Below are 71,871 nucleotides of genomic sequence, written 5' to 3'. Positions count from 1 at the left end.
TTCAAATCCGTCTTTTCCTGTTCAGTTGAAGTTTTTTTTTTACCTTCAACTGTTTCCTGTAATTGCTACTTTTCTTTATTCTCGGCGCTCGTACTTGTTACAGCGTTGACACTTTTAGCCATCTGCTGATCCCCACGAATTTGGCAAATTCCCCATGGTGATGGGAATTTAATAACCTGATGTAGAGTTGATGGGACAGCGTCCATATCGTGTATCCATGGTCTCCCCATGATCATATTGTAGGCCATTTCCATATCAACTACCTGAAATTTAGTTTCCTTCACAACACCCATAGCAAAAGTTGTTAGAAATACCTCACCTTTTGTTACTACACTTGAATTGTCAAAGCCTGACAAGGTGTGCGCCTTGGGTATCATTTTGTCTTCAGTTTGCATTTCTCATAGTACCCTTAATAATATAATGTTTACAGAACTCCCTGGATCAATCAAAACTCGTTTTACATTAGTATCATGTACAAGTAAAGATATTACCAGTGCGTCATTATGTGGAGTTGTTACTCCTTCGGTATCTGCGTCATCAAATGAAATACTTTCATTTTCAAGGACCTGCCGCACCCGTTTCCCGTGTGTAATTGTTACCTTAGAAACCTTGTTGGAGGCTATATAGGTTACGCCGTGAATGTCCTCTCCCCCGCTTATGACATTCATTGTCCTTTTGGGTGAAGGAGGTTGTGGTGGCTCTTGTCTGTTTTTTCATATAAGCTTGTTTTCCTTTCTCACTAAATAACTCAGTGAGGTACCCTTGCTTTAATAAATGATCCACTTCACTCTGCAGGAATCTGCATTCTGAAGTTTTGTGCCCGTGATCGTTGTGAAATTCGCACCAATGATCCGGATTGCGTCTACTTGGATTTGACCGCATCTCTTTTGGCCACCGTACCTTATCTCCCATGCTTCTTAAAACAGCTACGAGCTCGGGGGTAGAGACATTAAAATTATATCCACCGAATCGTGCCTTTAAACTCCTGTCATCATCTCGTGATTCTTGTCTGTTCCGATCATTCCTGAACTTTGAAGAAGAGCCAGAATCCCGATTCCTTGATTTTTGATCATATTGATGGCTATCTTGTTTCGACCGTGGGTCCTTTCCTGCGGGTCCCATATATGGATCGTACCTGTTTTTACCTGATCTTTTTTCAGTTTCTGACTTTCGGGTACCGCCCCTTTCTTCATGATGGAGCTTAGGTACGGTATCTTCTTCGATTCGCAGCTTCGTGCTATACCTGTTGTAAACATCATTCCATGTGGTTGCAGGAAATTCTCTAAGACTTTCTTTGAGTCGTCTCGTGGCTTCAGAACTTTTGTCATTTAAATTACTTGCAAAAGCTATAGCAGCCCAATTGTCAGGCACACGAGGTAGAGTCATTCTTTCACGCTGGAATCTATCAACGAAGTTTCTAAGCAACTCTGAATCCCCTTGTTTGATTTTGAAAATATCTTCCATCCTTTTCTCAACCTTTTGTGCTCCCGAATGTGCTTTAATAAAAGAATCTGCAAGCTCAGCAAAAGAATTAATAGAATTTTCAGATAAAAGAGAATACCAGGTTAATGCACCCTTGGTGAGTGTTTCTCCAAATTTCTTGACCAATACTGATTCAATTTCTTGTTTGGTCAAGTCGTTGCCTTTTACGCCGGTTGTAAATGCAGTTACGTGGTCACGTGGGTCTGTAGTACCATCATATTTCGGGATGTCAGGCATTTTGAACTTTTTCGGAATTGGAAGGGGAGCAGCACTAGGCTTCCATGGTTGTTGTGAGTATTTGTCCATGTCTACTCCTTTTATTACAGGTGGAACTCCAGGGATTTGTTCAATACGCTCATTTTGTTCCTTAAGCTGTTTCTGCAAGGTTAGTACTAAATTTTGCAAATACGAATTATTTAAATTACCTGGTCCCCCTTCTTGTGGTTCACTGGGGGTTGCTCCGTTTCCAGAATTATCAAGACCAGAACGGGGGTTCTCCAATGTATTATTATTAGGAGTTGGTGTAGGTGGCGCAGCAGGCAATCGACTAACAAGTGCCTGAAGAGCTTTGCCGACCTGTGCATCAATTAGCTTTTGCAAAGCTTCAGTTGTAACTCCTTCAAAATGTTCAGATTGCTCTTGTTGATCAGCACGTGATTCAGTAACAGGAGTGCCTTCACAAGATTGACGTGGTGAATTTGGAGGAGAGGGAACATTATCTTGATTTTGATGTATTTGATTCTCATGGTTTCCCAATGTGTTGTTACTATTGTTGTCGGCGTTGTTGTTTGACATGGTGACGCCAATAGATAAGATGTAGCTTAAAAGGAAAGATTATCAGATTCCCGGTAACGGAACCAATTTGTTTAACCAAAAATCTGAGTCTTTGGTCAAAGCTAAAAAGAAATTCGGGTTACTGATAATCAGGAGACAAAAATAAAATACTTTTGAGAACGATGGTAAAGAAGCAAATAGATGTATATTTCAATAAATTCTCAATAGTATTCCGTGTCCTTACAAATGATGATACTTCTTCCTTTTATAGATAATTCTAGGTAAAGGAATGAAGCCTCAGCTTTAATAATATAATCATGAGTAATAAATGATATTAAATAAGCCGTTATACAATCATTCCTATTAAATACCGATTTCATAACGTATCAAGTATTTAATAATGAATTTGGACTCCTTTCTGTCACCAGATCTTTGCTTTCAATGCCTTCTATCCGTTGGCTGTAGATAATTTAAATTGGTACGAGACTCGTATCTATACGTCGTCTCGTGCCTATTTAAATTCTTCTTCCCGTGGCTGTTTCCATCCGTGCCTCTTAGTCAATTGCTGCGCTTTGACCATTTAACTAATCCACGTGTCATGCCACATCATCTTTTAATATAAACTCAGTTTTTTCCCAATACAGATAGTCCCCCCACTTTCCAGTATTCAAATCTAGACACCACGTTTTGATAATCATATGTGTATTCAGCTTGAGGCATTCTAATTTTAATAAATAGAAATAGGACCTTAGTCGGAGGGATTTCTGAGTTTTTACTTTTCCAGATTCTAGGCATCTGATCTCTTATTACTATCTTTTTATAGTACTATATCATACAGACTATCAATTATCTTTTCAATATATATATATATATATATAAATTCATTTGGTACTTGCTCAATTTTACGGCTTCGTGAGAATTACTGGTTGAATTCTCAAATTCTTTATATTCCAAAAACTTGGAAAGCAGCATCATCGGAATACACGAGAGTGAATCATACGGAAAAGAAGATATCTTGAAAGGGCTTGCATGCGCAGCCGACATCGCAACGGTTCGTCGGCGCCGTTATCTTCCATAACCATACAACAATCACTCTGTTAAGCCTTCTCCGTTTGTTAACCAACGATCAATTGCCTTGCACATATTTTTTTTCCATTCATATCAGTTATTCTATTGCATTTGACGTTTGGACAAAACTGTTTCAAAATTTAAGAAAATATGCTTCTTTCCATTTATACAAAGTTTGAATCATTTTTAGAGTGTTAACGATTATTGATTTCCTTCTTGGTATTTTTCTATGCTTTTAAGGATTATTTTTCAAAAATATACTGGTTTTCATTTCCGAGTGTTTTTTTTCTTCTTTTAAAAATGATCTCAAAAAGATATAAAAGGGATTTTTGGCTTTTAAGGGTAATTTGAAGAAGATATTGGTTTTCATTTCTGGGTTTGTTTCTCCCCCTATTTTCTTGGTTCCGTGGGTGTTTTCATGTTTTGCAGGTATCACTTTTGGGAGGTGCACGTGCACAAGCAATAGAGTAGCAGCTATACGCCAGGTTCCGCAGCATTGAGAGTATACCAAGTCGAGAGTTTCAGGTTCTATTCGCGGGAATTGGTACCTCCCGCCTCCTGTTTCTCTGTCTCCTATGTTAATTACTTTGTTGCCCTAGTATTTCGTACTAGTCTAGTTAGTCTAGTGGGCTTATAGTTACTATTTGCTCCCTTTTTTGTTCTGTGTAGTATTTTTTTTCTCCTTTTCATTTTTAAACCTTCGTAGGTATAGAGACTGTGGTTTGTAATGACAGAGTAGGGTTATGTCATCGGGAAGGTCGAGTGGTGGGGAGGGGGGTAGGGCAAGGGTCAGGGGGTGGGACAAGGCCCAAAAGAGGTAAAGGGAACAAGATAGCATGTAGGTTGAAAATTGGATCGTGGAATATAGGGACGTTGACGGGTAAGTCTATAGAGCTGGCGAAGATTCTCCAGAAGAGGAGGGTCAATATAGCATGTGTGCAGGAGACTAGGTGGGTAGGATCCAAGGTGAGGAATGTAGACGGGTATAAATTGTGTTCTCCGGAGTCGTGAAGGGCAAGAATGGAGTGGGCATTTTGGTGGATAGGGAGCTTAAGGAGTCGGTGGTAGAGGTTAGACGGGTGAATGACAGATTGATGGTGATTAAGGTATTAGTTGGAGGGAGCACTCTGAATGCCATTAGCGCTTACGCGCCGCAAACGGGCTTGGACGAGGAGGTTAAAAGACGCTTCTGGGAGGTGCTGGATGAGGTTGTGTGGGGTATTCTGCCTACAGAGAAGCTATTCATAGAATGGGATTTCAATGGTCATATTGGGTCGTCTACTGGTGGCAATGGTGAGGTGCACGGTGGCTTCGGCTTTGGTGATAGGAACGGAGGTGTTACCTCACTATTGGATTTTGCTAGAGCTTTTGAGTTGGTGATCGTGAACTCTGTGTTTCCGAAGAGGGAGGAACATTTGGTTACTTTCCAGAGTATGGTAGCTAAGACTCAGATTAACTATCTTCTTCTCAGGAGGTGTGATAGGGGGTTGTGCGAGAATTGCAAGGTGATCCCGAGTGAGAACCTCGCAACTCAACATAGGCTCCTAGTGATAGATGTCAGTATCTTGATGAAGAGGAAAAAGAGATTTGTACGGGGTCAGTCGAGGATCAGGTGGGGAGCTTTGTCGAAGGATAATGTGTAGGAGTTGGAGGGGCGGCTGACGAATATGGGTGCCTGGAAGAATGGTGGGGACTCTAACGCTATGTGGACGGCGACAACGGACTGTATAAGGGAGGCAGTAAGAGAGATGTTGGGAGTTTCGAAAGGTTACCCTGGCGGGCACTGAGGTGACTGGTAGTGGAATGAAGTGGTCCAAGGTAAAGTGGAAGCCAAGAAAGTGGCTTACATTAAGTTAGTAGAGAGCACCGACGAGGATCAGAAGAGAGCGAATAGAGAAAGATATAAAGAGGCTAGGAAGGAGGCGAAATTAACGGTCACAGAGGCTAAGACTGTTGTTTTTGGTCGGCTTTATGAGGAACTTGGGGGCAAAGGTGGGGACAAGAAGTTATTTCGGTTGGCCAAAGCGAGAGGGAAGAAGGCTCGTGACCTGGATCAAGTGATGTGCATTAAAGACGAAGACGGTCGAGTATTGATGGAAGAGGCCCAAATTAGGCAAAGATGGCAGTCGTACTTTCATAAACTTCTGAATAAAGAGCGGGATGGAAACATTGTATTAGTACAATTGGGGCACTCCGAGAGTCACCAAGACTGTAGGTATTGTAGGCGCTTAAAGTTGAGAGGTCATGGGTGCGATAGGTAAGATGAGTCGGGGCAAAGCAACCGGACCAGATGAGATTCCAGTAGAGTTTTAGAGATATGCAGGTAGAGCAGGTTTGTAGTGGCTGACTGGGTTGTTTAATATTATCTTCAGGACAAAGAGGATGCGTGATGAGTGGCGGTGGAGTACAATGATTCCAGTGTACAAGAACAAAGGGGATATCCAAAATTGTAACAACTATAAGGGTATTAAGTTACTAAGTCATACAATGAAAGTTTGGAAGAGGGTGGTGGAAGGGAGGATAAGGAGGGGGTGTCTATATCGGAAAACCAGTTTGGGTTCATGCCGGGTCGTTCTACTACGGAAGCTATCCACCTTATTAGGAGGTTGGTGGAACTATATAGGGATAGGAAGAGGGATTTACATATGATGTTTATTGACCTAGAGAAGGCATATGACAAGGTCCCTAGGGACGTCCTTTGGAGGTGTCTGGAGGTGAAAAGTGTGTCAGTGGCTTACATTAGGGCGATAAAGGATATGTATGATGGAGCTATGACTTGGGATAGGACCGTGGGAGGTGACTCAGAGCCTTTCCGGTGGTTATGGGGTTACACCAAGGATCTGCGCTCAGCCCATTCTTATTTTCTCTGGCGATGGACGCACTGATACACCATATTCAAGGAGAGGTGACATGGTGTATGTTGTTTGCTGATAATATAGTTCTGATTGATGAGATGCGAGACGACGTTAATGGGAGACTGGAGGTATGGAGGTAGGCCCTGGAGTCTAAAGGTTTCCGTCATGACCCGGATTTCCCACCCTCGGGAGTCGTGATGGTACCTACTAATGTGAGCTAGGCAAGCCAATTATTGAACCATCTACCTTTTTACCAAATCTTATTCTCTTTAACAATTACGAAGAAATAACATTTAAACAACGGAATATAACATAAGCGGAAGAAAACAATAAGCCATCTGAACATGAATATCTATTACAACTGTTTGAGTCTCGACTACCCAGAACTGGCGTCACAGTTTCACAGACGGTCTAAAAATACTACATATAAAGGTCTGAAAGAATTAAATACAACACTCTCTCTGGAAATACATATAAGAAATAGGAAGGTAGATAGAAGGAGACGCCAAGGCCTGCGGATGCCTGCAGGACTACCTCGGGTTGCTTGATGAGCAAGAATCAGCAATCCCACTGCGGTCTGAAGTCTACAACAATGGGGTCTGCACAAAAGAGTGCAGAGTGTAGTATCAGCACAACCGACCCCATATGCTGGTAAGTGCCTAGCCTAACCTCGGTGAAGTAGTGACGAGGCTAGGACCAGACTACCGAATAAACTTGTGCAATTTAACTATATACAGGGGAAAAGAAGTACAAAAAGAAACAGTCATATACAGTCAAGTATGGGAGGGGAAAACATGTTGCGGGGAAACATTAAGTAGTAACAGAAGAGCAACAAATAAATATGAGGATTACCACAGTTCAATTGAAAATAGAAAAGGGGAAATCATGTTGCGGGGTACAACAAGTATCAACAGGAAACCAGCAATTTAGTGTAGGGAAACCATAACGCAAACTATCAATAAAAATTAGGAAATCAAAGACAAGTGTACGGCATCACCCTTCGTGCTTTTACTCTCTCTCACCAAAACAATACATGGCATCACCCTTCGTGCTTTAACATTCTCTCACCAAAACAATGCACGGCATCACCCTTCGTGCTTTACGCTCTTCCTCACCCAAACAACTATCACAAGGCAAATAGGGTAATGGAATCTATAACCTCGAAATAAAATCAAGTAACAATAGAAAATCAGTAAATAAATGTAAAGGATAACATAACTCAATTATCCGCAAGAATTAAGGAAAATCAAGGACAAGTGCACGGCATCACCCTTCGTGCTTTTACTCTCGTCCTCACCATAAGAATCAATACAATAGGAACTGAATGGTACATCGTGCGGCACGATATCACCCTTCGTGATTTACACTCTTTCCTCACCATGAAATCAATATGATAGGCACGGAATGGTACATCGTGCGACACGACATCACCCTTCGTGCTTTACACTCTTTCCTCACAAAAAAAACAATGCACGGCATCACCCTTCGTGCTTTAACTCTCTTTCTCACCCAAACAACAATCACAAACAATAGGGCAAGAAAATAAAGGAAATTGCAATAAGAATCTCGGTAAGGGAGCAACAAGTCAACAATTAAATCCCGGCAAGGGAACAACATCAATATCATCAACATCCCTGCAAGGGATATAACAATTAAATCAACAATAGCCCGGCAAGGGTGATAACATAATGATTTCTTCTCTTTCTCATTTTTTTTTACTTCACGATTCACTTCACAACTCGAGTCAATGCTCTAGAGGTTCAATTATCACTTATATCGTCACAACTCATTTCACAACTCGAGCCAATGCTCTAAAAGTTCAATTGTCACTTATACTTTCACAATTCGTTATACAACTTGATCCAACGCTCCTCAATGTTCATAGGTCACAATTCTTTCCACAAACTTTATACAACAAATCGAAACCATCACCAAGGCATGAAAGATACAACGAAGTCATGATGATCACAATTTAAAGACTCACGGGCATGCTAGACACCAACGTATAGATACTCGTCACTATGCCTATACGTCGTACTCAACAATTACCACATAGCAAATAGGACTCAACTCCTAATCCCTCAAGCTAAGGTTAGAACAAACACTTACCTCGAACTTCCACGGCCAACTCAAGCCTCAAACACCGCCTTTCCTTTTGAATTCGGCTCCAAATCAATTGTATCTATACATAATTGACTTCATAACATCAATAAACGCTAAACAATCTAATTTCAATGCTTAATTATAACTTTCTAATCATTCTTTCCAAAAAGTCAAAAATTGACCCCCGGTCCGCTTGGTCAAAACACGAGGTTCGGACCAAAACCCGATCACTCATTCATCCACGAGCCCGAATATGTAATTTGTTTTCAAATTCGACCCCAAAACGAGGTCTAAATCACAAATAATCAAAAAGCCCTAACTCTACCCAAATCCCTAATTTTCTACCCTTAATTGCATGATTTAAGCCTAGAAATCTAATGGGTGTTAATGGAAATTGAAGAAAATGAGTCTAAGATTACATACCTATGAATTGGTGGTGGAATCGCCTTTCAAAAATAAAGGAAATTGCAATAAGAATACCGGCAAGGGAGCAACAAGTCAACAATTAAATCCCGGCAAGGGAACAACATCAATAACATCAACATCCTGGCAAGGGAGATAACAATTCCATTAATAATAGCCCGGCAAGGGTGACAACATAATGATCTCTTCTCTTTCTCATTTTTTTTTACTTCACGATTCACTTCACAACTCGAGCCAATGCTCTAGAGGTTCAATTATCAGTTATACCTTCACAACTCATTTCGCAACTCGAGCCAATGCTCTAAAAGTTCAATTGTCACTTATACTTTCACAATTTGTTATACAACTTGAGCCAACGCTCCTCAATGTTCATAGGTCACTATTCTTTCCACAAACTTTATACAACAAATAGAAACCATCACCAAGGCATGAAAGATACAACGAAGTTATGATAATCAGAATATAAAGACTCACGGGCATGCTAGACACCAACATATAGATACTCGTCACCATGCCTATACGTCGTACTCACCAATTACCACATAGCAAATAGGACTCAAATCCTAATCCTTCAAGTTAAGGTTAGACCAAACACTTACTTCGAACTTCCACGACCAACTCAAGCCTCAAACAGCGCCTTTCCTTTCGAATTCGGCTCCAAATCTATTGTATCTATACATAATCGACTTCATAACATCAATAAACGCTAAACATCCAATTCCAATGCTTAATTATAGCTTTCTAATCATTCTTCCCAAAAAATTAAAAATTGACCCCGGGTCCGCTTGGTCAAAACACGAAGTTCGGACCAAAACCCGATCACCAATTCACCCAGGAGCCCGAATATGTAATTTATTTTCAAATCCGACCCCAAAACGAGGTCTAAATCACAAATAATCAAAAAGCCCTAACTCTACCCAAATTCCTAATTTTCTACCCTTAATTACATGATTTAAGCCTAGAAATTTAATGAGTGTTAATGAAAATTGAAGAAAATGAGTCTAAGATTACATACCTATGAATTGATAGTGGAATTCCCTTTCAAAAATCGCCCAATTTGGAGTTAAGATGAAGAAGTTATGAGTTTTGGTGTAAATCCCGTAATGGCTACTGTTCTGGTCTTTTAAAATAACTGGGCGAAATTACTCATTGCGTTCGCGATGGGTTAGGCCTGATAAGCCTTCGCATTCGTGGAAGACGACTCGCGTTTGCGGAGAAGAAACTCCTTGAGCCTCGCGTTCGCGTCCAATGGGTCGCATTCGCGTAGGTAAAATGCCCTTCCCCCTGCCCAGGCTCACTAGCCATCGCGTTCGCGTGAGTTGTGTCGCGTTTGCGAAGGGTATCCCTCCTTAGCCTAGCGTTCGTGACTCCAGCTTCACGTTCGTGAAGAAGAAGTTTGGCTCCTAGGAAATTTGCCTTACGCGTTCGCGAGTGGACCCACGTGAACGCGAAGAACAAAATCCCTGGGCACTGAACAGCAAAAACCTGCAACTTTTCATAAGTCCAAAACTTTCCGAAACACACCCGAGCCCTCGGGGCTCCTAACCAAACATACGTACTAACTCAACAACATCATACGAACTTATCCGTTCGATCAAATCGCCAAAATAACCTTAATAATAATTAATTAAACCTCAAAACCAAAGAACTTCCTCAAACTTCTTAAACATAATTTTTTTTGCAATTTAGGTCCGAATCACGTCAAATGACATCCGTTTTTTACCAAATTCCATAGAATCATCTTAATTCATATATAAGACCTGTACCAGGCGACGGAACCAAAATACGGGCTCAATACCATTATGTTCTAATCAAATTTCATTTCAAATTACTTTAAACAATTTCAGAAAATAATTTTCTTTAAAAATTTATTTCTTGGGCTTGGGACCTCGGAATTCGATTCCGGGCATATGCCCAAGTCCCATATTTTCCTACAGACCCTCCAGGACAGTCAAATCATGGGTCCGAGTCCGTTTACCCAAAATATTGATCGAAGTCAAATTAACTCATTTTACAGTCAAAATTTATCATTTTTCACAGATTTTCACATATAAGCTTTCAGGTTATGCGCCCGGGCTTTGCACGCAAATTGAGGTGATGCTACATGAGGTTTTTAAGGCCTCGGAAACACAAATTTTAATTTAAAAGCAAGTGATGACCCATCACACTTTCAAGTTGAGTAGGACTAAGACAGAATATGTGGAATGTAAGTTCAACGACGTGACGGGAGAAGCAGATGTGGAAGTCAGGTTTGACTCATAGGTCATCCTCAAGAGAGAAAGTTTTAAGTACTTAGGGTCATTTATCCAGGGAGATGGGGAGATCGACAGGGATGTTACGTACCGTATTGAGGTGGGGTCGATGAAATGGAGGTTAGCGTCTGGAGTCCTGTGTGACAAGAATGTGCCACCGAAACTCAAAGGTAAGTTCTATAGAGCGGTAGTTAGATCGGCCATGTTATATGGAGCTGAGTGTTGGCCAGTCAAGAATTCACATATCCAGAAGATGAAAGTAGCAAAAATGAGGATGTTGAGATGGATGTGTGGGCACACTAGGCTGGACAAGATTAGGAATGAAGATATTTGGGAGAGGGTGGGTGTGGCTCCTGTGGACGACAAGATGCGGTAAGCGCGGCTTAGATGGTTCGGACACGTGCGGAGCAGAAGCCTAGATGCACCAGTTTGGAAGTGTGAGCGGTTGACTTTGGTAGGTACGAGAAGAGGCAGAGGGTGGCCTAAGAAGTATTTGGGGCGAGGTGATCAGGCATGACATGGCGCGGCTTCAGATTTTCGATGACATGACTCTTGATAGGAACATGTGGAGGTCGAGCATTTGGGTGGTAGTTTAGGAGGTAGTCGAGAGTTCTTCCCTCATTGTAACGGGTAGTCTGATAGAGTTTTGTTTAGGTTTGTTAGCGGTTTATGTTGTGCTCACATTGTTATTTTGCATAGTTTTGTGTGATTATCCTTTCACTTATTCGTTGTAGTTATTTTCTTTCTGGCATCTTTTGTTGTTACATGCCTTTTCTTTTATTTTTTTCCCGATATTATTGTCTCTCCTGTTGAGCCGAGAGTCTCCCGGAAACAGCCTTTCTACCCTTTTCGGGGTAGGGGTAAGGTCTGCGTACACTCTACTCTCCCTAGACCCCATTAGTGGAATTTTACCGGGTATGTTGTTGTTGTAGGACCTTAGTCGGAGACATTTTTTAAATAGATAGTCTTAACTTTTATGATATCAAACTTATTTTTATCAATTGAATGCGCTAAGATGAAACTATTATCAAGTTATTTTACGAGTGATATCAATGTTTTAGAAGTAAAAAAAATATCATTACGGACTATATTTAAAATAGTCATTTCAAATTGTTTGAGATTGAGGTGTGAATATTAAATTTGCTTCTAAGTTTATCGTGTGAAATTCATATAATTTTTCTGTTGTTAACTTGATAATGATTAACAATTATGTACTTTGAAGTATTCTACTCCTTTAACAAAAGTTTTGTTAGCTGTTTTCTTAACCATTTAATCCATATTTAAATAATCAAAATTGACAGAGACAGAACATACAAATAGCATATTCATTATTCCTTGCGAATACAGAAGGTAAATTTCTTATGAAAAATGTTAAAAGACATTGAGAGATTAGAGAATGGAAATGAATAAAGGGGATAGTGATTATTGAACGTAAAGACTTACCTACTTCCGATATCTAACACAATCCAATAAATGCATAACATGCGCATATGAACTTCTATTATTTAGTCACATTTAATTTTCTCGAACGTATCAATAAGCTAGAACCAAAAAGTTTCCACGATATACCCGAACAATCATTTATAGAATTTAATATTAATATTTATTATTTTTGAAATTATATGTTGGTATGATTTTGGTGTAAAAACCGCACACCTAGTATAAGAGCCCGTTTGGCCAAGCTGTCAAAATCTACTTATTTTGAAGAAAAAAAAATTGCTTGGACAATTCATTTTAGAAGTACTTTTTGCAATATTTGATAAATAAATTGTGTTTGGCCAATCTTTCTGATATTCGTCTTAAAGTATGTGTATATACATATTGCCTCGCATTTTACTCATGTTTCGTAGATTTAGGATGTGTAATGTAATAATTGGTGCTTTGTGGTATTTTTACGTGTAGGAATCATTCGGAGGCAATATGGGACGAAGCTGCACGAACTGAAGCAAAAAGGAAACGAATGAAGAATTGCCATAGTGTAGCGCCAAAGGCTTGCGTGGGGCACTACATGAGGCGCAATATCCAGAAGCACAAAATTCCCAGCGCCAGGGCCAGCGCCCCATGCTACCCTGGGCTCTGGGTGACGAAAAAGTGTCCTACATCGACTGGGACAAGGTTATTTCAACCTAAGACACCCCAACTTGTTTAAAAGCAAGTCTAGACCTATTTTGGAGGGTAGACGCCACTTTGAGAGGAAAATACACACACGAAACACTTGGGAGCAAGAATTCTCAGCTTTTCTTCATCTTTCTTAGTATTTTAACCTATTCAGCACTTGTAAAATTATTTTTATTTTATCATGAGTGGCTAAAATCCATAAGTTTTGGGGTTGTGATTTAGCCATGAATATTGTTGTTTGAAGTTGACTTAACCTTGATTATAATTTGCTAATATATGATTGTTTCTTCAATTCTGTGATTAATTGCTTAATTGTCTGGCCAACAGTTGGATTCTATTTACTATCTATACGATGCTTGGGAAATCTATGTCTAGATTAGAGAATAATTAAAGAGGGCATGATCTTAACTATGAGTAGGGGCATATTTGTGGTTAGAATAGGAATATACCTAGTCACCATGCTCAATTGAATATTTTAATTTTAATGCATTCTTAATAGATTGATTCCATAGGAATATAGGCGTTAATCTATTTTAAATAGGCGAGTAGTAATTTAGGAAATACTACGATAGCAATTATTCGATTAATTAGAAACCATGACCGAATTGTATGAAAGGGAGAGTTAATTAGAACGCAATAGGATTGGTGAATCGATCACAACCCCGGAATATCCATCTCTACTGAATACACAACAACTATTCTTTGCTTGATTAATTAGTTATTTGTTACAATTATTGCTTAAGATAATCACACTTTTGAACTCTGGTTGACTCAATTGGATAATAATCTTGGTGAAACTAGTGGGTAGTTAACACAACTCTTTGTGGGTTCGACACTTGACTTATCATTTTATTACTTGTACGATCACGTATACTTACGTGTACGTTTGTGAGCAATAAGTTTTTGGCATCATTGCCGGGAACTTGAATATTGACTACTTTACTAGCTTTTACTTTAGTTATTTATTTCGTCAAGTCTAAAGTTTCTTATTGGTTGCTCTACTGTCAGGAACTTTGATTGAATGCGAATGGTCAGAAGCCAGGATAGACTTCAAGGCTTTGACCCCGAACCTGAGAGAACATTTCATATGAGGTTGAGAGAAGCAAGGGACACAGATAATCTTCAGGCACTTGTTCAATTACCTGTGAACATGGTAGAGGAGCAACATATAGCTGTTCAGGAGGTGGCGATGCTTATCATTGCCAATGTCACCTCCAACATTGTGAAGCCTAGAATCACTAGGCGTTTTGAGTTAAAATAGAGCATGATCCATTTACTACATGTAAATGGGCAGTTTATAGGTCTTCCATACGAGGATCCACAACAATATATTTTGAACTTCTTGGAGATTAGTGATACTTATATCACTAACGGAGTCACTATAGACTATGCGAGGCTCACAATGTTCCCATTCTCTCTGTTGGTGAAGCAAAGCGGTGGTTGAAGGCGGAACCATCTAATTCTATCAAATCATAGAATGATCTGGCAAGAAAATTTTTGGCACGGTTCTTCCCTTCAGGCAAAACTGCAATGATTAGAAGTGAGATAGTAGCTTTCAAACAGAAATCAGGGGAGTCTTCATATAAAGATTGGGAGAAGTTCAAGGGGTTGCTCAGAGATTGTCCTCATCACAACCAGACGAATAAAGTGTTAGCTCATACCTTTATAGAAGGGCTACATCTAGAGACAAAGATTGTAGTGCACGCTGCAGCGGGAGGTCAAGTGCTAGAGAAAATCTTCGATGATATTTATGCATTATTGAACAAATTATCCAAAAGCAATCCTTATTGTCAAGGAGATGTGGAGACATACAGTTCAAAAATCTGCATGGTCCTCGAGCTAGACGTTGTTTCTGCATTATCACCGCAAGTTACCACATTGGCCAACCAAGTCAATAAGATGACCTTGGTTATTAACAAGCAACAAGCTCAGCCAGTGTAACAGGTTCAGATATTTTATGAAGTATGTAGAGAGGGTCACATGAGCGACTTATGCCCAACTAATCCAGAGTCTCTATGTTTTGTGGGTAATGCAAATAGGGGCCAGACAAATCAGTATGGGAATACTTACAATCCTAACTGGAGGAACCACCCAAACTTATCTTTGGGTGGAAACCAAGGTGCGTAGAATCAGTACGAATGAAGATGAAGATGTGTTAGTTCAAGTGAATGAAGATGTGTTAGTTCAAGTGAATTCGTTCATATTCCGTGTTGATTTCATTATCTTGGACTCTGAGCCTGATTAAAAAGTCCCATTTATTTTGGGGCATCCATTCTTAGCCACGGGCCGAGCTATTATTGATGTGTGTGAAGGCAAGATGACAATGAGAGTGGGTGATAGAGTGGAGGTATTCAATGTTTATAAAGCACTCAATTTACCAGCCCTCTATGAAGAATTATCCATGATTTCTGTAGTGGAAAGTGATGTGACTTCTTTGGTGCCTCATATGAGTCCCATTGACCCCCCCCCCCCCCTTAAACGAGTTTTGATGGGGGGTGAAGAAGAAAGTGAAGATGAGATGATGGAAGAAATTGAGCAAGTTCTTAACATGTCTTGCAAGTATGTCCATGGTCTTGGGAGATTTGAGAAGTTGGATAGGCCTATTACTCTAACCCCTCCTAATCATCTGTTGAAGAAGCTCTAAAGCTAGAGCTCAAGCCTCTTCCAATGCACCTGCACTTGGGGAATTCTGAAACTTTGCCGGTGATTATTTCATCCAGCTTGACCAATGTGCAAGAAGAAAAGCTGCTAAGTGAGCATAAACGAGCTATTGGGTGGACAGTTGCTGATATCAACAGAATCAATCCATCATTTTGTATGCATAAAATTTTTTTGGAAGATGGACACCACCCCATTGTTGAGCAACAAAGGAGGTTAAATCCTATTATGAAGGAGGTCATGAAGAAGGAAGTAATAAAGTGGCTTTATGCAGGTATTATTTTTTATATTTCTAGTAGCAATTGGGTAAAACCAGTACAATGTGTGTCCCTGGGGATGACTGTGGTGGAAAATGAAAAAGAAAATGAGCTAATTTCTACTCGCACTGTGACACGGTGTAGAGTTTACATTGAATATAGAAGGCTCAACAAAGCAACTCGCAATGACTACTTCACACTTCCATTCATTGACTAAATGTTGGACAAGTTGGCTGAGCATGAGTGTTATTGCTTCCTCAATGGTTATTTAGGGTACAACTAGATTTTCGTATGCTCAGAGGATTAGGAGAAAATGACTTTCACGTACCCTTATGGTACTTTTGATTTCAAGCGAATGTCATTTGGTCTTTGTAATGCACCGGCCAGTTTTTACAGATGCATGATGGCCACTTTTACTGATATGATGAAAAAATTTGTAGAAGTTTTCATGGATGATTTTTCAGTCTTTGGGTCTTCTTATGATGATTGATTGAAGAATTTGGGCAATATATTGGCACATTGTGAAGAAACAAATTTGGTGATAAATTGGGAAAAGTGTCATTTTATGGTACAAGAGGACATCGTGTTTGGTCATAGAGTATCGAAGAGTGGCATTGAAGTTTATAAGGTGAAGGTGGATGCGGTTGCAAATTTACCCCCACCTATCCCTGTGAAGGGTGTCCGGAGTTTCTTGGGACACGCAAGTATCTATAGACGTTTTATTAAAGATTTTTCTAAAATTGCTACTCTATTTTGCAGGTTGCTCGAAAAAGATGTGACTTGCAAATTTGATGAAGCCTGCCTGAAAGCATTCGAGGAGCTCAAATTGAAGTTGGTGGCTACCCCTATTATTGTGGCACCAGATTGGTCCTTACCATTCGATGCAAATGACCATGCTATTGGGCCAGTGCTAGATTAGAGAAGGACAAGATATTTTATTCCATATACTATAGAGTAAGACTCTTGATGATGCGCAATTGAACTACACCACCATTGAAAAGGAGTTATTGGCAGTTGTGTGGGACTTTGAGAAATTTTGGGCTTACTTTGTGGGAACAAAAGTTATAGTCCACATCGATCATACAACAATCATGTATCTATTTACAAAAAAAGAATCCAAGGCTAAATTGATGCACTGGGTTTTGTTGTTGCAGGAATTTGATGTAGAAATACGAGATCGAAAAGGTACAGAAAACCAAGTGATTGACCAACTATCTAGGCTTGAAAATCATGTGCGTGTGGAGAAATATGGACAAATTAAGGAGACATTTCCTGATGAGCAACTTTTTGCCATCACCCATGACCCTGCCCCATAGTATGCTGACTATGTGAATTATATTATGAGTGGGATACTTCCTCCTGAAATTCAATCGGGGACATGGAAGAGGTTTCTACATGATGTGAAATTCTACTACTGGGATGATCCATTCTTGTATAGACAGTGTGCTAATCAGTTGGTGAGGAGATGCATTCCTGAAAAGGAGGTGGAATTATTGTTGTATGACTATCATGCCTCACCTTATGGGGGACATCATGGAGGCGATATGATAGCTGCAAAGGTGTTGCAGTCATGGTTCTATTGGCCAACATTGTTCAAAGATGCCTATGCATTTGTTAAGAAGTGTGACAAATGTCAAAGAATAGGAACAATCACGAGGAGGCATGAGATGCCTATAAATAATATCCTAGAGGTAGAGATTTCTGATGTGTGGAGAATAGATTTCATGGGACCATTCCTATTGTCTAGAAGAAACAAATATATATTGCTAGCGATTGACTAAGTGTCAAAATGGGTGGAGGCATTCGCATTGCTAGCCAATGATGCCAAGGTGGTAGCCCTTTTTGTGAAGAAAAACATATTCTCGAGGTTTGGGGCTCCACGTGCCTTGATTAGTGATGAAGGAACCCATTTCTACAATCGGTTGTTGAATAACCTTCTAGCCAAATATGGGGTCCTGTGACGACCCGGGCGGTCGTCTTAAGAATTAATGTCCCGATCCCCTATTAGCTGCTCTCCCCAAGTTTATTTCTGCTAATGTGATTTGCCGGGATGTTCGGTTTTGAGTTTCGGGGAGTTTTGGCACACTTAGTCCCTAAATGAGAGCTTAAGTGTTGGAAAGTTGACCGTAGTCAAAACAGTGTAAAGACGTCCTCGGAATGGAAATCCGATGGTTCTGTTAGCTCCGTTGGGTGATTTTGGGGTTATGAGCGTGTTCGGATTGTGTTTTGGAGGTCCGTAGCTAATTTAGGCTTGAAATGCCGAAAGTTGAATTTTGGAAGTTTCCGGTTCGATAGTGAGAATTTGATCCGAGGGTTGGAATAGAATTTCGAGAGTTGCAGTAGTTCTGTTATGTCATTTAGGATGTGTGTGCAAAATTTCAGGTTATTCATACAAGGTTTGGTATACTTTTTAATCAAAAGTATGTTTTTAGAGTTTTTAAGCTTCCGATGAAAAATAGGTGTTTTCATGTTGTTTTGAGCATTCCGAAGGTTGGAATAAGTTTGAATTATGTTTTAGGATTGGTTGGCATGTTTGGTTGAGGTCCCGGGGGCCTCGGGTGTGTTTCGGATGCTTAACGAGTAATTTTTTGAAATTAGGAAATTGCAGAAAATGTTACAGCAGTCAGTTCTAGTTTCCTTCATCGCGTTCGCGAGTGGGTTCTCGCGTTCGCGAATAGGAGCTGGGACTGGGGGAAAAGTTTGGCCTTCGCATTCGCGAGAAGTCCTCCACGTTCGCGAAGAGTCTGGATGGTTGTGTTATGCGTTCGCGATTGGGCTTCGCGTTCGCGGAAGAGGAATTGGCCCAATGGAGTTTTGTGCATCGCGTTCGCGTGGTGCCCGTTGCATTCATGAAGCTTTGTCTGTGCAAGGCATCACATTCGCGGAGTGAGGGATGCGTTCGCGAAGAAATAAAAATGGTCAAAATTATTTTGTGCTTCGCGAACGCGAGGCTTTGACCGCGTTCGCGAAGAAGGAATTTTCTGGGCAGATATAAGATTTCAAAATTGAGGGTTTTACCCATTTTTATCAAAACTTAAGCTTCGGAGCTCGGATTTGAGCGAGATTTTGAGGGATTTTCAGAGATATCGATTGGGTAACGATTCTTAACTCATTTTTGCTTGTAACCCATTAATCTAAACATGAATTCATCCTTTAATTTCGGAATTTGTATGAAAATTGGGGAAAAGTTCTTAGGCCAAGAAATTGAGTTTTGATTGTGGATTTGACATTGGATTTGGATAATTTTGGTATGGATAGACTCGTAAGAGTGTGAAGATTCTGAAACTATAAATTTTACCTGATTCCGAGACTCGGGCTAGAGGGGCATTTTGGTCATTTTACATAATTTCGTTTATTAGCTTAGAATTTAATTGTAGAATCAGTTACTTGAAGTGTTATTTACATTATTCAATTGAATTGAATAGATTTGGGCCTAAGTTTGGCTGGTTAATCATTTTTAACGGGTTTTAAAAGGTGCCTTACCCCTTTCTTTTGAGATAATTAGAATCCTTACCCATAATTTTTAGGTTAAGCAGACCATAAAATAGAGTTAACTTTAAGCACTACTTAGCTAAAATTGGTGTCCTAATTCACCTTTAAAATAATTAGGTGGCGACTCTCTTAAATTAATTAAACCTTAGATTTACCAATATGTTATACTCTAATTTGACCCGTGTTAAAATGGGGTATAACAGCATGGCGACTCTGCTGGGGATAATAGGTTCTAAACCAATACAAACTTAGGTTAATAATAAAAGTTATTTGTGTGTTTTTAATTTTTATGATGCTTATTTGAATTGCCTTTATGTTATAAACTTTATTTTATGAATTGTTTATCTGTTCTTATTGCTTTACATAAATTGTTATTCCGTTTCACTTCCTCCACTCTTGAAAAATTCACACAAAGTACACACCTAGCGGTTACGTGGTTTGCGGCCGTGCACTTTTCAAAAAAATACCTTTTAGGGGAAAGTTCTTGGGTAAGTCGATCAGCGGAGCAGTCGACAGCCACGGGCTTTCCACTCTCAAGTTGTCCACTTGGCAGAAGACCAGTATAGAAAAACCCACTCTTTGTCGACCTAGGATAGAGCTAAACCAAAACCCTTTTAAGAGCATGCATCATTTTAACGTTAGGTGATTTAATACCCGAGGTGTGTTAAATCCATTAGTTAACCTTACCTAAATGTCCAAGTGGGTTTTCAACCCCAAATGACACCTTATCACGTATATGTACATTATTTGAAGGGTGAACATTGCAATTATGTGGACCATTTGCTCTAAATTAATCAAATCCTAATTAAAGGAGCATGGCTAACTTTTTTATATGTATGACAACTTTCAAATTACACAATTAACAAGAAGTTTAGATATGACAAAATATCTTTTTATTATACATTCTTTTGATGAAAATATACTTTCTTTTGACCAAAAAGAGAGGTTTAAGTGACAAAATATATTTTTATTATACATTCTTTTGATGAAAATATACTTTCTTTTGACTAAAAAGAGAGGTTTAAGTGATTTATGTACCATATTTTCTTTTTTAAAAAATAGAATTATTTAATTAATTTACCGTAATGGAATGACACATAATGACATATTTATCTTCCAAATAACACGTTAGGCCTACTTCTGGCACAAAGAGGCCCCCACGTACTAGGAAGCGATATTATTTGCTCTTTGAAATGTGTCACATGCTTTGCTTGCTTACTTGCTTACTTGCTATGTTACTTACTCGACTTTATTATTTTTACTAACATTATCTATTATTTTTCAGAAAAAGGAAGTATTAACTATCCAACTTGCTTATATCTTTATTTAAATATATACTTTTATTTGTTCATATATTTTTCTTTTGCTTATTTTTATATCATTTTCCTGAATTAATAATAATAATCACCAATTATTCCGCGCGTAGCGCTCTTTAACGAATCTAGAGTACTGTTTAGGTATTACTTAGGTCCAAATTTCTCTTAGGTCCACTTCAAGTTTTAGAGTCTAATTGATATATCTTTTTAGTCTTTGGGCATAATCTTCTATTATTTATAAGGTAGGACGCTTTGCCCGCAAACTCTTCAATAAGCTCGATTTATCATGAAATTCCTCAATATTCGTGCTTTAAACTAGCCTTAAGAAGTTTCTTTACACAACAATGAGCATCTTACTCTCTATAGCAAGATAGCATTCCCATATTAAAAACTGGCGTAATCTTTTATAGTATGAAAATATCTTGCCTATCTAATTTCTCTAGTTGATTTTATTCGCGTTCTTTTCTCAAAAATATAGTTACATAATTTTTTTAAATATTGCCACTCGTGCCTTACATAATTTTCAATTCTTCAATTTTTTCAATTCTGGCGTAATCTTGTACCTCTAATATTCGTCTCATAGCTTCATATCTCTTAGAATTTCAACCTTCATTCCAACTCTCATTTACAAGTTGGTAGATGTCCAAAATTGTACAATCTACCGAGCAATAGAAGGCCACTAATTGGTCAATTTCCTCGTTAAATTATTCTAAATTTTTCACCTATTCAATTCAAGTGTCTGTATCATCTTATTTCGGGTTGTCGAGATTAATCTTCACGCACCCGTTAATTCTACGTCTTGCCATGTGAGTCGAGGTACTATCCCATAAGTCTCAAAACGGTTGATGTAGTATTTCGGGCCTCGACAACTTTATGGCCAACGCTAAAATAATAATAGAGTCATTTCATGTCCAATTGACTTCTTATATCCTAATTAAGTATCTTGATTCTGAGCCTGCCGATATTCAAACAGCCAAATATTATTTTCAACGTTAAAATTATTCGTCTCTGGCCTCTTTGAAACACGGTCTATATAAGACTCGGTCTCATTACAACAAAATTTTCATTTCCCTTCATGAAAGAAACTGGGGTAGAATTTGCAACACAAGTTCATCAGTCCTAAAGAAATTGGGTGTTCTCGGACATGACATCATGTTTGGAGTAATCATCAGAAACTTCTTAAGACCGGGGCAATATTGTAAAATATGCCAGAGTCATACAAGGACAAGGTGTCACTACCCGGATTTTCCATCCTCGGGAGTCGTGATGACGCCTACTAATGGGAGCTAGGCAAGCCAAACCTTAACTACTTGCTACACTTTCATTTTTGCTTCTTTTTAACCAACACAAGTCGATAATATGATAAAAACAGAATTTTAAATAAATAAGCGGAAGTCAACAATTATATATCTTAAGGCTACGTGTATTACAACTTTTAAAACCTCAAATACCCCAAAACCTGGTGTCACAGTGTCACAGACTGTCTAAGAGTTACTACATACAAGGTCTGAAGAAATACAATACACGGTTTCTGAACAAAGGAAATGAAACAGGAAATAGAGATAGAGGGAGACGCCAGGGCCTGCGATGCCTGCAGGTCTACCTTGGGTCTCCGAGTGGACTGAAGGAAGACCTCTAACTACTGTCCAAAACTGCTCCTGGATCTGCACACAGTACAAAGTGTAGCATCAGCACAACCGATCACATGTGCTTGTAAGTGTCTAGCCTAACCTCGGCGAAGTAGTGACGAGGCTAGGACCAGACTACCAAATAAACCTGTGCAGTTCATATATATATATATATATATATATATATATATATATATATATATATATATATATATATATATATATATACATCGGAAAAAAAAATACAGAAATAACCAGTTAATGGGAGAGGGGAAAATATGTTGTGGGGAGATAATAGTTCCGAATAGAAAGACATCAAGTAAGGAAAGAAACAACATAACTAGAATATCAACAAGGAAGCAGAAATCAACAATTGCACGGCATCACCCTTCGTGCTTTTACTCTCAGCCTCACCAAAGCAGTTATGTAATAAAAATGTGCACGGCATCACCCTTCGTGCTTTTACTCTCGTCCTCACCAAAACAATCATATAATCAAAATGTGCACGGCATCACCCTTCGTGCTTTTACTCTCTTTCCTCACCATATAATCAATAGAATCGGCACGGAATGGTACGTTGTGCGACACGACATCACCCTTTGTGCCTTACACTCTTTTCTCACAATAACAAACAATGCACGACATCACCCTTCGTGCTTTAACACTCTTCCTCACCCAAACAACAATTACAAATAAAGGGGCAAGAGAATAAACAAAATAATAATAGAAATCCCGGGAAGGGAACACAATTAAATAATTAAATACCGGCAAGGGAACAACATCAATAATCTCAACATCCCGGCAAGGGAGATAATGAATAAATCAACAATAGCCTGGCAAGGGCGACAAGATAATGATCTCTTCTCTTTCTCACTTTTACTTCACAATTCACTTCACGACTCGAGCCAATGCTCTAGAGGTTCAATTGGCACTTATACTTTTACAATTCGTATACAACTTGAGCCAATGCTCCTCAATATTCATAGGTCACAATTCCTTCCACAAACTTTACACAACAAGTAGAAACCATTACCAAGGCATGATAGATACAACGAAGTCATGATAATCACAATATAAGACTCACGTATAGATACTCGTCACCATGCCTATACGTCGTAACCAACAATTACCACATAGCAAATAGGACTCGACTCTTAATCCCTCAAGCTAAGGTTAGACCAAACACTTATCTCGATGCCACGAACACAATTCACGATTCAATTATAGCTTTTTCCCTTGATTCCACCACCAATTCGCTCGTATCTAGTCACAAGTAACTTAATTACATCAATAAACGCTAAATGAACCAATTTGAATGCATGAAAATGAGCTTTCTAAAGTTTTACCCAAAAAGTCAAAATTGCCCCCGAGCCCACATGGTCAAAATCCGAGATCTGAACCAAAATCCGATTACTCATTCCCTCACGAACTCAAACATATAATTTATTTTGAATCGGACCTCAAATCGAGGTCCAAATCCCCAATTTTTGAAAAACCTAGGTTCTACCCAAAACACTCAATTTCACCCATGAAAATCATTGATTTGAAGTTGAAATCATGTTAAAAGATGTTAATGATTGAAGAAAACTAGTTAAAAATGATTTACAATTGATTTGGAGAAGAAAGCTTGTTTAAAAATTGCCTCTTATGTTTTTGGGGTTTTGAAAAATGAATAATGACTGAAAATCCCATCTATTTATACCCTTCTCAGACCCCCTGTGCGGACCGCACAAAACGGACTGCTGTCGCACAGGCCTTCTTGAGGGTACTGTGGTCCAGTGCCCTGTGCAGACCGCACAAAACGGACTGCGGCTGCAAAGCCCTCCACCGTGCACCGCACAAGGCCGACCGCGGACCGCACTGGCCCTTTCTGCGGTCGCACACGTTTTCGTGCAGACCGCACTGGCGGGTTCAGAGAGCTGCAAATTCTCTGAACCTGCAACAACTGTATTTTTAGGCCTAAGGCATCTCGGAACCTACCCGAAAACTCACCCGAGCCCTCGGAACTCCAAACCAAGTGTGCATACTAACCCAAAAACATCATATGGACCTACTTGTGCGATCACATCATCAAAATAACATGTAAAATCATGAATTAAACCTCAAAACTCAATATTTTCCTCAAGAACTCTCAAAGTTCATAACTCTTCAACCGGAAGTCCAACTGACGTCAAATAAACTCCGTTTTTTCTCCAAATTTCACAGTTATCTTTCAAATACTATAACAAGTTGGTACCGGGCTCCGGAACCAAAATACGGGCCCGATAACAATGGTTTCAACATTAATTCTTTTCTTTATTCCTTAGATAATTCAGTAAAACAATTTTTTTCAAAAATTAATTTCTAAGGCTTGGGACCTCGGAATTCATTTCTGAGCATACGCCCAAGTCCCATATTTTCCTACGGACCTTACGGAACCGTCAAATCACAGGTCCAGGTCCGTTTATCCAAAACGTTGACCGAAGTCAAATTTATTCATTTTACAGTCAAAACTTATCATTTTTCACAGATTTTCACATTTAAGCTTTCCGGCTACGCGCCCGGACTGCGCACGCAAATTGAGGTGGTGCTAAGGGAGGTTTTTAAGGCCTCGAAACGTAAAATTTCATTGCAACACAAGTGATGACCTTTTGGGTCATCACACAAGGATCTATTTTAAGGATAAGCTTTGATGTCTCAACGTAAGTCAACCTTTCACGAACTACACATTCTACTCAAATTCATTTTACTTCCATTCCTTCACGTCTCAAGCGTTAGAGCCCTCTAGATAGCTAGTCATTCTCGTCCATCCATTTTGCAACTTAAGCCACCGTTTCTAGTTTAGGGCATCTACTTAACCATATTATGAATTAATCTATCTAGTTATATACTTTATTATTTTGTGCATTTATTTCATTGTGATGAATACACTATCGCTTTGCTTTTGTATAAAGTTTTATTTTTGCCTTTAAAGGTTGCCTAGCATTGAATACTATTTTGGCTATGAATCTGCATAAAGGACGAAGCTATAATGGCAGAAAGATTTGAAGCATTCAGTACCGGTATGAGATTGTTGCAAGCAGAAGGTGAAGATACCAAGGTAAATGTGGTACGAAGAAACTTGTTGGTTAATCTTGGAAGAACTTTCAAACTTATTCCAAATGCAACCTCTACTTCTAGCTCAAACCGAAATATTTGCTTAACCATATCCCCTTGCCAAGCTCCTACTTATGCAATCTCTACACAAATTCCATCAACTTGCAACCCCAATCAAGTCATGATAATGCCTCCCATAACCACAACTCCATTTGAAGAAAGTAAGCAAAACCAACTAGCAGTATGCCCTCATAAGAGACGTGGAAAAGAAATCCAGCAAATTTGCCGTAAAGATTTGGATAAAGAACTCTGTGATTTAAAGAAAGCCATTGGAAAAGAATTGCAATCAAGAAATTACCAAAGTCTACAATATGAAGACTTATGGCTGCAACCAGATGTAGAACTCCCACCAGGGTACCAGATACCAAAGTTTAATACTTTCAATGGGAAGGGAAATCTCATTGCTCATTTGAAAGACTATTGTAGCAGGTTAATTGGCACTAGACACAACGAGTCCATTCGGATGAAATTATTTATTCAAAGCTTATCAGGACCTGCACTTGTTTGGTACACAAAACAAGATTTTAGCAAATGGCACATGTGGGATGATATGACTCACGATTTTGTAAAGCAATATGAGTTCAACCTTGGAGCTGATCCAGACATGCATAGCCTGTACAAAATAGTTAAAATGCCACATGAATCTTTTTAGGATTATGCAATCCGGTGGAGAGTTGAAGCTTCGAAGGTGCACCCTCCGCTATCCGAGAAAGAGTTGATCTCAATATTCATTGACATTCAAAATGGCATATATTATGAAAAGCTGGCTACTGCGAACGTGCGTAATTTTTTAGACTTGATTAGAGTCGGGGACTTCCTAGAAAGCGGCATCAAAGAAGGAAAGGTTAACATGCAGATTATCAATCATGCTTTACAACTAGAGATGCCAGAAAATTGGAAAGGTAAAGAGAAGAAAAATGCCTCAGTTGCCATGACTATGCATCAACCGCAATGCCATCATGATCACCAGCTCTTGCAAAATCATGCCATCTCTAATGCCCGCAACATGCATCTCCAGCCTCCTCGCCAACAAAGCATTCACCATCAACATCATCAAGCACAAGTCGTTTCTCACCAATTCAAGAAAAGGAAGCCTCGCGACTTCACACCTCTGAGTGAACCAATCTCTAGCATATTCGCTCGATTGAATGCCTCAGGAATTATGCAACCAAGAAAAGGAAGGATTTTTGACCCTTCACATCCATTGTTCGACCCGTCAAAGTATTGTCCTTATCATTCAAACGTTCAAGGTCATAATACAGAAGAATGCCTAGCATTAAAACATAAGATTCAGAATTTAATTGATGCTAACAAACTGCGAGTGCACCTACCAGTTGGAACAAATATCTCAAATGCAATTAGCAGCAGCATAAGCAATACACCGAGCGTGGTTGGGCATCCGAAGAAGAAACGTCGTTTAGACTAGTTCACATTGCAGGTATTATCATTTTTCAACTATCATCATATGAGTAGCTTTTCTTGTAATCATGCCTTGCTTTTGTAAATGAACTACATTCCGACCTGATTTCCATTTAAGAGGGGATACGTAGGTAGCCCTATGTGTTCGGTCTCATCATAATAAAAATTCTATTTACCCCAAAAGCCAAAACAGGTGCAGATTTTGCATAAGGATCCTCATTATTCGACAAAGCAGAAAATGAAATATCGAGCTACATATTTGTTACAAGCACAACAACAAATTCCAGAATGTCATGGCAACAAGTTGCAGATTCAAAGCCAAACTTTGACGTTCAATGCAAGGCAACCGCTTTATTTTATACTAATGAATTTTCTTTGGGTAATGCAGGGGCATATTTTAGCTATTCCTGAACATTACATGATATCGCAAAGCTCATCAACAAGTTAGAAGCCGCAAGATTCATGCAAAGTAAAGGATGAAGCCAAGCCAGTGCAAAATAAACGTGGCAACTTATAATTTTTCTTTGAGTACATGAATTTATTACGAAGATCCAACAACTATTAGCATTGCACTAGAAATATTCATTACTAAAAAAGAATTGCACCAAGCTCTCTATTACGAAATCATTTCACCAAGCTCTCTGCATTGCACCATCAATATGTGTTATTTCGAAGGAATTATTCCAAGCTCTCCGCACCGCATTATACAAATAATAATCAAGCACCGCACTAATGTTTGAAATTACAAATCAAGTGCCATGCATCTAGGTTCGTCCACCTAATAATAGGACAAAAAGGTCGTCCGCCTGATTAATAGGACATGAGGTAGTCCGACTGATTAATAGGACTTAAGGTCGACCACCTGATTAATAGGACATGAGGACGTCCGCCTGATTAATAGGACATGAGGTAGTTTGCCTGATGAATAGGACATGAGGTTGTCCGCCTTATGAATAGGACATGAGGTTGTCCGCCTGATAAATAGGACATGAGGTTGTCCGCCTGATAAATAAGACACAGGGTAGTCCGCCTGATGAATAGGACATGGGTAGTCCGCCTGATTAATAGGACACGAGGTAGTCTACATGATTAATAGGACACGAGGTTGTCCACCTGATAATAGGACATAAGGTAGTCCGCCTGATAATAGGACATGAGGTAGTCCACCTGATTAATAGGACATTAAGTTGTTCGCTTGATTAATTGGACATAAGGTTGTCCACCTGATAATAGGATATTAAGGTTGTCCACCTGAACAACATGACACTTTAGCATATATTCACATGCTTTTCATTAATTTATTTCGACCTAGATGGTCATGTTTTTAATGTCATTACTGAAATGCCTCATTATCATAAATCATTGCAAAGCACAATATAAATCACATGTTATTGTTGAAAATCATCATTGGCATAAAGCTACATTTTTATCAAATCATTTTAGCCGACTATGCCGCATTGTATAAATAAATGCCCAAAATGTATCATTTTCATAAGATTACTTTACAGCACATTGCATTTCAATATCTACTCTACTGACGAATTTGCCTTGCAGAAAATATAATGCAACATGGCGATCAAGCTGAGTTATCGCAACTTATATTTTTAAACTCATAGTTTTCTTTGAGTGCAGGAATTTACTAATAATAAACTTCAGCATAAAAATTCCCAAATTATTGGCACCGCTCCTTGAATATTTTCTTCTGTAAAGGCACTGCATCAAGCTTTCCGCACCATGGATATTCTCTACTACAAAGTCATCTCACCAGAATTTTTGCATCGCACCATGAATTACCACTACAAAATGAGCATCATATCAAGCTTTTCGCACTGCATCAATCTTTGTAATTGTAAATCAAACACCACATTTTGGGTTCATCCGCCCTCAAATAGGATATATCGGTTCTATCCACCCTCAAATAGGATATATCGGGTCTATCCGCCCTCAAATAGGATATATCGAGTCTATCCGCCCTATAATAGGATATATCGAGTGCATCCATCCTCAAATAGGATATTTTGGGTTAACCACCCTCAAATGGACGTTTAGGCTCGTCCGCCTTTAGTAGGACATTAGGCTCGTCCGCCTTTAATAAGACATTTAGGCACATTTGCCTTTAATTAAATAATTAGGCTTATCCGCCTTTAATTGGATATTTAGGTTCATTTACCTTTAATTTCATTTAGGCTCGCCCGCCTTTAATAGGATATTTAGGCATATTTGCCTTTAATTAAACATTCAGGCTCGTCTACCTTAATAGGACATTTATGTATATTTTGCCTTTAAATATTTAAGCCATTTGCCTTTAATTTTATTTAGACTGATCCGCCTTCATTTAGACACTTAGGCTCATCCACCTTAAATAAGACATTTAGACTCATTACCTTCAATTGAATATTTAGTATTGCCCTCCTTGAATAGGATGTATCGCTATTGTTTTGGTTTTCGCAAATGCAATTAAGCACCACATGCACTCCTTTTAATTTCTTGGAATCCTCGCAAGGAATACCAAACATTATATACATGTATTTGCTTACTAAAACTTCTATTGAGTGTGTTAGAATTTGCAGGATTCCCGGTTCAAGGCTACCAGTTAAGAACATAGGGAAAATGTTGCATCTGATGAATTGCATCAATGTTACCGATTTATATTGGATGTTTTGCTTTCACCATCTCGGTTGTAAGGCATCATTATATTTTACGCTTTAATCTATTTTCTAACAGTTTTATCCTAGACTTGGCAGGAAGTACATCCCTTATGCATGCATAGCGCAACGTGAAATTATATCTTAGTAGTGAATTGAGGCAATTTATTGGGAAGGAATACCACACTTTCCAATAAAGGTCAAGGATCTACTTCGAACCGCTCGGTTCGACTCTCAAAATTCATAATTAAATTCTTATTTCAAACATCTTTCTTTTAATCATGGTACCCAGTGTCTCTATTATTCGATACTGGGGCAGCATTTTAAGATCTGCACTAATATGAGTCCTACTCCAGAGTACCATAAGTCTTGAACTACATTTGGCCTGATTCTCGTGAAACCTGAGATATGTAGTGATCACGCCCAACTATGCTTATAAAAAGGACAATGCGGTCGTTGCAAATATAATCCGGTTTACAAGTCCGGAGTCGAATCCCACAGAGAGTTAACCTATCAATCACAATCTTTAGACCCACTAAACTCTTCAGAACCAGCTTCCCAAATGTTTGAATCACAAGTTGATGGTTTCTTTAGTAACTAAGATTGCAAGTAAATTAAACAAGCTGTAAACTAAAACGCTAAGGTTGTAAACAATGATGAGATAAAGCTAAGGTAAAGATTTCCCCTATTGATGGAATCCCTTCTGTTTATGCTTCATACAAATGTACCAACACTTCTCTATCAATCATGAACGCTCGTCTTACCATAAATCTCTCCCGAGTAATCACAGTAATATACTATTGCACTCTCCCGAGATACACTAGCTAGCTTTAATTAACACAGTTCACTTAAGATTGCACCCAAGGCTTCGTTATCCCTAATCCCGCCTTTAAACCCGCAGTTATAGATTCCTCTTATACTTTAGGAGTGGTGTTATTCAACAATAACCTAAATATGCACTCTCTCCCGAGTTATGCACACTAAATAGGCACAGCTAATTGAGGATCCTGTCAATTAACTACAACAAGAACATAGTTGAATAAATAAAGATTGAAACTAGCAATTTGTATTCACATAAACAAGAAGTTCATCCCCCAATAGGTTCCATCAAAACCTTAGACAAAAAATTTAGCTACTCATAACTATGGGTGAACAAACTAAGATAAGATCCATCATAAACTAGCAATCAAAATCAAAGAAAAGAAGAAAGAAGTTTTGGGTGATCCCTCACAATTATTTTTCTTGCCAAGATACTCTAAAAATCAATACATGTCTCTCTTGGGCGAAGTCTAGTGTTTAAAATAGGTTTTAGTCCCTGCACTTTTCTCGCGCCTGCCGCGGTTCTACCGTGGTCGCGGTGGAACCGTGGCCAAACAGCTCCTCTGAATCTCCTTCTGTCCGCGAGCATCCTTCACCGCGGTTCTGCCGTGGTCGCGGTGGTACCGCGGCAGAGTCATTTTTCTGATTCTTCAGCCTGTTTTTGCGTGGTTCACTTGGGACATTTCACGGTTAGACTCTCTTTCTTCATTTTTTTGACTCCAAAAGTGCTCCCTAGCCTTCCCTAGTCATATATAACCTGCAAATCATGAAAAGCACTAATAAGAGCATTTTGTTATCACTTTTATTATTAAAACTATGCAAGAAGGCGGTTATTTAGGGCCTGAATATAGTTAAATTCACCTATTATCAACACCCCACACTTAAACTCTTGCTCGTCCTCGAGCAAGCTAAACCACACTTAAAAGCCTAACCGTTTGATGCTTTACCCCAAATATGTCACACCCACCATTTTGACGGAACAACCTAAGCAATGTGCCGGTCATACCCCAGATGCAGACTCTACTGCCATGATACACTTGCGCTCACTCTAGTTACTCTAACAGAGTTGAAGACTTACTTTTCCTTCCCGAGTCACATTCCCTCACATCAAAAGTCTGAGAGAAGTTCCACACGCATAAAATTCAAACACAAGGAACTGAAGATAGAAAAAATTCACTCACTCTCAGCAAAGAACATTCACATGCCGCACAGACACACTATAAGCTTGCCCCTAGTGTAGTACTCTACTAATCGAGCTGTTTTAGTCAAAGATCAAGAGGTCTTTATTTGGTTGTAATGTAGGCTAAGGGACGGGTAAGATATATTTGGATGTAGTGACTAGCCTCCCTAAGAACTTTTAATACACACTTCCTTTTATCTCAATTTCCCTGCTCAGCCCAATCATTCCTCCACATTTTTGTTTCACAAGTGACCCCTACTTTCCTTTAGGTGAAACTGGCTTTTTTTTTAAGGTACCAGTGCACCATTCAAATAATTCATTCCTGATTCCCCATTTTTTTTCGCTAACTCCCTACCACCCCACACTTTGACTTTTATATGTTCTTTAGTGATTCAAGTGCTTTTTGGAGGTATAGGTTCAAACAATCAGCTATTCAAACACAGGGATATAGGTCATTATAGGGTTATCAGAGAATAGGCTTCAGGCTCAAAGGGGTTAACTATGGCAATATAGACAGGTGGATTCACCATTATATGTAGGCTTACACAAAGAAATGCCTCAATCATCTCTAAAACCCAACAGCTTCTATTTCGCTTTGCAAACACACAGGGCAAGTTCTAGGTATCGCACGCACGCACAGAATGCAAGTAAAATCTCACACACACTTAGCATGTAACTCGTTCGGGATCAGTCTATCAACACACTCATACGAGCGTTCAAGCAAAGCAAGATGTGCAAAATTAAGGCATAGATTTACAAGTCCACAACTGAGCCTAGACGTCACACTCTCAGGTTCATTTTAGTTGGTTGCAGGTGTGTACATCAGAGGTAGCATTCTAGCCTTTACCCATCTTAGTCTTAACTACAAAAGAAAAATCTACCTAACCCGGTTCAAGAAAAACCCTTGGAAAAGAACCGTGACCAAAAGAAAAACCAAGGGGGACTTACTACACTACCTAAAAAGAAAAATAAATAAAATAAAAAAATCTTCATGGACTACTTCCCTCAAGAGTCCTGTCCCAGTGGTCCGTCCTCAGGAAGAGTCCTCTACCTTTAAATTTTTTCTTTTTATAAATATATCTGACTTGGACCCTCAAGAGACCCGTCGACAAGTGTCCGTCATTGGGCCAAGTCAGACTCCTAATATAATTACAGTCAATTATATACAGCAACATCAATTTCATGCTACAACACACACAATGTCTATGTACAGTACACATATAACTAGAGCAAGTCTCTTACCCCACACTTAAAATCATGGCATGTCCCCATGTCATATCAAGAAAGTAAAGAGCAGAAGGGTAAGAAGACTTCCCTGAGACTCAATCAGAGTCGGAGACTGTGCTGGGGTCTACATGGCAAGCTCTCCCCAAAGCACGGAACCAGGCCATGAACCTATTCTCAGACCGGGCCTGCCTCTGAGACATGGCATTCATCCGTGTATGTAGGCCATCCACTGAGGTGTAGAGATCCGCGACCTCTTCCTCCATGGAACGCAGCATAGACCTGGTAGACTGAGATCTGGCAAAGCCTGCCCTAGTATGGGGGTGCCGAGAGGGTCTGACACTGTCATTAGATCTCCTGGACGGTGCAAGAGGAACCGGGTCATCAGCCTCATCATCTAACACAATTTTTGTATGTGTGCCCCTGCCCACTCTGATGTGTGAAGCTCGGAATGGTGCTTCAGGTGCCAATGCTCCATCAGCAGGATCAGTGGGGACCCTCCTCCGCAAGCACAGTGCAGTCACCAAGGAAGGGAAGTAAAATCCCTTTGACAGCAGCGGTCCCCGCAGGACCATTTCGTCACCAATTACCTGTGCTATATCAAAATCCTTCTTCGTCACGAAGCACCAAGTCAATAGGGCTCTGTTGAAGTTCACGTCTGTGGTGTTGCTGGAGGGCATGAACCGGCTGCAGATGACAGTCAACCAACACTTAGCCAAGTGCGTGAAAGAGTTGGAGTTCAGGGTGATGTGGTCCTTGATCCAGGTTGGTCTCCCACTAGAACAAACTACATCAGTCATAACTTCCCACGTGACACCTGGTCTATTATGGTAGTAGTCAATATCGCCCGTGAACCGGGGTAGCCTCAATACCTGACGGATAGTTTCAATTGAGGCATCTACCCCTGTGCCTCGCACAGTCACCTCCCGCAGCATATGTGCTGGGCAGTTCGCGTAGAACTCCCTAACCATCATCTGGTTCGCTGGGCCGGGGTCATCAAAGAGGAATTCCATTTCGCGCCTTCGAATTTCTTCATACATTTCCTTCTGTTCCACGCGGAGGTCTGCCCGGTCAATTTGCAACTCATGAATGAAGTTCTTACCAGCCTTGGCATGAAAATCGTCCTCCGCTCGTTCCGATTCAAACCTGGATTCGTCATATGTCGGTTGTTGGGATGTGTCTGCCCCTTTCTTTTGCTTTTTACGGGCCATAATACCTGCAATGAGTCAGGAAAATTCATAACCATTAAATTCATCCTAATTAGTGTCCGTCATATGGGTACTCAGACTTCGCCACCCGATGGCACCAAAACACCATCCCCATTGAGTTCTTCTTGGCAGACTAGCCACACAAGCAAGGTAGGGAAAGTTACAATCTCCACAGAGGCCTTACAACAGAACTACGTACAACATTCGGCCTACACCACCCCACACTACTCTTGCACATATTATCAAACAGTGACAACACCCCCAATCACCAAGTATAACACCCCCTAATTAAGAGTGGGTATAACCCGCCCCATAATATCACAAAAACTCTAATATTTTGACCCACATGGTGCCTAATAACAACTACACCCCAAAAAAATGATTTCTAGGCTAAAACATCATAAACACCATGAAGGCCCACACACTATGACACCAAACAATTTCACAACAGTACCATACAACAATAAAAACCATGAAAGAAAGCAAAAATTGACAAAAGTTATACTAACCCTACCTAGGGTTAAACTAAATACAATTATGCTAAATTATACTAAGTTAGAAGATGAAATAGAGAGAGAGAAAGAGCAACTTACTTGTTTGGTTGAGGGAAAGTGGATGAAGAAGGTGGATAGTAGGGGAGGATGATAATGGAGTGATGTGAAGATGAGAAGAGAAAAGAGAAGATAGAGAGAAGTGGGAGAGGAATTAGAGAGAAGGGAGTGGGGGTGTTTTGCTGAATCTGGGCGAATTGGGGGGGGGGGGTTAGTGGTAGGTGGGGGGTATTTTGGGTAAAAGGTGAAAAAGAAAAAAAAAATTAAAACGAAAAACTTACCTGGACCCCGTCTGCGTCTGCCGCGGTAGGACCACGGTAGACCAAGTTCAGAGGGTCTCCCTGGCCACAGTTTTACCGCGATCGCGGTGTAACTGCGATGGCCTGGGTTCAGAGAAGGGTCAGTACCGCGGTTTGACCGCGGTCGCGGTGGAACCACGGTCTGACCGCGTCTCTGATTCTGACGTTTTTTTATGTTACACTTACAACAATTTCGCGGGTTGCCTCCCACGTAGCGCCTGATTTAACGTCGCTGCACGACGCAGGAAGAGCGCATTTAAGGCTCGCTCGACCTCTGTGGTTCAGTCAGATGCAGTTCAGTCCCTTCCTTAGGTTCGCTCATACCCACATACAACTTCAATCTATGACCATTGAATCTAAATGTACGAGAGTCATTCTCAGTGGCAACTTCAACCGCTCCTGACGGGAAAACTTCAACTACTCAAAATGGTCCAGACCATCGTGACTTCAGCTTACCCGGGAATAACCTCAGTCTTGAGTTGTATAGCAATACCATGTTCCCAGGTTTGAAGTTCCGCTCAACGATGTTTTGATCGTGTAGCCTCTTCATTCTCTCTTTGTACAGCCTTGTGCTCTCAAAAGCAAGATACCGGAACTCCTCAAGCTCATGCAGTTCTCTGACCCTTGACGTGCCCGCAGCTTCCATGTCTAAATTTAGTTGTTTCAGTGCCCACCACGCTCTATGCTCAAGTTCTACAGATAGGTGACAGGCCTTCCCAAACACTAACTTGTATGGTGACATACCAATTGGTGTCTTGAAAGCTGTCTTGTAGGCCCAGAGTGCATCATCTAACTTCCTCGCCCAATCAGTTCTCGTAGCGTTCACAGTTTTTGTTAACACACTCTTGATTTCCCTGTTGGATACCTCAACCTGTCCACTAGTCTGCGGGTGGTAAAGAGTAGCCACCTTGTGGCGCACATCGTATTTTGTAAGCAACTTCTCGAAGGCTCTATTGCAGAAGTGAGTGCCTCCGTCACTGATAATCACTCGTGGTGTCTCGAAGCGGGTGAATATGTTCTTCTTTAGAAACCCCACCACCACTTTTGCATCATTGGTGGGCAATGCTACAGCTTCCACCCACTTGGACACATAGTCTACGGCAACAAGGATGTATTTATTACCATAAGAGCTGACGAAGGGACCCATGAAATCAATCCCCTATACGTCGAACACTTCTATCTCCTGAATTGGGTTCATGGGCATCTCGTGGCACCGGGAAATGTTCCCGGTGCGTTGACATTCATTACAACCCTTCACCTATGAGTGGGCATCTTTAAACACAGTTGGCCAGAAAATTCGGCCTCTAGCACCTTTGCTGCTGTCCTGATCTCTCCAAAGTGTCCACCATAAGCCGATGCATGACAAGCCTGCAAAATAGAAGATTGTTCTATCTCAGAGACGCATCTCCGGATCATGTTATCCAGGCATATTCTAAAGAGATAGGGCTCGTCCCAATAGTACAAGCAGCTTTCACGAAAAAATCACTTCCTCTGGACCGATGAAAGGTCGTGAGGAACTATACTACTGGCCAGGTAATTGGCCAAGTCCGCATACCATGGCGCTTCCTGATGAGTGATGGTGAGCAGTTGCTCGTCTGGAAAAGTTTCCAGAATTTCCTCAACTTCAATTGCATTTTCAGCTCCCTCAAGTCGTGATAGGTGATCAGCGACTTGATTCTCAGTGCCTTTGCGGTCACGTATTTCAAGATCGAACTCTTGCAGCAGTAATACCCAATGAATCAGGCGTGGCTTAGAGTCTTTATTTTCTATTACGTACCTGAGAGCAGCATGGTCAGTGTATACAATTACCTTTGATCCTATCAGGTAGGGCCGGAACTTGTCAAATGCGAACACCACAGCTAGCATCTCCTTTTCAGTCACCGTATAGTTCAATTGAGCTCCACTAAGCGTTCGACTGGCATAGTAGATTGGGTGCATCAATTTGTCCTTCCGCTGGCCCAGCACTGCCCCCACTGCGTAGTCACTAGCGTCACACATTAGTTCGAACGGTTGCTCCCAGTTGGGGGCAACAATGATGGGTGTTGTGACCAGCTTCTACTTCAACTCCTCAAACGCTACCCTGCAATCATCAGAAAACACAAACGGGTGATCTTTCTCTAATAACTTACAGAGAGGGTTGGTGATTTTGGAAAAGTCTTTTATGAACTGCCGGTAGAAACCGGTATGTCCAAGAAAACTTCTGATTGCTTTGACCGAAGTTGGTGGAGGCAGCTTTGCTATTACATCAACCTTTGCTCGATCTACCGCTATTCCCTTGATAGACACTCGGTGCCCCTAGACTATGCCTTCTTGTACCATGAAATGGCACTTCTCCCAGTTCAGCACCAGATTAGTCTCGATGCACCGTTTCAGCACACGCGTCAAATTCACCAGGCACTCATCAAATGAACTCCCCACCACTGAGAAGTCATCCATGAACACCTCCATTATTTCCTCAACCATGTCAGTGAATATGGCCATCATGCACCGTTGGAATGTGGCTAGTGCATTGCATAGGCCAAAGGGCATCCTCCTAAAGGCATAAATGCCATAAGGGCATGTGAAGGAGGTCTTCTCTCGGTCCTCAGGTGCAATAGAGATCTGATTGTACCCTGAGTACCCATCCAGAAAAAAAAAAGTGTGACCTCCCTGCCAATCTATCCAGTATTTGATCAATGAAGGGAAGTGGGAAGTGGTCTTTCCGGGTGGCTAGATTCAACTTTCGATAATCCATGCAAATTATCCAGCCTGTGATGGTTCTCATTAGTTCATTGTTGTCATTCTTCACAACCGTCATGCCACCCTTCTTAGGCACACATTGAACTGGGCTCACCCAGTTGTTGTCAGAGATTGGGAAAATAATTCCCGCATCTAACCACTTTATCACCTCCTTCTTCACCACTTCCTTCATATTTGGATTCAGCCTCCTCTGATGTTCCCTGGAAGGTTTGTGCCCTTCTTCCAGCAGAATTTTATGCATGCAGTAAGTAGGGCTGATCCCCTTGATGTCTGCCATGGTCCACCCAATGGCAGATTTGCACTCCTTCAATACCTGTAGAAGCTATTGGACCTGCACATCTAACAAACCAGATGAGATAATAACAGGTAGAGTGGAGTCGGGTCCCAAAAATTCATACCTGAGGTGGGTTGGCAGTGGCTTTAGTTCCAGCTTCGGTGATTCTTCAATGGATGGCTTAGCTGGAGGAGTTTCTCTCTTTCCTAAGTGTAGGGGCTCGAACTCTAGTTCTCTATCCCAGAACCCTCTATCTTCCAATGCCAACACCCATTCTGCCAAGTCCTCACCGTTCACTTCCTCCAAATTCGTCAAACATGCAGCGAGGGGATCCTCAATCGTCAACACTTCATCATCAGACTGTACGATTACATCCACGGCATCAATAAGAGAGCAATTTGCGAACTCACTTGGGCGCCTCATAGATTTCTGCACATTAAAAATAATCTCTTCGTCATTGAGCCTCATCTTAAGCTCCCCGGTCTCACAATCAATAAGAGCTCTCCATGTGGCCAAGAAAGGTCTTCCTAAGATGATAGGAATTTCTTCATCCACCTTGCAATCCAATATTACAAAATCTGCAAGGAACACGAATTTCCCCACCTGAATAAGTACATCATCCAGGATCCCAAATGGACGCTTCACAGTCCTGTCAGCCAGCTGTAGCAACATAGAGGTGAGTCTAGCTCTCCCAATGCCCAACCTCTTGTAAATGACCAGGGGCATAAGATTAATGCTGGGCCCTAAATCACAGAGTGCTTTCGCAAAAGCAAAGTTTCCAATTGTACATGGAATAGTAAAACTCCCTGGATCAGAGAGCTTTTCAGCAACAGGTCTAGTTGCCACTGCACTGCATGTCTGAGTAAGTGTCACCGTAGCCAAGTCTTGGAAATCAAATTTTCGGGACATTAAGTCTTTCATCATTTTTGTGTATCCAGGCATCTCCTTTAAGACTTCAGTCAATGGAATATTTACCCGAATTTGCTTGAGCATCTCAAAGAACTTTTTGTATTGCTCCTCCTTTTGATGCTTGGCTAACCTCTGTGGAAATGGTGGAGGAGGGCTTTTCTTCCCAATCGCTTGGGACTTTTCTTTCTCGGCTACTATCTCCACTACCGGCTCTTCAACTGCTTCAGCAACTTTCTCGGTCTCCTGCGGAGTATTCTTTTCTTCCTGAGCAGGCTGGACTGTCACATCTGTCAACCTTGTGGATTCATCCAGCTCAATGGGTACCTGAATGAGTGTCTCAGCCTGTATATTGTCACGAGCTCTCTCTTGCTCTTCGTCGAGATCCCTGCCGTTACGGAGACTCACCGCCATCAACTGCTTCGGGCCCTTATCTTTAGGATTGATTTGGGTATCTGCAGGTAGCATCCCTTGAGGACGATTGTTCAGAGACATTGAAATTTGTCCCACTTGCACTTCAATATTTTTGATAGCTGCGTCATGTGCATCTACTCTCTCGTTTATCTTTGCAGTGGACCCAATAACCTGCTGCATCATTGCTTCCAATCTAGCAAACCCATCGTCCTATCTTCCACCATGCTGTTGCTGAGGAGGGTGGTACCCCTGCTGCTGATTGTTGTACCCCTGTGGTCTAGGATACGGTGCCATGTTGTTGGGGGGTCTCATACCTCCAATGTTTCCGGCGTTATATTGTGGCTGAGGTGGTCTGTACTGCTGCTGAGTCTGCTGACCCCAGTTCTGATTTCCCTGTCTCTGACCCCCATAGTTAGCAACATAATTCATATTTTCAGGGTGCTGATGATGATGATCAAGCTCTGTATTCCAAGGATTACCAATTGGCTGACTAATGCAAGATGTGCACAGGCCCCCATTGGTAGTATCTACTATGTGTACCTGCTGCTTCTGCCCTGATTCCTCCACCTTTTTGGTGAGGATGCTCATTTGTGTCAGGAGAGTCGCCATATTTTCATCCATAGTGTTTGAAGGATCAAGAGGCACTAAGTGCACCACTGGAGTGATGGGTGCATTCCTGGATGTCCATCCCGAATTCTGTGCCATTTTATCTAGTAAACTCTGACCTTCACTCCATGTCTTGCTCAGGAATGCCCCACCAGCTGAGGCATCCACAATATTCTTCAACCCATCTGACAGTCCCATATAAAATCGTTGTCCCAACATCTGTTCTGGAATACCATGATGTGGACACATAACCAACATTCCTTTGAACCTGCCCCATGTTTCATGCAGTGTCTCCATCGATTTCTGCTTGAAGCTCACGATCTCATCAATTTGTTGGGCAGTTTTATTGGGTGGATGAAACTTGTTATGAAACTGCTTGACTAACTCATCCCACGTTGCTATAGAATTTATGGGGAGTGAGTTTAGCCAAACCTGTGCAGCTCCTGTCACCGAGAATGGGAACAATAATAGCCCGATAGCCTTTGGAGTGACATTGGGCTGCCTCTGGGTCTTGCAGATTGACAGGAAGTTCTTCAGGTGTTGCTGAGGATCTTCAAGTTGTGTCCCAGAGAAGAGTCCCTTGTTTTGCAACAAGTGCAGCATGTTATTTGTGCTCTGGAACGACTCAGCTTGTATTGCGGGCACAACTATGGCAGTAGCCAAATTGTCAGATGTGGGATGTGCCCAGTCATACAGTGCACCCTCGGGCACCAGGGGTGCCGCTTCTCTGACATTCAAGTTGACTTGCTCATGCCTGCCGTTTCCGTTGGGGTCGATTGCGTCTCCCATGTCAGTTTCGAATTTGTCTGTTTGTTAAGGTGGTTGAAGTCTTCTGTTGGCACGGTTCAATGCCCTGAATATTTTCTCAGGGTCTGAGAGTCCTTCAAGTAGTTCTCCAGTCCTGTAGAGTTTCTAGGTATACACCTGTGCAACCAAGTCAACAACCGTCAAAAGTTTCAATCAAAAATTGGGTGTAGAGAAACTGCCTACACTAAGAATTTTTGTATTTCTATCAATGGTAATTGATAATTCCGTTAACTCCCCGGAAACGGCGCCAAAATTTGATCACGCCCAACTATGCCTTATAAAAAGGACAATGCGGTCGTTGCAAATATAATCCGGTTTACAAGTCCGGAGTCGAATCCCACAGAGAGTTAACCTATCAATCACAATCTTTGGACCCACTAAACTCTTCAGAACCATCTTCCCAAATGTTTGAATCACAAGTTGATGGTTTCTTTAGTAACTAAGATTGCAAGTAAATTAAACAAGTTGTAAACTAAAACGCTAAGGTTGTAAACAATGATGGGATAAAGCTAAGGTAAAGATTTCCCCTATTGATGGAATCCATTCTGTTTATGCTTCATACAAATGTACCAACACTTCTCTATCAATCATGAACGCTCGTCTTACCATAAATCTCTCCCGAGTAATCACAGTAATATACTATTGCACTCTCCCGAGATACACTAGCTAGCTTTAATTAACACAGTTCACTTAAGATTGCACCCAAGGCTTCGTTATCCCTAATCCCGCCTTTAAACCCGCAGTTATAGATTCCTCTTATACTTTAGGAGTGGTGTTATTCAACAATAACCTAAATATGCACTCTCTCCCGAGTTATGCACACTAAATAGGCATAGCTAATTGAGGATCCTGTCAATTAACTACAACAAGAACATAGTTGAATAAATAAAGATTGAAACTAGCAATTTGTATTCACATAAACAAGAAGTTCATCCCTCAATAGGTTCCATCAAAACCTTAGACAAAAGATTTAACTACTCATAACTATGAGTGAACAAACTAAGATAAGATTCATCATAAACTAGCAATAAAAATCAAAGAAAGGAAGAAAGATGTTTTGGGTGATCCCTCACAATTGTTTTTCTTGCCAAGATACTCTAAAAATCAATACATGACTCTCTTGGTAGTGTTTAAAACAGGTTTTAGTCCCTGCACTTTTCTCGCGCCTGCCACGGTTCTGCCGCGGTCGCGATGGAACCGCGGCCAAACAGCTCCTCTGAATCTCCTTCTGTCCGCGAGCATCCTTCACCGCGGTTCTGCCGCGGTCGCGGTGGAACCGCGGCAGAGTCATTTTTCTGATTCTTCAGCCTGTTTTTGCGTGGTTCACTTGGGACATTTCACGGTTGGCCTCTCTTTCTTCATTTTTTTTACTCCAAAAGTGCTCCCTAGCCTTCCCTAGTCATATATAACCTGCAAATCATAAAAAGCACTAATAAGAGCATTTTGTTATCACTTTTATTATTAAAACTATGCAAGAAGGCGGTTATTTAGGGCCTGAATATAGTTAAATTCACTTATTATCATGTAGGCAATTCAAAACCGGAATTCGGCCGCAATCATTTTTTTTACGTCCCCTTTGTCCCATTCCAACCTTGATGGTCGGGACAAAATTGGCTACTAAGTCAATATTATTTGCCCGAAAACTCTTTCATCGTCTCCGGTCAAAGAGGGGTAACTGTTGACATCCAATTTTGTCCCTCCTTTCTTCCAATTAATTTTTTATGAGCTTTTAAGTTATTAATAATTTAAATACCTTATTTTTGTCACTACCACTATTATTAGTATTTGTATTAATATTAATTTGATATTAGCATTAGTGTTAATATTATTACTATGAATGCGACCAACATTTTAATTAGTATTATTATTATTTCGTCATGAAATTATTACTATTATTTCTCACACCTCCTTTTTACACACCCGAAGGTATATAAGGGAGTTTTTCCAATTTAAGTGACATTATTCGAAATGGGATTAATTATTCAATTCAGAGTCGCCACTTGGGATAGTTTATTTGGTGTCCCAAGTCACCGATTTATTTTAAATCCCAAATCGAGGAAATTTCGACTTTCCTTTTGAAGTCTGCGAACCAGAAATTCTAAGTAAGGAATTCTGTTGACCCGAGGGAAGGTGTTAGGCACCCCCGGATCCCGTGGTTCTAGCACGGTCGCTTAAATTGTTGTAATGGCTAAATATCTGATTTTAATACATGTTATAACTTATGTGCTTTTATTAACTTTAAACCGCTTTTATTATTATTTTTAATAGAATTGCAACGTCGTGAAAACGCGTCTCGAACCACGTCGCAATCAATGCACCCGTGGTTGTTGACACATTTCGACTCCGTTGAGATTTGGATTTGGGTCACATAAATGTGCACCCGAGTTTAAGGAGGTAATATTATTAAGAAACGCGCCTAAAGAGGCTAGCATATTATTATTTTTGGGGAAGGCCGTGAAATTCGCTAAACGGCCATTCCGAATTCTAAGTATTTTATTATGACCAATTATTGAGGGCCCCGCAATTTGCATTTTTTTTATTTGGCGAGGCTCGTCTCATCATTTTTTTTTTGAAGGCCAACCTAAAGCAAACTACGATTTTCTATTTAATTTGTCTCTAATAATAAAAGAAGAAACCCTAATTATTTAGCCTATTTGAAAGGGCCAAATCCTTATAAATCCATTTCAAATCAGCCAGGCCCAATAACTAAATAAATAAAAATATATCATTTTTAGCAACTCGTTCAAGACAGCCCATATTGTGTTAGGCTGGACGGTTTGAGCCCATAGTGGGCCCAGAAACATGACAACGGTTTCAATTTCGAGGCCTGCCAGTGTTTTATGCCCAAATAACCCTTTTTAATTCAAATTGCACGCTAGTCCTCAATCAATGGACACTCAGACCATTCAATTCATTTAACAGTGCACATATATGGTAAACATGAACATTAATTTCATTTATAAAGGGGTGGGGATGAGATGGCCTTTCAACATGCAAATGCAGCGTGTATTATTTCAGAGATGAGATGTATCTAGTGCTTTTGAATTCAAAACGTATATAGTTGTATAAACTCGGCAATCCAAGTTAAAACTCAACTTCATGCTATTAAACTAACAAACTACGTGAGTTATTGATGGATTCCCTTAAGCACAGATTAAATTATGACTCACTGTCTATGAATAAGGTATCTAATGCTAAATGAACTTGAATCATACTAAAGCTATACTAAACAACTGTATTGACACAAATTTCCAATTACGCCAGCCCAGGACAGTCCAAGACTAACTACAAATGAATTAAAATTAGTCCACTACTCGACTGTTTAATGATTAATTGCAAAATGCAGATCTAGAACCAGTTAATTCTGTTGCTAAAGCTTTCAATTAAACTAATCACAAAATGACGTTATTAAGGTTATTAACTAACCAAAGTTTAGCAACTAGATAGTCCATTAATGGTCCAAAACAATTCTAATTATACAGTATACCATCCCAAACAATACCAATCGAAACTAAGCTACATTAAGTAATTACACATCAACTAATATCTATTTTTGAAACACAGGTACAGGGTAAGCTACATGAGCACAGATGTGGAGGCCAAGGCATGAATATTTCCATTTCATCTTTCAAGTCAAAGCTACATCAAAACTTAATTCGAGTGTGTACCTGGAAATATGAAAAATGAGAATGAAGTATCAGCAGCAGTAACTAGCAGGCCACACTAACCAAAATCCAAGCAGCACAGGGTCAGATTCGACTCTAGAACAACCTCGATGACCCAGAAGTGAGAGAAGAAGACCAACCGAATGCTCAAATTAGACTTGATTAAAACCCAGCAAACTTGAAATTTCACCCAGAACTACCTCTGCCAGTAAACTACCCAAAACAGTTTGACTAATACCCAAAATAGCTCGAATTCGAACCTCAGAATCAGTAGGAATCAGAATGAACAATTAACCTGCAACTGATCTAATACTTCAATGCAACAGTACTCTATTTTTTGTAGTTTTCTGTTATTTTTCTTTTTTTGTTTTGTTTTGAAGGTTTTTTTTTTGTATTTGAATGTCAAAATGCAAATTTCAAAATTTTTTCGAGAAAAGTTAGAGAGACTTTTCAATGGGAATCTTTTATGGCTGAAGTTCTTCTTTTAGAGGTCTCCTCTTGTTTGATTTTATAGGCCTTTTAGAAAAGAGGAGCCCTCCCCTTTCAAAATAAACAGGCTGCCCAGACTTAAAGTATAGTTTCTAATCTGTCATTTCCACCTTTTGTTGTCTAGGCATGGGTTTTCTTATTTAACATCTCCTGAAGTTCAAAAAATAATGCATATCCTACTGTACAAACAGGTTTCACTACCTATTCCATGTGCATTCTCAGCTTTTATTATTAAAACTCATCCTACATATGACTTCTCACCTTTAAAGATGTCAGTCAGAATGTATTTGCACTATAGATTCCCTCTTTTGATTAAATTATTCATTAATTTAATGGTTCACTATATACTCAACTGGCAGTCCACTTAATCTAAACCCTTTTTAGGTTTTCAAAATCCCAAATTAAACTCTGAAATCTACATTAAAATTGCAGCTATAACCAATTCAACTTCCTTAATTCTGGACTGAACTTCAAACACAATGTGATCTTGACTCAAAACTATCCAATTATCCATTAAAACTCAGCAGTAAGCACATTAGGATTAAACAAACCCAAACAAAATCAATTAACAGTGAGCTTAACTAATGAGTCGAGCATCAGCAAAGCGAATCGAATTCTTAAACAAAAAAAATGCAAACAGAAATTCCAACACAAGCTAAAAATTAGAATCAGTAAAGTTTTACCTATCGATTAACATTCGTATCCAATTCATAACGGATTAACTAACATACGATTGAGTCATAGTCGATAACCGTATACGAACAAACAAACAATCGACCTAATTATACAGGCTAAACCGGCGAAATTGTGAAGAAAAAGAAATCGAAAGAAAGGGTAGTAGGAGAACAAGACGGCAAAATTGTGAAGAAAAAGAAATCGAAAGAAAGGGTAGTAGGAGAACAAGACGACATCAAACGACTAAAAATAAACAAGAAAAATGGAAACAGAAGTACCTGAAATCGATCTAAGCAAGAAAAAACTTGAATTTTCTACATCTCACCAATTTTGGTCCACTCGGACATTATTCGTGTGTTTTGTTTTCTAAAAACACAAGAATAAAGTCCAAACAGACCTAATCCATTCACAATAACCCCCACTCGCCCATTTTTGGGATTTTAGGGTTCATCTTCGATCCAATATTCGAAGGGTTTTACGAGGATTCGAAGAATAAGGTTCAGGGTTTTGGAAAGAGGGTGCTTTGGCGGTTCAGGTGTGTTATTTTGGTCGGATTCGGAGCGGTTGTCGCCGGGTTTACGGTGAGGGGATGGATGGGCGGCGCTTAGGGTTCAGAGGTCGTTTGGATCGTCTCTGAAAGAGACGAAGGGGGGTGGTGTTTGGAAATGAGACGGGTAAAGGGGTTTGGGGGGTCTTTGACATATTAAAAAATTGATCTCTTAATCTGGGCCATTGGGTGATGGGATCCAACGGCTATGATTTAAAAGAAATGATGGGGCGGTCCGGTTTAGTAACGGGTCAGAGTCGGATAATGGATGTGGGTGAGGGTTGGACGATCTGGACCGTTGATCAAGTGAGATCAACGGTCAGGATGGGGCATGACGGAACGACGTCGTTTGGGACGTCTGTGAGGCTTGGGCCAATTGGACCGGGTAAAGGGATGTTTGAATTGGGCTGATGATTATTGGGCCTGGTCCGATTTCCTTCTCTTCTTTTAATTTGTTTCTTCTCTTTTTTTTTTCTTTTTCAAACTAATTTTCAAAATTTAAAAACCTAAAATCCTATTCTAACTTATAAAAGCCAAATTAACTTAGATAATATTAGGTTAAGTACAAAAATCACAGTTAAACACAAAAAATACAAAATGCCTATTTTTTTATGATTTTTCGATTATTGCCAAATAAATTATGATTTAAGTTTTAACCCACAAATTATAAAATTAAATCCTAAGGGTATTTTTTTTGTATTTTCCTTTTATATGACTAATTAATTCTAAAAATGCAAAATTAATTACTAAATGCACATGCGCATATATTATTTTTTTGTATTTTTCATTAATTATGAAAAAATAAACATGCACGCACAAAAATGCAAATAATTAATAAAATACCACAAAAAATTCTCAAAAATTGCATGTAAAGGAAAATTATTTTTACTTTTTTTTTTATTTCTTTTGGAGTAATTGTTGTGAAGTAAAAATCACGTGCTCACATTATTATTAAGATTACTATTACGATTACTATTCTTGTCGTTGTTACTATTACTATTACAATTTCATTATACTATTACTATTGCTACTATTATTATTATTATTATTATTATTATTACAATTATTACTATTAACATTATTATTAACTTAATATTTATTATATAATACATTTGAAAGAGCTAATTAAATTAAATTTAGGAGTCTAAAGAAATACTAAGAAGAAAGGAATTTCAGGACCATTTCAAGCCCAAACTTCGGCCATCAGCTAGCCCATCACTCACCCAACCAAACCAGCCCAAAATCCTGGGCGAACGGCACAAATAGCCACTAAAAGCTGTGGATTTTATTTTAAAGCCATTGTTTTCAATGTATTTAGACTTTAGCCACTCCTTTTAAAAAACTTATACCTGACTGGACGAAAATACCCTTCTGGTATAACTTATACCTACGCTATCAACACAAGCAGTAGTTACACAAAGAGAAAAAGCGAGCAACAGCAGCAGCGGCGATCAACTGAGGACGAACCATCATTTCTCTTCCCGATTTCAAAAATTCAGCAATCTAATCCAAAAAAACAACATAGATAAACAGTAATTTGTAATTTCATGTGTTTCTATCAATTTTTATTTAGCTATAGTTATACTTTTTTAGATCTGTATTGATTTGATTATATATTAGATAAGAATTTGATTTTTTTTTGAATTTCTGGATTGATAAATCTATAGACACCGCCTCCTATGATAATTCTGTATTCCGGATATAGTGTCCTCATTTTGGAAATTGAATTCAAAAAAATAAGAACATTAATTCTATGAAAGTCCTTAACTTTTAATTCCATGTTTAAAACTTAAGGACTGGCAGTCCTTAACATTTAATTCCATGTTTAAATGTTAAGGACTGACAGTTCTTAACTTTAATTACATGTTTAAATGTTAAAGGACTGGCAGTTCTTAACTTTAATTACATGTTTAAATGTTAAGGACTGACAGTCCTTAACTTTAATTACATGTTTAAATGTTAAAGACAGACAGTCCTTATCTTGGTCTTGCACTTACAGTACACATGTTCTTAATTCTACAAGGATTGCTTTATAACGTATGTCCTTTGTTTCTCATTCTCTTGACTTGTAGGATGGAAACAATATGCATAATAGTTGCTTTTAATGGTAGATGGACTGAAGACTATAAATATCTTGATCATCAAACAAAGCTTTTCCTAGCACCTGAGTCAATTCAGTTTGAAGATTTCGTTAAACAGATTTTTGAGCTTATTGAATTGGATAGAGAAAAGTTTGAAATAGTGATATGGTTTGATATCAACCTTGGAACAAGCAAAGGAATGCTTGTATCCAAAGATTTAGATCTTCACACATGTATAGAGTTGCTAAAAACTCATTCACTCTTCAAGAGCTGTCGTTTCATAGTTGATATTTCGGAAAGAGTTTTTGCATCAACAAGCAATGAACATGCCAACACAAAAACTCAACATGACAATCAAGAGCGATGCCAACAGATAGTTGAAGTAGATATGGTTGAAGCTCAACCATTAAATGAAGAGGTGCATCAAACATTTGATTCTATTCAAGTAGAAGGACAAAGCATTATAGAGATTGACAACGAACAAGCTTTGGGTATTCAAGTCTTAGAGAGTGCACCGGTAATCGAAGTAGTTGCTGACAAAACCTGCACTCAAATAACTAAACGAAGATCAAATTTGAAACAAAAAGAATCCCCAACTACGATATTAAGAGAAAATGCTTCTTTGGATCAAATAAAAGTCGGATCAGTATTTGACAAGAAGAAGAGCATAATTAATTGTTTTTCTAATGTAGCAATCAAAGGACATTTTGAATTCAAAGTTGTTAGATCAAGCTCAACAAGATATTCGTTGACATGCAATGATGATAGGTGTCGTTGGTGTGTGCGTGCTTTCAGAATTAAAGACTCAACATTATTCAAGATAGTAAAGCTTGAGAAAAAGCATGACTGCTCTGTTAACACTAGGAAAGCAGATCAAAGGCATGCTACTTCAAAGTTGATTAGTGGTTACATTATCGATAATCTTCGGGACCCAAGATTTGAAGTTACACCAGCTTTTGTCATGGCAGAGATGCAAAAATTGCATGGACTAGACATTGGATATCACAAGGCGTGGCGTGCTATTCAACATGCTTCCGCTTTAATAAGAGGAAGTCCCGAAGAAAATTATGAATTATTGTGTTCATACTTGTATATGATGACAAGTAAAAACCCGGGAACTTATACTAACATAAAGATAGACGACAACAACAGGTAAACAATTTAGGACATGTTGTCTTTAACCTTGTTAACTTTTGAGTTATAACCAGAAGTTGAGGATTGCCTATCCTAAGTTTTGAACTTGTAATTAAAAGTTAAGGACTTCCAGTCCTTAAGTTTTGAACTTTGAAATAAAAGTTAAGGACAACATGTCCTTAACTTTATAACTTGTAAATGTAAGTTAAGGACTGACTGTCCTAAACTTCGGGTATTTTAACCTTGTTTTATATTGTATTTTCAGGTTTCTTTATATGTTTTACGCATATGGATCATCGATAGCTGGTTGGAATCATTGTAGACCAGTGATTGCTATTGATGCGACTTTTTTGAAGTCAAAATATCGTGGTGTTTTAATGATTTCAGTTTCAAAAGATGCAAATAACCAAATTTTCCCATTAGCCTTTGGAATAGCAGAATCTGAAAACAACAATTCCTATGAGTGGTACTTTAGTCAGCTTCGCAATGCAATTGGGAGCCGTGAGAATTTGATTTTTTTATCAGACAGGCATCAAGCTATTGCAAATGGCATTGTAAAGGTATATCCTGAAAGCCATCATGGGATTTGCATCTATCATTTGGAGCAGAACCTAAAGCGAAGAAAGGTGAAAAGTGAGGTCATAAAACTTTTCCAAAGTGCTGCAAGAGTATACAAGCGTAAAGAATTTGACATATACATGTCAGATATTGCAAATGTAGATAAGAAAACTTATGACTACTTGATGGAAGAACCACCGGAAAGATGGGCACGTTCTTGTAGTCCACAACGAAGATATGACATGCTCACAACAAATATAGTTGAGTCGATGAATTCAGTGCTATTAGAAGCAAGGGAGCTGCCTATACTAAGAATGATGGATTTCATTCAAGTGAAGCTACAACATTGGTTTTATGAAAGAAGAAATAAAGCAGAAGGAACATTTTATGATGTTTCTTGTTGGGTAGAGGAGGAATTGAAGAACAGAATAGATTTAGCATTTACTTTGAACGTAAGTATTATGTTTTATGTTTATATTATGATTTTGACATTTTTTAACATAATGTACTCACTTATAATTTTTCAACATTGAAGGTCTTCCCTGTTGATTCATGGCGTTCTAGAGTTGAAGAAGAAGGAATAACTTTCTTGGTGGACTTAAACAAAAGAACATGTGATTGTTTTCAATTTCAACTTGATGAATTACCATGCATACATGCAATTGCAGCTATCGAGAAGAGAAACATCAAGAAGTCTGACTTTTGTTCGCACTGGTACTTAAAGGAATCTTGGCTGAAAACATATGAAAGACAAATACATCCTGTAGGACATACTGATTCATGGATTGTACCAGAGAGTGTTAAGTCACAAATTGTTAAACCTCCAGATTTCAAAGTGCCACCAGGTAGAAGGCAAAAGAAAAGGCATATTCCTGCTACCGAGCCATCAAAAATAACATTCAAATGTGGTCTTTGTAGAAGAATTGGTCATAATAGAATAGTTTGTATATATTCTCCGGCACTCCATCCATTTTCAAGAAAGCATAGAGAAGAGTAGAAATATACACTTATGCTTATCGATTCTTTTAAGTTTTTGCTATAGATTGTATTCATTATTATTCTAATTTGAGCGGATGCATAGATTTTCAATATTTATATCTTGTTACGTTCTTTTAATTTCTTTTGAGTTCAACAATTAAAAGTTATTAACAGGAGTCAGTAAGTTCAACTTGCAATTTTGAAAACGTCATGACTGTTTGTCCTTAACTTTGAATTTCAAGTTCAAAAGTTAAGGACATGAGGTCCTTAAGTTATAGTCTCATGTTAAAAACTTAAGGACTGTCTGTCCTTAACTTTGAATTTTAAGTTCAAACGTTAAGGACATGAGGTCCTTAAGTTATAGTCCCATATTAAAAACGTAATGACTGTCTGTCCTTAACTTTGAATTTCAAGTTCAAAAGTTAAGGACATGAGGTCCTTAAGTTATAGTCCCATGTTAAAAACTTAAGGACTGTCTATCCTTAACTTTGAATTTCAAGTTCAAAAGTTAAGGATATGAGGTCCTTAAGTTATAGTCCCATGTTAAAAACTTGAGGACTGTTTGTCATTAACTACAGGAGTCCTTAAGTTTGAAATACAAGTTAAATACTTAAGGACCTGTCTGTCCTTAACTTTGAATTTTAAGTTCAAACGTTAAGGACATAGGTCCTTAAGTTATAGTCCCATGTTAAAAACTTGAGGACTGTTTGTCATTAACTACAGGAGTCCTTAAGTTTGAAATACAAGTTAAAAACTTAAGGACTGTCTGTCCTTAACTTTAAATTTTAAGTTCAAACGTTAAGGACATGAGGTCCTTAAGTTATAGTCCCATGTTAAAAACTTGAGGACTGTCTGTCCTTAACTTTGAATTTTAAGTTCAAACGTTAAGGACATAGGTCCTTAAGTTATAGTCCCATGTTAAAAACTTGAGGACTGTTTGTCATTAACTACAGGAGTCCTTAAGTTTGAAATACAAGTTAAAAACTTAAGGACTGTCTGTCCTTAACTTTAAATTTTAAGTTCAAACGTTAAGGACATGAGGTCCTTAAGTTATAGTCCCATGTTAAAAACTTGAGGACTGTCTGTCCTTAACTTTGAATTTTAAGTTCAAACGTTAAGGACATAGGTCCTTAAGTTATAGTCTCATGTTAAAAACTTGAGGAGTGTTTGTCATTAACTACAGGAGTCCTTAAGTTTGAAATACAAGTTCAAAAGTTAAGGACATGAGGTCCTTAAGTTATAGTCTCATGTTCAAAACTTAAGGACTGTCGGTCCTTAACTTTGAATTTCAAGTTCAAAAGTTAAGGACATTTGGTCATTAACTTTGAATTTGAAGTTCACTTACACTTAGTCATGAACAAATACTAACAAACTCAATGGACAAATCAACAGTTGAGAGAAACAACGAAATAAATAACAAAATGCCTTGACATAACTTTTGAAATTGTAATTTTGCATAGCTGTTACAAAAAATTACGCTATGCCAACAAAACAAAATATAAGTGCCTTTTCACAAATTTACAGAATATTTCAGAACTATCCTAAACTGGCATAATTCAGATGTCACCTTTACAGCAATTTTATACAAAAATAACACCACAATTTCTTTACAACTCCTTTGGACAGAATGTTTCATTTTCACTCTCATAATCATCACCAACATTTTATGGTGGAGTATCATAACCAGAATTTCTTTTCCATTCACCATGTTCCCAAATATTTGCAGCAAGTTCTTTTCGAAAGTCTTTTATGTCATCGGGTTAGAATTGTTGCACGTCCTTTCCAATCATCAGCAACTCGGCAAATTTGATCAGGAATGCACCACAATCAGTCCTAAGAGAAATGTAAGATATGCAGTGAATTAAACAATAAATCTTAAGTACATATAAATAATATAACAAATAATAACACGTACGATCCAGTTTGGTGTGGTGATCTTTGCCACTGTATATCAAATTTGTTGAAGACATTCCCAAAAGACTTGTGATTTTTGTCAAACTGTGAGAACTTTAGCAAATGGGGGATCATGCGTGCATACATTTGCATGTAGTTCATTCCTGCTTCATATGGATCACTGTATATGGAATCATATACATCAATCTTTTTTTGATTCAAGTCCAATACTTCCAACAAAAAGTGTGTCACAACTTCATCATCTTCTGAAGGAAGCCGACATGGAAAAAAGATTTTGTCAACCTCAGTCCATGCAATTCCACATCTACGGTTGTCCCCCCACACATATGGTGTCAGAAATAACTGATTATCACCAGCACACCAAAACTCATCACTAGCATCTTCACTGAAATCTTTATACACAAGTGCCATATAATTATCAAAAAGAACATCAGTAGTTGTGCATCGAAAAGGATGATCGCGAGGGTGGTAGCATTCCTTCTTTCTCAGATAATAGAGAGCAATGTCAATATGCTTCATAAAAAGGCAAAAAATAAAACAAATCAATAACAAATCAGTCATAAAATAATGAAAAAATGATAAATTAATAATAGAAAAAATAAATGCCTTGTGAATTATCTAACCTTATCATCAAGAACAAATTTGCTATCTGAAAGCTCAAGGAAAAACATTTTGCTACTGATTTTTTGATGATACAATTTGTATGGTTTTTTCCTCAAACTATTATCATCAGCATATAAATCAATTTGTCCCCTGAAAATTTTGAAAATGTCAAGTTAGAATTTTGAAAACTTTAATCTATAACTTAAGGACCAAGTGTCCTTAGCTTTTGAATTTGATACTCAAACTTAAGGACTGCATGTCCTTAGCTTATGAATTTTGAATTCAAACTTAAGGACAAGAAGTCCTTAAGTTTTAAACTTGAATCTATAAGTTAAGGACAGTTAGTCCTAAAATTAGTCTTACAATCACAGAAGTTAAGGATGTAGTGAAACACATTAAGAGACTTACTCTTTTTTGCGACCTCTCCTTTTCTCCTTGCCCAACCACACAATGAATTTCTTCACTAATTTTTCATCTTCTTTGGCATAATGAAAAATACACCTACGAGTATAGGTTGATTTTATCCAACCTGAACTCTTCAGAGTATTTTGATTGTCTGCCTTGGAACTTACTGTTTTTCCTTCCTTATCAAAAGGAGATTTCAACTGCCAGCTTAACTTCTTGTTCCTTTTACCTCGACCAAGTTCTTCTTCAACATTTCCTTCACCCTCCATAGTCAAAGTCGCATCAATGTCCATTTGTATACTTGGAGGAGTAGGAGTAGGAAGAGAAAATGACGGATCATCATAACCAATACTGTCTCTCTTTCTTTTCCTTGTATATTGGTTAAGATTGTCATCATTGGTGTCCTCTTTGTTTTCCTCTACTGGTGACACTATATATATATATATATATATATATATATATATATATATATATATATATATATATATATATATATATATATACACATATTCATATTAGTTTTCTGCAACAGGTCAAATGAAGAGACAAAATTTCAATTGTACATATAATAATTAGGGCACAATCAGTACATGTCTTCTCCGCAGTACCTTCTTGTGCTTTTTCAAGAGACAACTCAGCTAAAATATTACGTTCAGCATTTTCTTTTTCATGCAATTCCACATTTTCTTTATCTTGCAGTTGTTCACCATGATCTTTAGATGCTTGTTGACAAGATTTTGCAAAAAGAATTACAACACCTAATATGTTAATAATCTTTAATTAAAACAAACATATATAAAATTAAAAAAGCATTGCCTAACCATTTGCAATATCCAAGATCATTCCAGCTAGATCATCATCATCACATGTTGCATCTATAGATTTGGAACCAATCTCACTTTTGCCTATGTCTTGAGATTGTAGTCCAGTTTTCTCTTGATACTGCACTCCAGCTTCTTCGCTTGCTGCTTCAAAAGATACAATATATAATGAAAATTTTATCTAACCTTGACTGGCACAAGTTTGAACTCCAAATTTTTCTTTGTATGACAGCGGTGTAGAGAGATCATACGTTCCTTCTAAGCATTTGCATACAATCTCGCTGACACTTGTCCCCAATGGACTTGTTAAATCCTCCTGTGATTGCAATCCACAAACTCTACAAATTTTCTCCGGCACTCCACAAACTTCTGCATGCACATGCATAGTTTATATGTATTAATCTATTGAATATACATTTCAACGAAAATAAAAATCAAAATCTATAACTAACCTTTCCCAATATCAGTAACATTTTCAGTTTCATCATCTAGATGTGCATCTCTAAATTCTCTTTCATACTGACCCTCTGCATGCACATCCATATAATCACGTTCAACACCACCTGCATCTTGGTTGAATATGCCAGTACGCTCAGTAGCACGACAATGATCATCAACTCCATATTTTCTAATTGGAACACTAGATTCTCTATCTGTGTTCATCTGATCAGCTTTCCCAAACATGTTCATCAAAGTATCAAGCTTTGATCCTAGAGTTTTCTTTAAATCCTGAGAAAGCAACTAAGTTACAAAGAGAAGGGACATGTTTAAAACTTAAGGACAGGCAGTCCTTAAGTTTGAACTTAAAGTTCAAAACTTAAGGAAATGCAATCCTTAAGTTTGAACTCCAAGTTCAAAAGTTAAGGACAAGAAGTCCTTAACTTTGAATTCCAAGTTCAAAACTTAAGGACATGATGTCCTTAAGTTTCATTTCAAAGTTCAAAAGTTAAGGACAAGAAGTCCTTATCTTTCAATTCCAAGTTCAAAATTTAAGGACACAAAATCTTAAAGTTGGACTAACTGAAATTACCTTGATTTCGTTCTCAATTTTTTTTCTGATACAACAATTTTCTGATTAACTTTGGTAACTTCTGCTTGCAAATCCTTCTTAAAACTCTCTGATAATCTCTGAATCAAAAAATATAATATAAAAAAAGGTGTTCGTAAGCAAGAAATAATCAAATAAAAAACTAATACTATTCAAAGGCAGAAACACATACTCTAACAATTTCCTTAAGTACGCCTTCGTCAAATTGTGTGGAAGAAGACCTTGAGCCTTGATCTTGTGAAACTGGCTCCTCCACACAAAGAGGCTGTGTATCTTCTTCTTCCACGGGAATAAAGGGTGACACCTCAATCAACTTAAACACCTATTATATAAGAAAAACTAAACATAAGTATACATAACTAAAACAAATAAACAAAAAAAGAGATAGTAATTACATTAACTTACTTTTTTATTATGGAAATATTTTCTACAAAGAGCATCAAATTGTGGAGACTTCATTTCAGAATAACATAACATTCGAGGATAACCAACTTCTTTGAAGTTCACAAATTGTTTCTCTTGGAAAATAGGAAGTACTTCCATAATCCAGACACAAAACGCAAAAGGAAAGCCAACTAAAGTGTAGCTATCAATATCTTTTTCTTTCTCTTTCTCCTTCTTCACATCATTCTCATTTGATTTCAAGCAACTCTTCAATGATTTTAATAGCGTCTCATAAGCAAGAGAGCCCCAGTTGAAGGAAGCGCAAAGTGCATCATCGTCAACAATTTTCATTATTTGCTCCGACACATTCCTATTTTTCCTCTTGCCCATCAAAACCGACTCAACAAAATAGAGTGTTGCCAACTTCAAAGCATCATCATCACTGCCAGCAAATGTTGAAGTTGTACCATGTGGGCGACTAGAAATAAAACTATACAAATCAGCCAACTCAATTTTGTCCTTTCCAGGGAAATAGACTCTTAAAAGCCTATTCTCTTTCTCATTTAAACCTTTCATGTCAAGCGACGAATAAGACTTCAAACTAGTAATAATATGGAATGCATCACGAGTAAACTTAATATCGCGGTCAAATACCTTGAAGGTCATCGAATCAGGTTCATTACTAACAATTTCAGAAAGCAATACACAGTGCATAAGTTTACCCGAGAACTTCACACTTTGTAATCTGAAGAAGTTGCCAAAAATACTTTCCCTCAATTTCTTCCATTGGCCATTCGACAGAAAACTTTTAATTGTTTCCTTATATTGAAAATCTCCTTTCCAATATACCAGAAAATTACGCCAATCGTCAAAATCAAAAAAATGATCGCCTTCCATTATAACACTAGAAAAGAAGGAAAAACAAACAAAGATTAGGACTTAACTTAAAATTTCAAGTTTAAAAGTTAAGCAAATACAATCCTTAACTTTAAATTTTAAGTGCAAACGTTAAAGAAATACAGTCCTTAACTTATACTTTCAACTTCCAAAGTTAAGGACACTTAGTCCTTAACTTCAAGTTTCATGTGCAAAAGTTAAGGACAATAAGTCCTTAACTTTAAATTGTAAATGCAAAGGTTAAGGAAATACAGTCCTTAACTTACTTTCAACATCAAAAGTTAAGGATACTTAGTCTTTAACTTCAAGTTTCATGTGCAAAAGTTAAGGACAATCAGTCCTTAACTTTAAATTGTAAGTGCATAGGTTAAGGAAATATAGTCCTTAACATATACTTTCAACATCCAAAGTTAAGGACACTTTGTCCTTAACTTCAAGTTTCATGTGCAAAAGTTAAGGACAATCAGTCCTTAACTTTGAATTCCAACTACAAAATTTAATGTCGTTTCTTCTTTACATTTAATGAACACAGTTAACTGAAAATTCATAATCAGTAAGCTTATGAATTTCTACGACTATTTTTATGAAATATACCTACATAATCAAATATATTGAATCAACCACAAACACATTTCAAATTTCACACACTAAAAATTTATCAAAAACAGAATCACACAAAATATACTACACTGAATCAACATATAATGCTAATTTTTGAAATTTCACACATACTTCACACGGCATTGAACCAACTTACAAATAAAGAAAAACGAAGATGACGGAGAAGATGACGGAGAAGATGAAGGACAGAAGATGACGGAGAAGATGAAGATGAAGATGACGGAAGATGACGGAGAAGATGAAGGAGCAGAAGTTTAACTGAGATTGCAGTTTGCATACAAAGAAGATGAAGAAACACAGAACTCTGAACGAATGAAATAAGGGTTTTCGTCGATTTTGGGATTATACAAGAAATAGAGAAAGGGTAATTGTGTCTTTTCCCCCTTAGTAGTGGCTATTTTTGATAAACATTTTAAATAGTGGATAAAAATTAAATACACCCTTATTTAGTGGCTACTACACGCCATTTTTACTATAATTATCTGTATTAATCGATAAGTATTCGATAAAATGCCTACGCTAAGATTCTTTTTGTCATGATCGTGGTTATAGATAAGAAAGACTATTTGTTTTGTTAGTAGTAATTTTGAAATACATTGATATAGTATTTGCTCACTTAAAAGTCACATGAAAGAAAGAATACATCTCGTTTTTATGACAGCGTGCCTTCTCTTGTTTCTTAGATGATAAAGCATGACAGTAGTTATTTTTATTTACAAAATATAGAAACCATGTATTTAGAATTCAAATTTTGTATTAGGAATTTTTATTTTTATATTCATAATATAGAAACTATGCCTATAGGATTCTACAACATTGTTTGCTTGAAAAAAATTGAACCAACAGAAATATAGGCTGCTATGAGAAGTCCGATTTGTTTTCGCCTCTTTAGATGTCATGCATATAGGATTTAAAAGCATTTCCTTAGCTATAGAAAATATATGTTATTATGTTTCAATATGAAATATTGGTGCGAGCCTGCATATTTATGTCTAGAGATCTTGTTAATCTCAATGATCTTTTAGTTGAATAGAGCATGTCTCTTACTAGAGCAAGCTCCCATTAAATCGTATACATTTTAGATAGTACTTACATAAGGATTGTAAATTGTTTGGCGTAGAACATTGCAGTAGTTAGTTTCTATTAGGAAAGGCCAGGCCTCTTGTGCTTGTGGGGAACATAATATGTAAAAGGGAAGACTTTCTAAGAGTATGATTTTCCATCTTATTAGCTGCACCGTTCCTGCTTGTTAAAAGTTGAAACCTTTTACAAATCAGTAGGCCAAATTGAAGTTAATTAATAAAATTACTTCTCTGTTAGCAAAGATCATGCATTTAAAATCGCGTTTCTACCATTATAATTATTTGAAAGTTCTGTATCATGCCTCCATGGTAAAAAATAAAATAAATGAAACACAATCTCTTGTTAGCATAGTCATACGTGCACTTTACCTATAGTTTGTTGTTGTGCTGTTGTATGAACTTTAAAGCAATCTCACTTGTGAATATTCTCAAACTATGTAGCATTTAAATGATGTGCCTAATTTTGTTTCTCCCTTTCTTTACATGTACATTTTGGAGCAAATGGAGTCTTAATTCGAGACTCTTGCAGTGGAGTTGCATAGAGACTCAACGCTACTACCACCACATGGAGTCATTGCATACCATATTCTTTTGACGCACCGGATAGCGAGAAAAACAAGCTAAACGCTTGGGGACGCCTATGACGTCTTTCATTTCTTTTCTTTATCATTCATGATATTTGACCTTTACTTGTGATTTGAGTTATCTCCAATTTCTGGAATTATGTGTTAAAATTCGTGTTGGCGTAGTATGTTTAATTATGTAGAATCTTTACTTTTATTATCTATTTGGTACTATCTTATTCACGTAAATTTAGCCTCTAATATAAGAACTTAGAATCAGTTTTTTAAAGTGACGCTTCAAAACCTTTTCATCAAAATTATTTTCTATTGGCATTGTGTTAAACTTTCGTAAACACAAGATTTTTAAGTCCAACGAAATGATTTCTAAAGTATGTATATGAAACTATCTTCGTAAGTCCTAACCTTTTGAAGAACGATTTCAATTGTTGGGTTTGTCAAGTTACTATGGGATTTAAACATTTTCCTAGAAGTTAAGTCAAAACAATTTATATCTTGAGTTTGAAATGCTTTAAAGTAATTATCTCTTTTTTTCAGAAATATCTATAGTTTTGTAATGACTCACTTCTTCAACATAACACTAGTATACATGTATTCTCTAATTGACAATCGTTTTTCTTGACAAACGTTTAACACTTAGTCTTAAAATTAATTGACCTAAGTTTGGCCGGTTAACCATTTTTAACGGATCTTAAAAGGTGCCTTACTCCTTCCTTTTGAGATAATTAGAACCCTTACCCATAATCTTAAGGTTAAGCAGACCATAAAACAGAGTTAACTTTAAGCACTACTTAGCTAAAATTGGTGTCCTAATTCACCTTTAAAATAATTAGGTGGCGACTCTCTTAAATTAATTAAACCTCAAATTTACCAATATGTGATACTCTAATTTGACCCGTGTTAAAATGGGGTATAACAGCTTGCACTAAGACTACTTATTTTGTGTGGAATAATAATTGAATTATAGTTGTGCGGCATGGGAAAGTCTTGAGTACCCATTGCCTTGTGGTGCAACATTTGTGCACTTTTGCACCACGGTTGTGAGTATATCACATATAAAGCCTTAGGTTCCAAGTGTGAGGTCATCTTTGACTCTCGCGGTAACCTTAGGCGGATTTCTTGATTAATTCTCACATTCAAGTTTATTGTGTTGTAGTTTGCAATGGCTTGTGACAGTGCTAACACAGGAAAAGGAGTGAGGAAGTCCTCTACTATTGCTCCCCCTCCTAAAAAGCGCAAGCAAGGGAAGGGTCATCTCGGCAAGCAAAGGGGAAGCAGGTTGCTGACGAGTCAAGGAGGGCACCATTCGGACCATAACCCCAATTGGATCTGGTTCGTCAGGATGCTATCCAATGGTATCATAACTTTGAGTCATATAAGCGGTATGTCTCTGAAATGGGGATCAATGTGACCAATTTGGAGAAGAATTTCCCCGATGTGCTAGCCGGGTTGAGAGGTATGAAGATGGCAAGTTCCTTAAGTGCCCGAGACATGCAAATTTGAGCATCGGTTCATGTCTGTCACGACCCTAATCTCACATGCCGTGATGGTGTAACGACCTGCCTGGTCATTTCATGAGTTACCGCTCTGTTACCCCATTTCTGCCTCTTTATGTGTTATTCAGCTACATTTCATTGTATCGCGTTGGTTGGTTTGGGTTCGGAGTGGTTTTGTAGAAAAATAAGACACTTAGTCTCTTTTTGGGAAGCTTTAGTTGGAAAAGTCAACCGGAAGTTGGCTTGTGAGTAAATGATCTTGGAACTTGGGTTTTGTGGTTTGGATAGCTTCGTGAGGTAATTTGGGACTTAGGAGCATGATCGGAATGTATTTTGGAGGTCCGTGGTAGATTTAGGCTTGAATTGGCGAAATTAGAGTTTTGGTGTTTTCTAGTTGGTAGTGGAAATTTTGATATCGGGGTCGAAATGAAATTCCGGGAATTGGAGTAGGTACGTTGTGTTATTTTTGACGTGTGTGCAAAATTTTAGGTCATTCAGATGAGGTTTGATAGGTTTTTGAATCGGTTACGGAATTAGAAAGTTTTAGAATTCTTAGGCTTGAATCTGAGGGTGATTTGGTGTTTCGATATTGTTTTGAGTGTTCCGAAGGTTGGAATAAGTTTGAATAGTGATATGTGACTTGTTCGTATTTTTGGATAAGGTCCTGGGAGCCTCGGGATGATTTCGGATGGTTATCGGAAGTTTGGAAATTAAAGAATGCAGCTGAAGCTGCTGGTTCTGTAGATTGATCGCAGAAGCGAGGAAAGGCTGCAGAAGCGGAAGCTGAGGCGCAGGTGCGGTAGATTGACTGCAGGTGCAGATGAGGGCTTTCAAGTAAAATCCGCAGAAGCGGAGATTTGTCTGCAGGTGCGAACTGCTGATGCGATAATTGGTCCGCAGGTGCGGAATCCCTGGGCAGAAACTATAAAAGTTTCCCTTTGCGATTTGCAGGCTTGTTTCACCATTTCTGAGACGGGCTTGGAGCTTTTTGATAGGATTTGAAGAGGGATTCAAGGGTAATGCTTGGAGGTAAGACTTGTAAACTCAATACTCGATTATATGGTGATTTCTAACTGATTAGACATGAAATTATTGGAATTTAAGGGTTAAAATTGGGGAATTAGTTCTTGTAATTGGAGAGCTTTGATTGGGGATTTGAGGGGCCATTTGAGGTCCGATTTTGATGTTCTTGGTATGTATGGACCCGTGGGAGGATAAGGATTATAGATTTTTATCGAATTTCGAGACGTGGGCCCGGGGGTCGGGTTTGGTCAATTTCGAGATTTTGATGTAATTTGATTATTTTCGTGTGGGCTTTTTTCCTTTAGCTTATATTGACGGCATGAATATGGTTTTGGTTAGATTCTGAGCATTTGAAGGCCGATTTGAGAGGCAAAGGCGTCGCGGGCTAGAGTTTGGTCCGGTTTGAGGTAAGTAATGATAGCAAATGTTGTCCTGAGGGTATGAAACCCCGAATTTCACATCGTAGGGATACTCTAAGGTGATGCACACGCTAGATGACGATCGTGGGGTCGTGCACCGTTGGAGATCGTGACTTGGTCTGTCCCGTATGACTATTAAGTCGCGTATTTGATTGAAAACTATTTGAAACTATTATGTTTTGGAAAGTATTATTATGTTTTGGGATGAATGTCATATTTGGGCCTCGTGCCAACTGTTTGGACGTCTATAGGTTTTTTACTACTATTCCTCACTATTTTAACTTAATATCTGTACTCAATCATGTTGTATTCTACTGTTTTCACAACTCAACCGTATTTACTCCGTTTTGATATTTTAAATGATATTTTTGGGTTGAGCATCATATTTTACTGTTGCCCGGGTGGCTTGAGAGGTTTCTGACTAAGTGAGGCCGAGGGCCAGTGTTGTGAGGATATCATGGGATCGGGTTGCACATCGCAGCATATTGTACTGATTTTTGATATATGAGAGGCCGAGGGCCTGATTTATTACGCCACGAGATGGCTTGTTATAGCGATTGCGCTGTAGGAGACCCTCCGGAGTCTGAACACTCCTAGTGAGTGCGGGTACCCAGTGTGAGTGATGTGATGTAGCCCAATGGGCTGTTATTGATTCATGTTGTTACCCGAGAGGCTGTTGTTGATTCATATTGTTGCCCGAGGGGCTGATTACGTGTGATTGTGAGGTAGCCCAAGGGGCTGGTTCTGTTGATATTTTGCCCGAGGGGCAGTTTATGATTCATTTTTCCCGAGGGGGCTGTATATGAGTGAGGTTTTGCCCGAGGGGCCGACTATGTTTTCATCATTTCTACTCACTGTTCCATCACTTGTTTGAAAACTGCTGAAAGATGTTTTTAAATGGATTTTGTTTACATGTTCAAATGATTTCTACCGAAACTGGATTTTTAACGAAATGATTTGATTCATATATTGGTTTGGAAACACATTGTACTTAGACTTTATTGTATTGAGACAAAGTTGTAGTTGCTCATGACTTGTGACACCCCGATGTCGGGCTTGTGTATTTATTCTGCACTAGTTATTTAGACTGATATTATGAGATTTCTTGTTAATTAATGGCTTACTTTTATAAAATAATGGCTTGATTTGGGAATTGTGTCGGCTGACCTAGTTTCACGATAGGTGCCATCACGACCGGGTCGGTTTAGGATCGTGACATATGGCGCCTATCGCAATACTAGGCAAGCCGACAACGACAATAAACCACACATTCTTTAAGTTTGAAAACATAATAAAATAAGTTTAAGAGTAAAATCTCATAAATACTAATACGAAAATATTGCGCCTCAAAGCAATATTCCCCCAAGAATTCGGGTGTCACTGAGTACATGAGTATCTATACAATAACATGGTCTGATATACTGCCTAGGCAGATAGAACAGTCTAGATAAAACTAAAAGATAAAGGAGGAGAGTCAAGGTCTGTGGACGCCAAACCAGCTACCTCGAAAATTTTCGAACTGATAAAGCTCCAAGGTTAGCAACCACCATACCCGAAAGTACCTGGATCTGCACACGAAGTGCAGAGTGTAATGAGTACAACCGACCAAATGTAATCAATGAGTAACAAGACTAACATTGGACTGAATGCAATACAACACAGTGAATAACCCAGATGTATACTCTCAGAGTATCAAATCACTCAGTCCTTCCATTCACTCTATCCTTACAGTCACTCATTCCTCACAGTCACTCAGTCCTCAAAGTCACAATCCTCCCAATCACGAGTGCCAAGCGTGAGTAATCGCTCGACACTCTTCTCGGCACTCGCACTTAGTAGGTAGGTCTGCGCTCACTGCTAGTGAGTCAAACTCCGGAAGGGCGGATCCTGCCCAAGTGCTATATGTGATGATCCAAAATGTCATCTTTAATTTAAACAATTATCTCGATATTTAAGACCTTGAAAAGCGCTATCAATAATTCATCGAGTTGCGTGCGCAGTCCGTATAATTTTCTGGAAGGTTCTTATGTAAAAAAAAATAGATTAAATTGTGAACTAGAGCTTTAAAAACTCAATTGAGTTGACTTCGATCAACATTTTGAGCAAACGAACCCGGATAAAAGTTTTGACCATTCTGGTAGTTCCGTATTGTGAATTGGGACTTGGATACCCGAAAGCAAATTTGGAGGTCCCTAGATCAAATTATCGTCATTTAACATTGAAAATCTAAGGCTAAAGATTTCTTAAGTTTGACCGGAGAGTTGACTTTTGATATCGGGGTCGAGATCCAGTTCTGAAAATTTTCATAGCTTCGTTATGTCATTTATGAAGTGTGTGCAAAATTTGAAGTCAATCAGACTTGATTTGATAGGTTTTTGCATCGAATATAGAAGTTGGACGTTCTTAGTTTCATTAGGCTTGAATTGGGGTGTGATTCATGGTTTTAGCATTATTTGATGTGATTTGAGGTTTCGACTAAGTCCGTATCATGTTTTAGGACTTGTACATTTTGTTGAAGTCCCGAGGGCCTCGGGTGGATTTCGGAAGGTTAACGGATATAAAAAGGCAGCTGAATTTTCTCTTTGGACAGCTGTTGATTTTTTTTCCACAGCATGCGAACAGTACCCGTGAGCAGTACCCGAACTTTTTCTGGACAGAATGTTTTCTGAAAATCCATTTTTATCAAATTGGAGCTCGGGGAGAGGCGATTTTCGGGAGATTTTCAGAGAAAACAACGGGGTAAATGTTCTTAACTTAATTTTGGTTAGATTACCCGAATCTATTACTAGTTTTGGCATTAAATCTGTGAATTTAGTTGGAAGAGTTTGAAAACCCTCTCAGATAGATTTGAGGATTTGAGGGTCGAAATATTATCGAAATTTAGTAATTTTGGTATGGTTAGACTCGGGATTGGATGAGGTTTCATATTTCGCAACTTTCGTCGAATTCCGAGGTGTGGGCCCCACGGGCGAATTTTTAGTGCAATTTCGGATTTTTAATGGAAAATGTAGAATTTCATATAGAATTAATTTCTATAATTTTTATTGACTGAATCGAATTGTTTATAACTAGATTTGAGAATTTCGGTCACGAATTCGCGAGGCAAAGGCTTGTTGGAATTTTGAATTGGTTGCAATGAGAGGTAAGTGTTTGGTCTAACCTTAGCTTGAGGGATTAGGAGTTGTGTCTTATTTGCTACATGTTAATTGTGAAGACGTATAGGCATGGTGACGAGTATCTATACGTTAGTGTCAAGCATGCCCGTGAGTCTTGTATTATAATTGGTATGACTCTGTTGTGGTTTATTGCGCTTCATATGTTATTATCATCATTGTTCCCTTGCCGGGATGTTTGTTTTGATAGTATTGTTCGGGATGTTGTTGAAATATCATTGTTCCCTTGCCGGAAAGTTGTTATATTGCTCTTGTTCCCTTTCCAGGATTCCTTGTGATTATTGTTGGCTTGTAACTGGGAGCAGGTGGTACGCCTACCACAAGATATAATGAAATGGGAGCGGGTGCTATGCCTACCACAAGATATAATGAAATAGGAGTGGGTGGTACGTCTACCACAAGATATAATAAAATGGGAGTGGGTGATATGCCTACCACAAGATATAATGAAACGGGAGCGGGTGGTACGCCTACCACGAGATACATGAAATGGGAGCGGGTGGCACGCCTGCCACGAGATACAGGAAATGGGATCGGGTTGCACGCATGCAACAAGATGTGAAAAGAAAGTGAAATCTGCCTTTGTTTCCTTATTTAGTGGTTGGATTTTGATTCCTTTATAATTCTCTTCATATTCTGTTTTTACCTTTTTTATATATGTTCAATACTCCAAATTTCAACAATTGTTACATTTTTAACTCAATTGATTTCTCAACTAAATTTTTCTTAAACCGTTTGAGGTTGTACTTTACTTAAAAAGAAATTTCTACTATGTTTTGATTTATTGATTTCTCGTATTAAAGATTCATTCGATATTGTACTTTAATTAAAAAGGGTATCTTCTTTATCAAATGATTTCTAAAAATAACTTCATCTTTTCTTGTTGATTTCCTAATTGGGTTGGAAGCTGTACTCTACTTTATGTTAAGTGAATGAGGCGTCACAAGGTGACCTTTACTCGAAAGAATTATATTCGAAAGATGCTTATTTGAAAGATATTTATTTAAAGGAAATATATTCGAAATATATTCATTGAAAAGCATATTATCTTAGAAATTATTACTTGAAAGATTTATAGGTGAAAGATTTATATTATTTGTTGAGAAACATTTATGGTGTTCTTGTTGCTTGCTATTTATATCAGTGGTCGATCATTGTTGCCATCATTGTTATCTGCTTCCTATTATTTTTGTACGCTATATTGCATAGGTTTATTTGGTAGTCTGGTCCTAGCCTCGTCACTACTTCGTCGAGGTTAGGCTACACTTACCAGCACATGGGGCCGGTTGTACTGATACTACACTATGCAATGTGTGCAGATACTGATACCGGAGTGCTTGGACCGAAGTGAGGGCGCTGTCTTCGGCCCACACAGGCGACACGAGGTAGTCCTGCAGACGTCTGCGGGCCTTGGCGTCACCTCCTATCTTTTCCTTTATCATGTTTCCTTTACTCATTTCAGAAACAATGTATATTTTATCTTTCAGACTTTGTATGTAGTATTCTTAGACCGTCTGTGAAGCTGTGACACCAAATTCTGGGTAGAGTTGTATTTAGACTTCCACAGTTTTGTATTAAGATAAATTGTCAGATTTTGTCTTCCGCTTAATTATTTTCGCTATTTGCATGATATCTACTCATCAATGATAATGCTTTAAAACTAGAAAAAGTTAAGTAATTAGGATAATTTGGCTTGCCTAGCTTTCACCAGTAGGCGCCATCACGTCTCTCGAGGGTGTGAAATCCGGGTCGTGACAAGTTGGTATCAGAGCTCTAGGTTACATAGGTCTCACAGTTCACAGACAAGCTTAGTAGAGTCTGAGGGATCAGTACGGAGACGTCTGTATTTATCCCCCAGAGGCTACAGAGTTAGCAAAAAACTTCACATTTATTGTTTCTTGTCATGCGGTTTGATTTCTCAATGCTAATTGAATTTCTACTCTATTCTTTCGTAGATGGCGAGAACACGCGCTTCCTCATCCACTGACCAGTAGCTCGAGCCCCCAACAACAACTCCCACTAGGGGCAGAGGGCGAGGTCGAGGTCGTGCTAGAGGCCGAGGTAGGGGCAGAGCTTAGCCCAGAGCAGCAGTACCAGCGGCGAAGCCTCAGGTTGACTTTGATGAAGAGGCTCCGGCCCCAACAGTTTCGGTGGGTCCAGCTCACATCCCAGAGGAGTTTATTGCTACCCCAGTACTCCCTATGCTCTTGTCCGTTTAGTGGGCCTTATAAAGAGTGTCACCCGGACATGCTTGCTTCCTGTAGCCCCAGCCGTCTCTCAGGCTGGAGGAGGAACCCAGACTCCTGCTACTCGCATGCGCTCTGGATAGCTCCCCAGTTTCAGACTCCAACAGTTCAGCCGAGCGTGGTAGCTCAGACCCGCGATGGAGAGAAACTATGTCTATCGATGCTTTGTGGAGATTGGACAGGTTCACCAAGCTCTTCACTACTACTTTCAGCGGTGCATCTTCTAAGGATCCCCAATATTATCTAGACAGCTGTCATGAGGTTCACAGGAACATGGGGATAGTTGAGACTAATGGGGTCGATTTTGCTACTTTTCGTTTGTCTAGATCTGCCAAGACTTGGTGGAGAAACTATTGTTTGGCTAGACCAGCCGGATCGCCATCTTTAACTTGGGAGCAGTTTACTCAGCTATTTCTGGGGAAGTTTCTCCCTATTACTCAGAGAGATCTATCGGAGGCAGTTTGAGCGTCTCCAGTAGGGTTGTATGACTGTTACTCAGTAAGAGATGGATTCATCAACTTGGCCCGTCATGCTCTTATCATACTTCCCACCGAGAGAGAGAGAGAGGGTGAGGAGGTTTATTGAGGGACTTATTCAGCCGATTCGACTTCAGATGGCCAAGGAGACTGGGAGTGAGATTTCTTTCCAGGAAGCAGCCAATGTGGCCAGGAGAGTTGAGATGGTTCTATCATAGGGAGGTAGTCAGGGGTCTGACAAGAGGCCTCGTCATTCAGACCGATTCAATGGTACCTCGTCTGGAGGTAGGGATTCGTATTATAGAGGCCATCCTCCTAGACCTTTTCAGTCAGCACTTTAGTTTTCTCACGATACTTCATGTGGTCGTGGTTCCCATATGCAGTATTCTGATCAGCAGCTCTACAGTGCACCACCAGCTCCTAACAATACATCGCCGCTTCATAGTTTTCAGGGTCGTCAGCCCCAGCAGCCGAGGGCTTGTTTTACTTGTGGTGACACAAGGCACATTGCTAGGTATTGCCCTCGAGCACTGAGTAGCTCTCAGCAGCATCAGGGTTCTCGTGCCATGGTTGAGGCACCGAGTGTTCCATATAGCCCGCCCAGCCAGCTAGAGGTGGGGTAGAGGTATTAGAGGTGGAGCTTAGGCCGCTAGAGGTGGAGGCCAGCCAGCAGCAGGCCGTCTCAGAGATATAGTTTAGGGTGGTGGGGCCCAGGCCCGATGTTATGCTCTACCAGGCACGAGGCTGAGGCTTCCGATGCAATTATCATAGGTACTATTCTAGTTTGTAGCAGAGGTGCTTCAGTTTTATTTGATCCAGGGTCTACGTACTCCTATGTGTCATCTTATTTTGCACCGTATCTGGTCATGCCTATGAGGCTTATTTGAAAATTCTTGTATGAATATCTCTGTGCATAATTTGCCAAATTGTATTGTAATTATTGAGTTTTAGCCTGCAAGGTACACCCCAGGTGGCGTTAAATTGTGAATCGTTAATTTGGGTAAGTAATTATGAGGTCTTCATGCTACGTTGTTAGTAAAGTGAAAGCTTGAAACAAGAATTTATTAACATGAAGTTAATTGGCAATTTTGTAATCGATTATGTACCACTATTAAAACCAGAGATGTGGTTAAGGTCATACATATGATGTGTTTCATTCGAAATATCTTTATGATAGTGTCACGCTTGTAATGCGGAGATTGGTGTTATTGATAAATACATTGTGGTGATTTGTTGAGTGGTGGATGTGTTTTGGTGTTACTCTGGCAGGTGGATAGGCCCAATTACAGGGGAGACTCTGCCGAAATTTCTAAAAAATTTGGGAGTTAGAAAAAGATTTGGGATATTGAGATGTGCAAAGAAAGAGATAAGTTACATTATGTGTTTGGAGACGGACTCTACTTCTCACTTGAGGACGAATGACCCTAGGTGGGGGAGATAAGTCGATACTAATATCGCGTGTTAACATGAAAATCGGACCTTTCTGGAAAATGATTGGAGTGTAAGAAATTTGGTCTTCAAGTTTACAAATATGGATAAAGGAAATAATCTTAATTGAAATGGTGTTGTCGGACTTATGTCTAATGCGGTAATGTAGGATCAATCGCGAATATTTGTGTAAAAGTAAAATCATCAATTTGGTAACCTAAGAATAATTCTTAGTACTTTTGAGGACGTTTTAGAGGTGGAGAATGTGATGACCCAAAATGTCATCTTTAATTTAAATAATTATCTTGGTATTTTAAGACCTTGAAAAGCGCTATCAATAATTCATCGACTTGCGTTCGCAATCCGTATAATTTTTCGGAAGTTTTATGTAAAAAAATGGATTAAATTGTGAACTAGAGCTTTAAAAACTCAATTGATTTGACTTCGGCCAATATTTTGAGCAAACGAACCCGGATAAAAGTTTTGACCATTCTGGTAGTTCCGTATCGTGAATTGGGACTTGGTCATATGCCCGAAAGCAAATTTGGAGGTCCCTAGATCAAATTATCGTCATTTAATGGAATCTAGAAATCTAAGGCTAAAGATTTCTTCAGTTTGACTGGAGAGTTGACTTTTTGATATCGGGGTCGGAATCCAGTTCTGAAAATTTTCATAGCTTCGTTATGTCATTTATAGGTGTGCAAAATTTGAAGTCAATCAGACTTGATTTGATAAGGTTTTTGCATCAAATATAGAAGTTGGACGTTCTTAGTTTCATTAGGCTTGAATTGGGGTGTGATTCACGGTTTTATCATTATGTGATGCGATTTGAGGTTTCAACTAAATCCGTATCATGTTTTAGGACTTGTTGGTGTATTTTGTTAAAGTCCCGAGGGCCTCAGATGGATTTCGAAAGGTTAACGGATATAAAAAGGCTGCTAAATTTTCTCTTTGGACAGCTGTTGATTTTTTTCCGCAGCATGTGAACAGTACCCGTGAACAGTACCCGAACTTTTTCTGGACAGAATATTTTCTGAAAATCCATTTTTATCAAATTGGAGCTCGGGGAGAGGCGATTTTCGAGAAATTTTCAGAGAAAACAACGGGGTAAGTGTTCTTAACTTAATTTTGGCTAGATTACCCGAATCTATACTAGTTTTGGCATTAAATCTGTAAATTTAGTTGGAAGAGTTTGAAAACCCTCTCAGATAGATTTGAGGATTTGAGGGTCGAAATATTATCGAAATTTAGTAATTTTGGTATGGGTAGACTCGGGGTTGGATGAGGTTTCATATTTCGCAACTTTCGTCGAATTCCGAGATGTGGGCCCCATAGGCGAATTTTTAGTGCAATTTCGGATTTTTAATGGAAAATGTAGAATTTCATATGGAATTAATTCCTATAATTTTTATTGACTGAATCGAATTGTTTATGACTAGATTTGAGAATTTCGGGCACGAATTCGCGAGGCAAAGGCTTGTTGGAATTTTGAATTGGTTGCAAAGCGAGGTAAGTGTTTGGTCTAACCTTAGCTTGAGGGATTAGGACGTATAGGCATGGTGACGAGTATCTATACGTTAGTGTCAAGCATGCCCGTGAGTCTTGTATTATAATTGTTATGACTCTGTTGTGGTTTATTGCGCTTCATATGTTATTATCACCATTGTTCCCTTGCCGGGATGTTTGTTTGATATTATTGTTCCCTTGCCGGGATGTTTGTTTTGATAGTATTGTTCCCTTGCCGGGATGTTGTTGAAATATCATTGTTCCCTTGCCGGAAAGTTGTTATATTGCTCTTGTTCCCTTTCCAAGATTCCTTGTGATTATTGTTGGCTTGTAACTAGGAGCGGGTGGTATGCCTACCACAAGATATAATGAAATGGGAATGGGTGGTACACCTACCACAAGATATAATAAAATGGGAGCGGGTGGTATGCCTACCACAAGATATAATGAAATGGGAGCAGGTGGTACGCCTACCACGAGAGCCAGAAGGGAGATCAATCTTGGAGAACACCCTCGCTCCCTGAAGCTGATCAAATAAATCATCGATGCGAGGCAAAGGATACTTGTTCTTAATTGTTACTTTGTTCAATTGCCTATAATCAATGCACATTCTCATCGTGCCATCCTTCTTCTTCACAAACAAAACCGGTGCACCCCAAGGTGACACACTAGGCCGAATGAACCCCTTATCTAGGAGTTCCTGAAGCTGATCCTTCAACTCTTTCAACTCTGCTGAGTGCCCCATACGATATGGCGGAATGGAAATGGGCTGAGTGCCCGGCACCAGGTCAATACCAAAATCAACATCCCTGTCCGGTGGCATGCCCGGCAGGTCTGCAGGAAATACATCGGGAAACTCCCTCACAACTGGAACAGAATCAATGCTAGGAGTCTCAACTCCAACATCCCTCACAAACGCCAAATATGAAAGACAACCCTTCCCAACCATACGTTGGGCCTTCAAGAAAG

At 38.9% G+C, this 71,871-nt stretch overlaps 6 protein-coding genes and 1 non-coding gene across 7 annotated transcripts; 3 read left to right on the top strand and 4 right to left on the bottom strand.

Moving 5' to 3' along the window:
• Positions 1–14,605: 14,605 nt before the first annotated feature.
• Positions 14,606–14,712, bottom strand: LOC138872322 (small nucleolar RNA R71). The gene has a single exon (XR_011400779.1). It is a non-coding gene; the product is annotated as a small nucleolar RNA R71 (small nucleolar RNA).
• Positions 14,713–16,303: 1,591 nt separating this feature from the next.
• On the top strand, positions 16,304–17,306 carry LOC138871375 (uncharacterized). Its single transcript, XM_070149247.1, has 3 exons — positions 16,304–16,461; positions 16,750–16,897; positions 17,145–17,306. The coding sequence occupies exons 1-3, from the start codon at positions 16,304–16,306 to the stop codon at positions 17,304–17,306; spliced, it is 468 nt and encodes a 155-aa protein (XP_070005348.1).
• Positions 17,307–17,330: 24 nt separating this feature from the next.
• LOC138871374 (uncharacterized) lies at positions 17,331–17,771 on the top strand. Its single transcript, XM_070149246.1, has one exon. It carries the CDS (start codon positions 17,331–17,333, stop codon positions 17,769–17,771), a length of 441 nt encoding a protein of 146 aa, XP_070005347.1.
• A 20,196-nt stretch (positions 17,772–37,967) lies between these two features.
• Positions 37,968–39,422, bottom strand: LOC138871373 (uncharacterized). The gene has a single exon (XM_070149245.1). The coding sequence runs from the start codon at positions 39,420–39,422 to the stop codon at positions 37,968–37,970; it is 1,455 nt and encodes a 484-aa protein (XP_070005346.1).
• Positions 39,423–39,449: 27 nt separating this feature from the next.
• On the bottom strand, positions 39,450–40,634 carry LOC138871372 (uncharacterized). Its single transcript, XM_070149244.1, has one exon. It carries the CDS (start codon positions 40,632–40,634, stop codon positions 39,450–39,452), a length of 1,185 nt encoding a protein of 394 aa, XP_070005345.1.
• A 7,350-nt stretch (positions 40,635–47,984) lies between these two features.
• Positions 47,985–50,798, top strand: LOC104211683 (uncharacterized). Its single transcript, XM_070149243.1, has 3 exons — positions 47,985–49,261; positions 49,509–50,253; positions 50,337–50,798. Exons 1-3 carry the CDS (start codon positions 47,985–47,987, stop codon positions 50,796–50,798), a joined length of 2,484 nt encoding a protein of 827 aa, XP_070005344.1.
• A 1,388-nt stretch (positions 50,799–52,186) lies between these two features.
• Positions 52,187–56,379, bottom strand: LOC104247693 (uncharacterized). The gene is made up of 10 exons (XM_070149998.1): positions 55,976–56,379; positions 55,743–55,892; positions 55,553–55,650; positions 54,975–55,251; positions 54,709–54,891; positions 54,523–54,666; positions 53,705–54,131; positions 53,317–53,446; positions 52,695–53,206; positions 52,187–52,612 (listed from the first exon to the last, which is right to left on the bottom strand). The coding sequence occupies exons 4-10, from the start codon at positions 55,210–55,212 to the stop codon at positions 52,540–52,542; spliced, it is 1,707 nt and encodes a 568-aa protein (XP_070006099.1). The 5' UTR covers positions 55,213–55,251; positions 55,553–55,650; positions 55,743–55,892; positions 55,976–56,379; the 3' UTR covers positions 52,187–52,539.
• Positions 56,380–71,871: the final 15,492 nt, after the last annotated feature.

This window comes from Nicotiana sylvestris, chromosome 6 (genome assembly GCF_000393655.2).
Source record: "Nicotiana sylvestris chromosome 6, ASM39365v2, whole genome shotgun sequence".
Taxonomy (NCBI): Eukaryota; Viridiplantae; Streptophyta; class Magnoliopsida; order Solanales; family Solanaceae; genus Nicotiana; species Nicotiana sylvestris.
This window is presented reverse-complemented; position numbering and strand designations above follow the sequence as displayed.

Excerpts from the sequence above, each read along its gene's own strand:
- LOC138871375 (XM_070149247.1), top strand. The coding sequence starts at position 16,304 with ATGACTTTCACGTACCCTTATGGTACTTTTGATTTCAAGCGAATGTCA. Across the intron at positions 16,462-16,749 it reads GATGATTTTTCAGTCTTTGG|GTTGCTCGAAAAAGATGTGA; the intron begins GTCTTCTTATGA and ends TCTATTTTGCAG. Across the intron at positions 16,898-17,144 it reads ATGACCATGCTATTGGGCCA|GAATTTGATGTAGAAATACG; the intron begins GTGCTAGATTAG and ends TTGTTGTTGCAG.
- LOC138871374 (XM_070149246.1), top strand. The coding sequence starts at position 17,331 with ATGAGTGGGATACTTCCTCCTGAAATTCAATCGGGGACATGGAAGAGG.
- LOC138871373 (XM_070149245.1), bottom strand. The coding sequence starts at position 39,422 with ATGATGCAGCAGGTTATTGGGTCCACTGCAAAGATAAACGAGAGAGTA.
- LOC138871372 (XM_070149244.1), bottom strand. The coding sequence starts at position 40,634 with ATGGGAGACGCAATCGACCCCAACGGAAACGGCAGGCATGAGCAAGTC.
- LOC104211683 (XM_070149243.1), top strand. The coding sequence starts at position 47,985 with ATGTTAAAGACAGACAGTCCTTATCTTGGTCTTGCACTTACAGTACAC. Across the intron at positions 49,262-49,508 it reads AAGATAGACGACAACAACAG|GTTTCTTTATATGTTTTACG; the intron begins GTAAACAATTTA and ends TTGTATTTTCAG. Across the intron at positions 50,254-50,336 it reads ATTTAGCATTTACTTTGAAC|GTCTTCCCTGTTGATTCATG; the intron begins GTAAGTATTATG and ends TCAACATTGAAG.
- LOC104247693 (XM_070149998.1), bottom strand. The coding sequence starts at position 55,212 with ATGAACATGTTTGGGAAAGCTGATCAGATGAACACAGATAGAGAATCT. Across the intron at positions 54,892-54,974 it reads TGTTACTGATATTGGGAAAG|AAGTTTGTGGAGTGCCGGAG; the intron begins GTTAGTTATAGA and ends ATGTGCATGCAG. Across the intron at positions 53,447-53,704 it reads AGGAGAGGTCGCAAAAAAGA|GGGACAAATTGATTTATATG; the intron begins GTAAGTCTCTTA and ends CAAAATTTTCAG.